This window comes from Tasmannia lanceolata, unplaced genomic scaffold, assembly GCF_043159265.1.
Source record: "Tasmannia lanceolata isolate RefF3 unplaced genomic scaffold, GAP_Taslan_0.1 ptg000035l, whole genome shotgun sequence".
Classification (NCBI taxonomy): Eukaryota; Viridiplantae; Streptophyta; class Magnoliopsida; order Canellales; family Winteraceae; genus Tasmannia; species Tasmannia lanceolata.
In genome coordinates this window covers 2,478,704-2,550,792 of record NW_027518712.1, presented here as the reverse complement: position 1 = coordinate 2,550,792, position 72,089 = coordinate 2,478,704, and the positions used below count along the sequence as shown (strand labels likewise).

Below are 72,089 nucleotides of genomic sequence, written 5' to 3'. Positions count from 1 at the left end.
TGCCTTAAACAGAATTGGTATTGGCACCCAACTCTTTGGTGTTTAAATGTGGAATGTAGAATGAGAAAAAAAAGGAAGAAGAAAGATTTAACAAATACAAGTTTCCCTCATTGGCTAGTGAAGCCAACCAGTTTTGAAGGCAGTGAGTCTTCCAACTGGCCGGTGCAGTGGGCACCCCATCTATCTTTCCTCCTCCTTCCAACAGGTAGTGTACCCTTGGAGATCTCCATCTTTCACAGCCATTGAAGAGAATGCCCAACCAAGCTTCCCATCTTCAACCTCCATTCCAATGCCAAATGTTGTTTTTTTTGTTTTTCAGTTTGTTATTGGTGATTGGAACCTTCCCAATCTTCCATATTATGAGAGCATAGCTCTATTCTCTTTTGTAAAGCCATTATTGGTGTTTGACAGAAAAAGAATTGCAAAACAGTCCCCTATGAGTTGGTGCACTTAAGGTGTTTGTTTAAATGTGTGTGTGAATGTGCATCCCCTAATTGTAGCTAACAATGTGGGTGAAAAGGGCCATAGAATTACAGTAAGTTTGGGTCATTCCACATTCAGATTCTAACGGAACCAGAGAACCCATTTGTAGCAGAGAAAAAATGTCAGATACTTATTGGGATAGTAATATGAAACCAAAAATGATATAGCTACTACGAACTGAAAATTTCAGATAGAGCATTATGCTGGGGTCTATTTCTAAAAACTAGATATCACCACACAAGAAAACTATTGCTTATTGTAATCAAAAACTATTCCAAGAAAATTGAGAATCTGTTTGTCTAATTCATGTTAAGAACAAGCAAAAGGTATATATAAAATGATTCTGTAAATACTAACATTTTGCCTGAATTCTAATTTTATTTTATTTTTAATCAGTGGCATGCTAACCAACAGTTTGGTTCAACTCATGTTGTTAGTTAATATCATGTGGAAACTATCTTTTGATGACTGCCCCACATATTATTTTCCCCAGCACTATTAGTTTTTAAAATGATAGGGCTGCAGTTATCAAACAAGACCTTATGACAAACAGTAAAATTGTATGGGATGTATAAATAGCAAGCAGAAATTTCAGAACACAACAAACGACCAACATAGAAATCATTTCAATGAAGCAAGTGATACCCCCTCAATTCCACAAGAGAGGAGGGGGCTTCTCTCTGTGTCACGCCCCAAACCCCACCCTGGGCGTAGGACGTGGCAGCGCCGTACACCTGCAAGACAAGTCTCAAAAATATACAAGGCTACAAAGCAGATAACAAAATTAACTTGGCATTCATAATAAAATGTATATCAATTAATGCAGACCCAACATAGTCAATTCAAATCTCATCTCTCCCCAAAGAGTCAAAGCGGAATAATAATAATAATGATGTCTTTACATTTTATTCAAAGCACTCACTTCCTAATGAATGGAAAACAGATAAACTAAAATCAGTCTCCTGAGCGAAAATCCAATCCCAGGTAAACGTCATGTTCCTCGTTAATCTCACGAGGGCCAAGACCTGAAAAATGATAAATAACCACAGTCAGCTGAAAAGCTCAATACATAATAAAGCACTACTCTAAGCACAGTCTAACATGACATGATTCAATAGGATCAGATAATCAAAGTCAAAACTGAGTTCAAAGGTCTTAGCTGATCCATAGGCACAAACAGTTATAAGTGCATGTCAAATATGGTTCTGAATTAAAGGTGCTTAAAGCAGATTCAAGTTGGAGTTCGGATCAAGTCAGAGATTTCAGAGTTCATATACATAAGGTTCAGAGTTCAAATACACTTCAGAGTCATCGACATGGTTCAAAAGACATGTTATTACTTATACACCGACAGTCCACAGTGTTCGGAATCGATTCCTGAAGTTCAGATACAAGTTGACAGGGCCAGCGTTTCATCCCACTGACGGGCCAGAAGTTCCAGTGTACTACCCCCACGGTGGGTCCAGAGTTGTAAAATGTTTTACCCCCATATGACAGGGTCCAGAGTTGCCAAATGTTTTACCCCCATATGGCAGGGTCCAGAGTTGCCAAATATTTTACCCCCACATGGCAGGGTCCAGAGTTCATCAATATCTCCACAGAAGTGTTCAAAAGTGTTCAAAGTTCATATTCAAATGATTCAAAGTATTCAGAATTCAAACTGATAGGTTCAATGGTTCAGAGTTCAGAACAGATATTCGTAACAGTTATTTCTAAGGTTCAGAATAATAATGACAAAACACTAAATAGGCCAAACAGAGGCAGACATACTAGACCAAGGCTAATTCAGAAGTTCAAAGGTATCACTACAGATTTCTAAAGTCAATACTGATTCAAAGGGAAACAGGGTTTATAATACCCAAAGTAGTAAGTTATTACGTACCTCAAAGATGCTCGATTCTTTAACTCGGATTACGATTCAATGTCCTGATTTGAACGGAACATAAATAACAAATAAGGGTCCAAAAGGTAACCCATTCTATGGCTATTTCTTGTAATTTGGTGATATCATTCTTGAAAAGTTTCTAAAACTTATTGAAACTATTTTTAACAAAAATATGAGATTTTCGACATATCCGTAGAGTATAAGAGCGTCGAAAACGGACAAGAAACAAATAAGTTCTGAATTTTTGAAGTTTTGAAAAAATTGTCCCGACGGTCGTTCGAAAATGACGGATGTCTGGGATTACGGACGTCCGAGAATTGCAGACGTCCAAGGTTCTACTGTCTCCAAACGTGGTAATCACGGACGTCTGCCATTTTCCTGACGTCCGCCCCACGCGCAAACCCAGATTTCTCCATAACGCGATTTTTCCCCGCTTTTGCACTAAAACGGCCATAACTCTTTCGTTTGACATCAGAATCGCACGTGGTAGGATCCGTTGGACTCGTATCGATGAGAGGAATCCATTTAATCCAATTCCACGCTAAAAAATCCTCAAATAACAAGGTTTCTATGGATACAAACAAATTGATCTTGAGTTCTTTTGGGGGTTCAAAACTAAACGAATCCCAAGGAATCTAAGATCTACCATGGAGTTTGCCATAGAGTTAAACCAAGGCTCTAATCACACCTCTTTTCACATAAAATCCTCAGTTTAGGGTTCTTTTCATATCTTTAAGCTTTAAAGATTAATAATCTTACCTTAGTTTGCGATCTCTTTTCTTGAATCGAGCTCTTCCTCTTTTTCTCCACGAAGATCTCTTCTTAGGGCTGCAAGAATGGTTTAGGGTTTCTTAATCTCTCATAAGATGTATTTATAGGCTTTATTGGGAAGCCCTAATCAGAGATAATTTCAAACGGACAAAAATGCCCCTCTTTTAAAGAGGGGGACGAAAATTTAAATGGGGGGTATTTTTGGGTATTTACATTCTACCCTCCTTACAAAAATTTCGTCCTCGAAATTTACTTATCACGTACCTGAGTTCTCAAACAAAAACGGTTATTTCGATTTTATTTTCTCTTCCAGCTCCCAGGTGTCTTCACGTTCTGAGTGATTCTGCCATTGAACCTTCACATATGGAATAGTCCTTCGCTTGAGAACTTGGTCCTTACGATCTACAATACGAATAAGTTGTTCTTCAAATGACAGATCTTCTCTCAGATTCATAGGTTCCAATTCAATCACATGATTCGGATCTGATATGTACTTTTGTAACATAAACACATAGAACACATTATGCACTCCAGACAATGATGGAGGTAAAGCCAATCGATAAGCTACTTTTCCAATCTTTTCTAATATTTCATATGGTCCCACAAATCTTGGGCTGAGTTTTTCTCTAACCCCAAACCGCATCACTCCCTTATTGGGTGACACTTTCAGAAGTACCTTATCTCCGATCAAAAATTCTAATTCTCTTCGTCTAACATCTGCATAGCTCTTTTGCCGGCTCTGTGCCATGCGAAGATGCTCTCTAATCAAATGAATTTTGTCCACTGCTTGTTGAACCAAATCCAGGCCTAAGAGTTTTCTTTAACCCACATCTGTAGACACCCCATTTTGACCGTGCCCTTCACCTTCCAATTTTGTGCAAAACCCCATCAAATGAATGAATTAGGGTCCCAAAATTCATCCTAGGCTAGCTGTGGGTCCCACCAAGGTCCCTGCGAAATTTCGTCGAACTCCGAGCGCGTTTGCCTAGCGAACGAGTCAAGCAATGTCGTGGTGCAAGTTCGCAGAAGGGGGTTGGATTATCCTGGAGGAGGCCGACCCAGAGCCGAATAGGACATGATTCTGTTTTGCGCCCATCATTTTTTCCGCCCATGGTGCGCTTATCAAAAGTTGGAGTGCTGATATCAATTACCAAGTTTGCCTATAAATAGGAATTTAACTTCATTTTCTAAGGAGGAGAAAAAAAAAATTCGTTTGAGAAAGGGAGGAGAAACCAGATCTCACAAAACCCTTTTTTTTTTCCGATCAAAATTATTTCTTCTCCGGCCAAAATCCCGGCAAGATCATGATCTCCGACAGTTCTGTTTACATTAGCAGATCTTGCTTCATTAACCTCAAACTCATCTTTTCCTTTTTTTAAAAAACCCTAGATCCATCACCTTCTTCATCTTCTCCGACCAGTGCCGACGAGATTCCGGCAAATCCGGTCATTTTTCCGGCATACTTCATCCAATTCTTCTCTAAATTGCAATTTTTCTCTTGTTCCATTTACTCTAACCTTGAAACCGTAATCTTCCCTTCTCCAATCGATCTCCGGTAATACTCCGGCCGGTCTTAGATCTGGTTCTTTGATCCTTCATTCCAGATCTCAACGGTTTCAGCTCCATCTGAAAGCCATAGGCTTACATAGACAGATCCAGATCTTTTGAACTTTGAAGCAGAGTTACAAACTCTTTCAAAGGGGGTTTTCAATCAATGTCACCAGATCTGGTGATATCTTGATATTGAGCAGAATTCCGGCCATCTATAATCAGATCCGGTGGTCTTATATTGATCCAACGGATCTCCGGCAAATTTCTCCCTTCTTCGGTAACTATCATCGGATTCCATCAGTTTTCACTATCTCCGGCAATGATTTCATCTCCGGCAACTTCAGATCGGTGATCATGAGAATTACACAGGGAAGAGAGAAGTAGAAACAAAGGTAAAAGGAGCTTGTATGTTCTCAATGGGGTTGGGTCAGGGAAGGACCTTGGTTAGGGTTTGATCTTAACTAAAAGAAAAAAAGAAGAAAAAAAAAGCTGAAATTATGAGGATGTGTTGTCGAAATTGTGTTCGATTTCACGCCGGAAACTCGTTGTGCTCCGATCATTCGAATTGACTTCACCATTATCTCTGTTGCTGGTCTCGCTACAAATCTACCGCGTCACCATAATCTCTGCAAATTCTGGTTGCAACCGCCATTACTCTGTGAGTTGTTTGAACCCCTCCAGAAATTTAGGTAATTTTCTCCTTGTTTTCATTTTTAGGTACAAGTGAAGATGGTTGTGCATGCTTGTTAATTTCCTTGGTTAGATGTTTAATGTTTAATGTTTTCTTTGTTTCACCTTGCTCCTTTTAAGGCATAGAACCTGAATAGTTATGCCATGTTCATTTGAGATTGTGAGAATCAGTTGAGAGTCCTAAACTGGTAACTGGACTCAGAATTGCATTCAATTTTGAGTCTAATAATCGGTATAGGGTTCACAATTGGATGTGATAGTCTCAAATCAAATCATATGTCCAATATTATTCTGGCCTAATATTAAAATTGTAGAAAAAGAAAGAAAGGAAGCAATTCTACATTCATAAGCTCTGTTTGGGGAGAAGACAACTGGCCATTGATATTGGTACCAAATAATTTAGTAATTGCAGAGTTGGTTTTTAGATTCATAGACCAATAAAGAATTGGAAGGCACCTTTGATGGTTATATTAATGGGGATGTGAAGAAGTGATGATGTCTATAGTAGTATTGTAGTATACCTTTGAGCCTAAAATGGTTGGCATTATTCAGTTATTGACAATTCAAACCCAAGGTATATATCTCAACTGTTATCTTTCTTAACCTTATAGGGGTTGGAATGACCATAGACATGATGCTTTTGTATATTTGGATTACTAATCTTTAGCAATTATAAGGATTCCATTTGTTTTTTTCGTGTTAACCTTTTCAGTTGAAGTTTTCTAGATTATAGTAGCCTTTGATGGCCATCTTGATAAGTGGTTCCCTCTTGAAAAACTTTTTGGGAATTACAGTGATTCTTAATAGCTCTTTAATGGCAAAAAGTGAGTTAACTTTGTTGCTATAATCAAATGAGATGTGCTTATATCAATACCATTCCCCTTCCATAGGTTAACCATTTAAAGATCATATCATTGAAAGGGCAATGAAGGTGCTAGCCCAAGCCCATCTTTTAGGGAGACCTACTTGGTCCATGTAATATCCCTTTTTCTTTTGTCTTTTATAAAGACAGCCTCAAGTCATTAGATCCTTCCATTCATCACCAGGGCGATGAAGGCGCTAGCCCAAGCCCATCCTTAGTGGACTCACTTAGTCCAAGTAGCACTCCCCTCTCTCATTTAAAAAAATTGCCCAAGTCTTTTAGATGTACATTCATTAAATCTTAGGTCCTCATTCATTGCAAGGGCAATGAAAGAGTCATCTAGAGCCCTCTTTTAGGAGACAGGCTATGTCTCGACAGAAAATCAAACCTTTTAGGGAAACAAGCTACGTCTCAGCAGATACTCATACCCATTTAGGGAGACAGGCTATGTCTCATACAGAAAGTTCAAACCCTTTGGAGACAGGTTTGTCTCATTAGCCCTAGTTATCTTTTTGTCTTAGGAGACATGTCATGTCTCATTAGAGCCCTTCTCAGAGTCGTTAGCATAGGAGTCTGTCCTTAGCTAGTCAGTCCTTCAGTTTCAGGAGTCAGTCCTATCATCTTAGGGGTTAGGATTCCATCCAACCTCTTATCAAGTCATGTGTTTTTTATCCTCTCTCGCAAGGTATAGGATGCTGTCCAACCCTTGCAGAGCTGTGATTCTGTTCTTTTCCCCCGCAAAACATAGGATGCTGTCCAACCTTTGCGGGATTTCAGGAGTCTGTCCTCCCTTTATGATGATAGGATTCTGTCCTCTTGTGTCAAAACAACAAAAACATTTCAAAAATTCAAAAATCTCAAAAAGCCTTGAATCATTAGGAGAATAGTTAAGAATTTTGTTCCGAACTACGTTGGCTTGATCCCTTTCAACAGGGTATGTAGTGCAGCTTGGGATCCACATCCCAGGTCCAGCCAAACCTTTAAAAATAAACATTTCGAATCCTCCAAAAAAAAATGCAAAAACTCTTCAAAACCTTTTCAAAAAGATCTTCCCCTAAAGTTAGGATTCTGTCCTAGACATTTAGGGTGTTTTAGAGTTAGTAGTCTGTCCTGATTTGTTGATATGGTGTGTCCTGTCGTGTGAGTGTCCCTAGAGTTAGGAGGCCTCAAGTCGATCGGTTAGACATTCAGTCGAATCGATGGCTAGACTAGGAAGCATATAGTCAGCCCATGGTTTTCATTAGGTTGCACAGCCTAGATACACATAGGATGTAGGACCCACCTGCATTAGCTTAAGGCTAACCAACTTGCATTAGTTAGGGCATATAGTCCTAAAAATTACAACTCAAATGAATTTAAGCAATTGTACAAAAAAGCTTTAAAAATCAGTCGAGTCTAGTGGAATCGAGTCTAGGATAGCAGTTCTAGATGGTTAGGCATAATAGTTTAGAATAGGGCATCGAACTACGTTGACTCCGATTCTTCCCGAGGCCGGGATACGTAGAGCAGCTGAGATGGACGGCCATCTTGGTCCGAGTCAGGTCGCATTAGAGTTAGGACTCATTTTGTCCAGTCATGTATAGAATTGAATTGTGTTGTGTGTTTTGCTGTGTCTTCTTATTTTCATGTACAGATCTCATACCTTTAGCTGCAGCATGCATGCGTTTGCACATCAGAACTCAGACACCAATTAGGTATGACACTCATAACCTAGTTATTCTTAGGCGACACCTCTTTCATTTCTTTTATGTGTGCTTATTATTCATCTCCGAGATATGCATGATTAGATAGACGTCTTCTCGGAGATATTCGTTCCCATTTCATATGACTTTCGCCCAAAACTCTTCAAAATTATTAAGTAAATGGCATAAGAGACCAGGTGTTTGTACTTGGGCGGATGAGGTGCTCTTTAGACCTTCCGAATTCGTAACCAGGCACGAATCTTCTTTTATATCTCTGGTTATCCGTTGCAACAGAGCATAGTATGGGATCCTTGGCCTACTTCCTTGGATGGCGACTCTTCTTTGTTTAAGGTACGCCTCGAATCTGGGCTAGTCCCCGAATCGAGAGGTATCTCACCTTTGTATCGCCACTCATGCTGTGAGGGGCACTTCTTTCGAGAGTTCCTTGGTAGAGCTCTCCATTCACGTGGATGATCCATAGAGAATTAGCGCGTGGGGCACGTCCCCCGCCTCGCCTCTCGGATCGGGGTCCACAACATCATCCAGCATATGGGTGATCTACATCTCCTCCCATAAAGGGCCTCAAAAGGTGCCATCTTAATACTGGCCTGATAACTGTTATTGTGGGAGAATTCAATCAAGGGAAGATAGTCATCCAAAGATCCTTTCAAACCCATAATGCAAGCTCTGAGCATATCTTCTAAAATTTGAATAGTTCTTTCAGATTGTCCATCTGTCTGAGGATGGAAAGTTGTACTGAATTTAAGGGAAGATCCCATTGCTGAATGTAAGCTATTCCAAAACTGAGATACAAAACGAGTGTCTCTATCTGATACAGTGGTTTTAGGCACACGATGATATTTCACTATCTGATTAACATATAACCGGGCCAACCTTTCAGGTGTCAAGCCGGTTCTAATAGGTATGAAATGAGCTGTCTTTGTCAATCTGTCCACAATTACCCATGCGGAATCATTGCCTGAGGGAGTACGAGGTAGAGCTGACACAAAATCTATTGTAATCTCCTCCCACTTCCATTCTGGGATGGAAAGTGGTTGCAATGTTCCGGGTAGTCTCTGATATTCTGCCTTAATCACCTTACAAGTCAGGCACTGATATACATACTGAGCTATTTCTCTTTTCATATTATTCCACTAGAAATTTTCTTTCAAGTCTTTATACATTTTCGTAACTCCAGGGTGTACAGAATAACGCGAACTGTGCGCTTCCTTGAAAATTTTATTTTTCAGAACAGGGTCATTCGGAACACAAATGCGGTTACAGAACATCAAGGTACCGACATTGTGAGTTCGGGATTCAAATTCATCTTCTAACTTACTTCTGATTTTATAAAATTCTGGGTCGAATTCCTGAGCTATTCTGATTCTTTCTTGCAATGTGGACCGTACTTGGAGTGCTGCCATTAGTACCCCAAAGTTTGGACCACGAATTTCTATTTCTGATCTTCGGAGGTCTTCTAAAATATACTTCTGAAAAGTGACCAAAGTTGCCAAATTCACGGACGACTTCCGACTTAGAGCATCAGCTACCACATTAGCCTTTTCAGGGTGATAGCTTATGGTTAAGTCGTAGTCCTTCAATAGTTCTAGCAAACGCCTCTGTCTCATGTTCAATTCTTTTTGAGTAAAGATATACTTTAGACTCTTATGATCAGTAAAGATTTCACACGGTTCTCCATACAGATAATGCCTCCAGATTTTTAAGGCAAACACAACGGCTGCCAATTCCAAATCATGAATCGGATAATTCTCTTCATAAGGTTTCAACTGGCGTGACGCATACGCATCACTTTGCCATTCTGCACCAACACGCATCCTAAGACTTTCTTCGAGGCATCACTGTAAATCACAAATCTCATTCCGCCATCAGGCAAAGTTAGGATTGGAGCAGAAACTAGCCTTTGTTTCAATTCCTGAAAGCTCCTTTCACAATCTTCAGACCAAAAAAATTTTGTCCCTTTCCGTGTCAAACGGGTCAAAAGGGCAGCCAAAAGTGAAAAGTCCTGAACGAAACAGCGGTAGTATCCCGCCAATCCCAGAAAACTAAGAATTTCAGGAACATTATTCGGCCTATTCCATAATGTTACTGCCTCAGTCTTCTTTGGGTCTACTGAGGTACCGTCTTTAGAGACCACATGACCCAAAAAGGAGATTGAGTCAAGCCAGAATTCACATTTCTTCAATTTTTCATATAGCTTCTCTTTTCTTAAGGTTTCTAAGACAACTCTCAAATGATGCTCGTGGTCAGAATGACTTCTAGAATATATCAGAATGTCGTCAATGAACACAATCACGAACTGGTCTAATGATGGTTTGAATATCCTATTTCAGAAGGCCATTTTCGGAACGTCTTCTGATTTGATTCTCAACTGATGATATCCCGATCGAAGGTCGATCTTGGAAAACACACATGCCCCTTCCGCGGATAGTTATTATTTATAGTAACCTTATTCAATTCTCTGTAATCTATACATAATCTCATGCTTCCATCTTTTTTTTTTCTTAACGAACAGAACTGGTGCTCCCCAAGGTGAAACACTGGGTCGCACAAAACCTTTCTCTAACAGTTCTTCTAACTGATTTTTCAATTCTTTCATTTCCAAAGGTGCCATACGATATAGGGCCTAAGAGATAGGAGTCGTTCCAGGAGCTAGATCAACAGTAAATTCAACTTCTCTATTCGGAGGTAGATCTGGAAGGTCTTCAGGAAACACATCAGGAAACTCCCTAACTACGGGGATATTCTCAATTTTCATATCATTATCATCGATCTTGACTACTGAGGCCAAAAAAAAAAAAAAAACTTCACAACCTTGTCCAAGAAGTCGACAAGCTTGCATAGTAGACAAAACTATAGGAGTCGTGTGAGCTCCACTCCCTTCAAAACAAAACTTCACTTCTCCCGGAATTTCAAAATTCACTACCTTCTTATAGCAATCTACTAAAGCATGATGGATAGACAACCAATCCATACCCAAAATCACATCAAAATCAGACAACTCAAGCAAGATAAGATCTGCTAACAGTTCTCTATTTCAAATTCTGACAGGACAGATCTTACTGATTCGGTTATACATATAGTGTATTCATTTAGTAATACAAAGCATTCCCTTTTTGGAGCCAATATCTATCCATCACATATTTCTCATTATTCTTACCCAATCACAAGCTTGCATGCTTCCCAAGCGTCTCCAGGTGCATTTGAATTTATAACTGGGCCCTGATCGCGCAACTGATTTATGTGTTGTCAGGCGTCCCCGATACACACAAACCTATCAAGCGCTTCCTAATTGCTCCTTATCTAAATCTCCAACTCTCACAGTCAAAGTCCTTTGTTCAAATGATTCTACCTAGGACCTAAAGCCTGAGCTTTGATACCACTTTTTGTCACGCCCCAAACCCCACCCTGGGAGTAGGACGTGGCAGCGCCGTACACCTGCAAAACAAGTCTCACAAATGTACAAGGCTACAAAGCAGATAACAAAATTAACTTGGCATTCATAATAAAATGTATATCAATTAATGCAGACCCAACATAATCAATTCAAATCTCATCTCTCCCCAAAGAGTCAAAGCGGAATAATAATAGTGATGATGTCTTTACATTTTATTCAAAGCACTTACTTCCTAATGAATGGAAAACAGATAAACTAAAATCAGTCTCCTGAGCCAAAATCCAATCCCAGCTAAATGTCATGTTCCTCATTAATCTCACGAGGGCCAACACTTGAAAAATGATAAATAATCACATTCAGTTGGAAACCTCAGTACATAATAAAGCATTACTCTAAGCACAGTCTAACATGACATGATTCAATAGGATCAGATAGTCAAAGTCAAAATTGAGTTGAAAGGTCTTAGCTGATCCATAGGCACAAACAGTTATAAGTGCATGTCAAATATGGTTCTGAATTAAAGGTGCTTAAAGCAGATTCAAGTCGGAGTTCGGATCAAGTCAGAGATTTTAGAGTTCATATATAGAAGGTTCAGAGTTCAAATACACTTCAGAGTCATCGGGATGGTTCAGAAGACATGTTATTGCTTATACACCGACAGTCCACGGTGTTCGGAATCGATTCAAGTCGACAAGGCCAACGTTTTATCCCACTGACGGGCCAGAAGTTCTAGTGTACTACCCCCACGGTGGGTCCAGAGTTGCAAAATGTTTTACCCCCATATGGCAGGGTCCAGGGTCGCCAATTGTTTTACCCCCATATGGCAAGGTCCAGAGGTGCCAAATGTTTTACCCCCACATGGCATGGTCCAGAGTTCATCGATGTCTCCACAAAAGTGTTCAAAACTGTTCAAAGTTCATATTCAAATGATTCAAAGTATTCAGAATTCAAACTGATAGGTTCAATGGTTCAGAGTTCAGAACATATATTCATAACAGTTATTTCTAAGGTTCAGAATAATAGTGATAAAATACTAAATAGGCCAAACAGAGGCAAACATACTAGACCAAGGCTATTTCAGAAGTTCAAAGGTATCAATACAGATTTCTAAAGTCAATACTTATTCAAAGGGAAACAGGGTTTATAATACCCAAAGTAGTACATTCTTACGTACCTCAAAGATGCTCGATTCCTTAACTCGAATTACGATTCAATGTCCTGATCTGAACGGAATATAAATAACAAATAAGAGTCTAAAAAGGTAACCCATTCTATGGTTATTTCTTGTAATTTGGTGATATCATTCTTGAAAAGTTTTCAAAACTTATTGAAACTATTTTTAACTGAAAGATGACGTTTTCAGCATATCCGTAGAGTACAAGAGCGTCGAAAACGGACAAGAAACGAACAAGTTATGAATTTATGAAATTTTGGAAAAATTGTCGCGCCGGTCGTCTGAAAATGACGGACGTCCGGGATTACGGACGTCCGAGAATTGCGAACATCCGAGGTTCTATTGTCGCCAAACTTGGTAATCACAGGCGTCCGCCATTTTCCGGACGTCCGCCATTTTCCGGACGTCCGCCCACGCGCGAACCCAGATTTCTCCATAACGCGATTTTTCCCCGCTTTTGCACTAAGACGGTCATAACTCTTTTCGTTTGATATCCGATTCGCGCGTGGTTGGATCCGTTGGACTCATATCGACGAGAGGAATCCATTTAATCCAATTCTACGCTCGAAAATCCCCAAATAACAAGGTTTCTATGGATACAAACAAATTGATCTTGAGTTCTTTGGGGAGTTCAACACGAAACGAATCCCAAGGAATCTAAGATCTACCATAGAGTTTGCCATAGACTAAAACCAAGGCTCTAATCACACCTCTTTTCACATAAAATCCCCAGTTTAAGATTCTTTTCATATCTTTAACCATTAAAGATTAATAATTTTATAGTGGTTTGCGATCTCTTTTCTTGAATCGCGCTCTTCCTCTTTTTCTCCACGAAGATCTCTTCTTAGGGCTGCAAGGATGGTTTAGGGTTTTTTAATCTCTCATAAGATGAATTTATAGGCTTTATTAGGAAGTCCTAATTAGAAATAATTTCAAACGGACCAAAATGCCCCTCTTTTAAACAGGGGAATGAAAATTTAAATTGGGGGTATTTTTGGGTATTTAACAGCTTCTGCAATGTAATAAAAGAGGCTCTATCGGCCTTCTTATCTTCAGCTGGGTAACCATTGCCAACAAGCCCAAGAAAAAGCAAAAACCCAAATCAACAGATCCATCACAGAACCCTCGTACTAATGATATCTTATGATTTCCTTAAGGGGCTGTTTGGTTCGGAGGAATGCGGTGGAAAAGGACGGAAAGGAAAGCCTTTTCCATGTTTTAACCGCTTTTAGTGTTTCGTTGCAGAAGGAAAGTTTTTAGGGGGTGGACAGCCTTGTCTGCCCGGAAAGGAAAGCACGCGTAAATCATATAAAATCTTTCCACCTTAAAAGCTGGGATGCGGGTTTCGTTTCTTGCTGGAAAGAAATATCGGGCCCTCCCTCCCTCGACATGCTCGGATTTCCTCCTCTATCAAGATGACGAGGTTCAGATATGACGACGACAGAAGTTTAGATTTTTGAGGATGAAGGGAGCCCAAAACGCTTAGATATCTCTGCAGGAAGAAAGGGAAAAAGATGTCGTGCTTGGATTTCCATCGATTTTGTTCGTTTCCAGGCCATAGATTTTGAAATTTTATGGTTTCCTGTTTGGATTTTTTTGGATTTGTCTTCTGGATTTCATGTTTGGGATGGTTTTTGGTAACGAAAGCTAGGGTTTTCTTCTTTGCGAAGCTTTGTCTTTTTGCCTTTTCCATGGAGGTCAGATTTATTTAGAAATTTTTGCTGGAATTCTCGGCAATTTCTGCCTTATATCAGCTGGTCTATTTAAACCCTAAGTTCTGCTGTAATGGCAATGGGCATGGTTAAGTTTTCACAAATTGGTTGAAATTTGAATGAATGGTAGATCGTTGTTGTGGTTTTGAGTCACTGGGTTTGTAGCAAGACCTAGGCATCCAACTCAAGTATGGAATTCACAAATTCCAATCCAGAATTTTCTTGAATTAATTCTCAGAGAGGAACCACAAACGAATAAGATGAAGACGATGTGTTTGTTAGTAGTTCTAAGTGGGTAGAGTAGTAGAATGGGCACCTCTCTTGAGTCTTGACCTGTCCTTGCTTGTTATTATGGAATGGAGCTGTGTTGTGTTGGTCATCATGTTTGAACTTTCTATGCTAGATATACAACTAACCAACCATGTAGGATTGGAAAGGGGCCCTTACGACTAAGACTTTTTGTGCCTTTGCATTTTCTGAATTGCTAATGTCCCATATGGGTGTCCAATCAAATTGTGTTTTGGGTGTGTAATTGGGTTGCACACCCAAATGTAATCTCCAAGATTTTGTTCTATGTGCTATCTAGTAGCTGTTCTCTATTCACCTTCAATATTGCCATTGCCATCACTTTAATTAGGCGGATGAATATCCACTTGAGGCTACTGCAAAGTGCTAACTGCGCTGTAGACATCGGATATGATTGCAATCTCCAGAGGGATCGACCTTACAATGGAGCATTTCATCGCACTTTGAAAACCTAGTATTTGTTGGCTATGTTCTAATATATAAGCCCAATAGATAATGGACTAGGTGTAGTGGGCCCATATGGGCTGGAGCCCACTAGCCTTATGAAACCCATATTTATCACTTAAATAGGAGCTAGGGGCAGCTGGCATATCATTCCAAACTAGATGACATGTGAGCAATGCTTCAAGCTTATCTCCTAGAATTCCATGGGCTGAGCCCACTAGCTTTATAAAACCCATATTTATCACTTAAAGAGGGGCTGGGGGCAGCTGGCATATCATTCCAAACTAGATGGCATGCGAGCAATTCTTCAAGCTTATCTCCTAGAATTCCAACCGACTCTCTTCTCCTCTCCCCACTGACTTTAACAGTATCCACCTTGATTTGCCTTTATTCTACATAAATAATGGCCATGAGTCTATGGCAGGGCCATGATCTGAAATAATTTCAGACCTTAAGATATGAATCTAATTGACAAATTCATATCCAGCCTCTATGCCTAAATCATGTCCATTGATGTTCAGAAACTTTGGATCATTCAGACTATCTTCGTCCATTGACACCCCTATTCTCGAAGATTCTTTTATTTTTTTTCATCCACAAATGTTAAAACTTTGAAAATTTTCTGTTACCATCGATTTCTAACAATGTACCAACAGATTTTTTACCAAGCTCATTTCTGACATACCATTTATCCTTATTCCTGGGACCATCAATACAATATAATATATGATCATCCCCTAATTGTTAGTCGATGTTCATATTCCTTTTCCAAATAACATGCATCCAAACAAGAGAAATGCTTCTCTAGGAAAAAGCTTTCTATTTCTGCTTTGTTGTACCAAACGACGAAAAAGATTTTTCTGGAGAGGAAAGGAAAAGAAAAGGCTTTCCCTAGCAACTAAAATTACATGGGGAAAGGGATTTCGATAAACATGAGAGATCCCTTCCCCCACAAAATTAGCAGCAAGCTATTTGGGGATAATTTTTGAGGTGTTATGGGAAATAGAGTTTCTTCCATTGTCGAAGTAAAAATCTGATTTCCCAAAAATCTTTCATACTACAGAAAGGGAAAAATAAATACTAGGCTTTTTTTTAGGCGTAAATGCGATTATACCAAAATCACAATTAAGAAATTGAAACCCGAAAACCTATATAAGGAAAAACCCAATTAGGTCGAGAAATTAGAACTTACATAAATAAATAATAATAGAAAATTCTGAATTTTTATCAAAGGAAGGTTGAAGGTCACGATGGTTTTACCATATAGAACAAGATCAGTGTAAATTCCATCTGAATCAAAACAGAAAATTATTTTCCGTAAAAGATCCGATCAATTTGGATTTCTATACGGAAATCATGACCTAAATATTAGCACCAACTCCACAGACAAAATTAACAATAGCAATACATTCGAGCATATCAAAACAAAACCTTAGAATAGGTTTTTTTTTTTTTTTAATTAATATTACTAAAAAAAATTCCTACGTTTTGACTCTAAAATTGTTAGAGAATTTTGTTAAGAAATCTAACTTTAGGAATTCCTGTTAATATTAATTAATATAGAACTAATCTACCAAAATAATAAAAGTAAATTAATCAAGAAAAGTTTAGAAATAGCCTATGTAATGGATAGAGGCACGTCAGAAATGACCCTCTCTTTAGAGTCAAAACGCCCCTGTCTGCACTGGGTTCACTGGCGTTTAGCTCCTAAGATTCATCCATCCTTCAAGATGTCTTCCTTGCAGGTAATTGATCCCACGAACCCGTCAATCGCCCGTATCGCAAACACAATAAAAGTTAAAAGATAAGGAAAAATCCATCAAGGGGGTTTTTCAATGAAAATTGATTTTTTTTTTTTTTGACGAAGAGTGTACTTATTGAGAAGAGGACGTTTCCTTTTTCAAGAGATAGAGAGGGTTGAGAGAGCCCTTGGAGAAACTAAATGAGAGAGACGTTTCATACATTACGCCCCTAAAATCTCTCCCAATCCCTAAATATCTCTCTACTTCCCTAATAAATAAAAGATAAAACGGAAAAGATTTATCAATTTTAAATCATCAAAAAATCTAACACCAATGATGGTCAGAATCGGGGAATCTGACGATTTGCTGGCAATCTCTTTGCTAGCCCATTCTTAATTAAAAATTCCACCCATTTTCATCCCTTTTTCAAGGTTTCACAAAAACAGGGTTCACAGATCACAACCAATCTTTATTCATGAATGTTCCTCACTTTATCAGATTTATTATACCTTCACGTTCACTGATATCCGAGATGTAAATTCAGATCGAATGATTGAACGATGGGAAATCGTCCTATAGTTATGATACATCAAGAAAGTTCTTTAATTGATGATCAAGATCTAAACGCGAGGATACGACAAATCGAAAAGAATATTAATTTTTCCGATTAAAGCATCACGCTCCGATTGATCATCACCGATCAGAGGTTTGCTCTGATACCAACTGTTAGAAATTTAATTAACCTGAAGCGGAAAGATTGTTACCTCTGGCCATGATGATCAGATAGAAGCGATTGACGATGCGCGAGATCCAACGGTTGAAGACGCTCCACGACAAACGCGACAGACTCGGTTCTGACGTAGTCTTCAAATCTATCCAAGCCTTATGCTCTGATCAATGGAATCATGGGCCGTTCTTGGTAGATCCGGGACCAGACAGAGAAAACCCTAAACCCAAGTTTCTGAACGAATAGAATGGTTGCTCCCATTAAGCAACACACGTATATATGCATGAGGGAATGATTTGGTTTCCCAATTACACTAGCACTCTTTCTAATTTAGAATTCTTAATGAGTTATCTCTAGTAGCCAAAACCCCACTTTACAAAAGTCTAAGAGGCCACCTAAATGAAAATACGTTTCCAACAGACCATGCCGCATTCATAAGAGGAATGATAACATGAAGGGCGCCCTTGCAAAAACCAGCTACAAGGACGCCCCATATCTCAATCTCCAAAAAGTGAATTTATTAGGGCACCAAAAAAATGTAAAGATAGAGAAACAGTAAATGCAGTTTGTTGATATTGACCAATGGGGTTGCCCTTGTAGATGGTTTTTTTTTTTTTGCAAGGTCGCCCTTCAATTTACCATTCTACCATTTATGCCTGGTGAGATGCACCCTGATCACCCTTCAAAGGTGTGCACGCGCTAGTGTGTGTCCTTGATGTCATACATGCCTCCTCTGCCGATCTATAGGGCCCTAAAATTGACTGACTTTTGGTGGAATCCTTGTTCTCTGCATATATTCTTCTTTCCGACGTGCTACTAACCAAACATAGGAAGAAGCATGCAGAGAAGCTCATCACTTGTGAGTTGTGACTAGTTATTTTTTTCCAATTATTTCAAGCAAAGAGCATCGATTAAGAGGCTTGCAAATCTATTGGCAATTATCAATTGAAGAATGCTAGTAACCTTCCCAGCTGAATCTTCTTACCATATTTGCACATGTGATCAGTTCTTACCACCATGAAATCCACTTGCTTAAACGCAAACTAGTCTTCATTATTAAATCACATTCACCTTCACTTCACCATATTTGCTCCCAAAATTCCCCCAATCACAGTTATAATCACCTTATGCGAGTAATGTTACAATAAGCATGATACATTCATCGGTCGCTTATTCCCCATTCTTTGTGTGAAGCAATCAAAAGACAGTTTGTATACTCATTTTCCTCGTAAAAATCATAATTTAATTCTAGTTTACACAAGGGAGAAATCACAATGTCAGTACACCTTCTGAAATTGGCCAATGTCCCAGCATATAATAAGACCGGGTTTGTGAGTGCAAACTCTCCTGCTTATACCGCAACCTGCCAGCATTCATCAGTCACCTTTTCCGTGATAGGTGTTGATTGATAAGTATAACCAAGAGGGCATTGTTTTCTACACAGAAGTGGTGGCAGAAACCCAGGTACTGAAGAGTCCATGATCCTTCACCCTGCCAAGTCACCATGTTTCTTCACAGATTCAGTAACAGGTAAAGTTCATTCTAAATTTCAAACTTCAAAGTGATGCAGTGTTCTTGAAAACTTGCAACTGGTTTGAAGAAAAATTATTATCTACTTCTGCTATATTTTGTTCTAACGATCAAAACACTCCTTCAGTTTTATTTATTTAACGAGACAGACAATGGAATATGTAATATAACAAAGTCATGATTAGGCAAAACCAGCAAAAGTCCAAAAGCCAAGAACTTTAAACTGAACCCAACACACTCTATCGGTGGAAGATTGGACCTTAACCTATCAGTATGAAAAATATTCCACAATTTTATTTGAATGTATTTATTCCAATCTGACAATTAACTGTAAATCAAAATGGCCACATAAATCTGAGAAGCAAAAATGTGTATGGATAGAACCTATGCAGCTAGGAAAGCTCATGCCACAAGTTTCAAGCTGAGGAATGGTGTCAGAGGTAAGTCCACAATCCATGGAGGTGTATGGATTAGTTTCCACATGCACACATCTTTTCGAGTGTGGAGGTGTGCTTGTGCAAACATATATGGGCCAGTAATACATGAATTGGTAAATGTACATATGCGCACACGCACACACACATGTAATATAAGGATGATCTGTCATTTTAAAATCAGGATCCAAAATATCCATTTCAGAATGCAAGACAATCGGTTACTTCTGGAAGTGGTGATTCCTGTGAATGGTAAGAAAGTAGTTTTTAATATTCATTTTGATTTGATAGATAAAAAGTAGTACTTGGTGGATTCCAATGATTCTTGAAAATGCACAGAAATCTTTATATTTCAAAAATACTGAGAAGGCAACAACGTAAGAAGCGCAGAGCCCAGTCGAGGAGCCGAAGGACGTTGAAGTAAAGTAGTAAACCCTCATTCTAGATGGGTGGTTTCAAAAGCAGGACTAGAAGTTGAACCATTATCTTAGATTAAAAAAATCTCCAAGGCTCCAAGCAAATAACTCCAAAAACCAAACCAAGATACTCAACAAACCAGATGTGCAACTTACAAGTAGATGTTGTTTGGATCAATTTCTTTGAAAAGATTAATGTAAAAGCGAAAACCCTCAGGGCTGACATCTCGGCATAGAAGACCTAAAAGAAATAAACTATGTTAAACAATTGACCACGGGAAGAGCAGGAAGTTTTAGCATTTTCTTAGAGAACCCTTTCAGCTTACATACCTCTGCTTTCAGCTGTTAAAAGATGTTCCTTGGCTAGTGCTGGTGCAATCCCTAACGTCATTGCAGCATCGCTTGCATTTATGCCCGTCCGGAGGGCCTCTTGCTTTAATACAAGGGTTTTAATTCTCCCAAACACCTACATTTTGACAAGGAAGCTTGATCATCTGAATCACATTTCAAAATGGTTTTAAACGTAAAACAGGAAGTTTTTACCAATGAAAATAACATAACAAGACCAATATTCCACAAAGAAATAATATAACATATCGACATGTTCCTGTAAGCAAATGAAAATAACATAAAATATCAAGATTTAATCGAGAGAATAACATACTTAAGAATACATATCTGTTCCCTGAGCAATTTTACATTATTCATATTTGTTAGCTTCATACTTTCTATCCCAACTAATTGAAACAGCTTGAGAACCATTAACAATCAATCAGAAGCATGAAAATTTGCAAAGAAAGACTCAATGAAGAAACAAAGTCTACAGAAAATTCAATGGTAGAAATAGCAATTGAGTATTGCAACTGTGACCAGAACATGATTGGATCCACAACCAACCCAGTAATATGATAAAGTTGGTGACCAGTACCTCCTCGTCACTTTGAGTCTTATTCTGGATGACCATAACTCCGCTATCAAATTTTCTAAGCATTACTGGGCTGTTACATCAAAAATAACAAAAAATAAAAAATAACAAACATATGGTGATAAATTGAGAGAATTTATATGGTGGACAGCCGTGTATGCATGTGCAGCCCAAAAAAAACGTGGGGCTGCACGTGCATGCACAGTCGCGCACCATATAATTTCTCATAAATTGAAATATTGGGTTTAAAATTTACGTCTAAACCTTTTTGTAATACGCAGAATTATATTAATCTTTGTAGTCCGTATTAATTAATATTTTTTTGAGATGTATTAATTAAATTATTTGATAAAATGTCGGCATTGAAATCTGAAAAGGGTTGAAGGCTCAGTTGCTAACATTAAAGGGTTGAAGTTTTATTAATGAAATTATTTGATAAAATGTCGGCATTGAAACCTGAAAAGGGTTGAAGGTTCTGTTGTGCATACACATCAAATTTCTCCCAAATAGCACAGGCTTGTAGCAAATCCTCCGGCGAAATCAATTCTGTCAAAGAGGAACAGAAAGATCAAGCATCACCAATTCAATTGAAATTGACAATAAATCAAGAAGTGTATAAAGAAGACCTGTTCCTCTGGCACGATTGAAAAGACAGTAAATGTCGATTAACGCAATCATTCCTCCAGCTCTCTCCAGTGGTAATTTGACAAAATCCGCCAACTGGGTAACATAAAAAATTAACATTAAATCAAAAGCGATACAGCTTTGTCTGAAGGGAACTTCTGAACAGAGATAGCATAAAAGAAGCTCCTAAATAATGGAATACAAATTGCAAAGGGAAAGAAACAAAACAAAAAAGTGGAGAACTTGTGCAAATGCAAGTCACTAAAAATTCTTATGATTGACAAAGTTTGTGTGATCTCCATCGCTACTGGCATGGTCAATAAATTGACGAGGGGAGTGTAAATGGTTTCGTTTCATTTTTAACAGTTCGAAGGACCAGGACTGTTTTAAATTGCATTATCGGCATCCATGAACTAAGGTGCATAAGAATAATTTGAAAGATAAGGGTCTCTAGCTTCATTGTCCGTTATCTAGATGAGTGATAAGATCACTAAAATTAGATACAGAGGGCCCAAAATTCAGGGAATTTTCTAAAAGCTTCGACAAGAAGCATAAAATGACAAAAAAGTGCTACTTCATGGATGCCAGATGGAGACCGGATTAAGGAGTGGCTCATTAACTAAGCTGATTAGCATTCATGTGCTTGAAATCATTACAGTGATTAAACTATCTACGAATAAAACATTTAAATTAGCAAGGCCAAAACTTGAGTAACCAACATAAAAAACACACACAACAACAAAAAATTATGTCAGCACTCTTTCCGGCAAAACAGACAAAATTTTCGAAGTGACAATTGCAAACATGTGTGAATTCTAAATTTCTAATAAGTAAAAATGCACTATTTAAAACTAATGCTTGAGGAGAAACTTCAATGATATTCCATGTAATGGTAAGGGCATACAATATTAACAGAGAAAGTTGAGAAATATTGTCCGATGAGGTACAAATCATTATATCGGATGCACTGTCACTGAGTCCTTGAAGACAAGAAACTGAAACTAGCAATAGTTGAAGCCCTTTCCATATTAAGATGAGTTGAAGAGTCTCGATGATTGGGAAAGGCCAGGCACAGCTCATAATCGCCATAATCAAAAGTAGAGTTGCAACTTGGGTCTGGCTTTACGCAGCCCGCATTGACCCGACCCAAAAAAGTCATGGGCCGGGTTTAGAAATCTCGGTTTTTTATTAAACGAAAAAACCCAACCCGAGATAGAATGTAGGGTAGGATAGGGTTCTGAAAAACCTGCCCAACCAGAGTTGCAACTACAGTTTTTGTGCCTTGCAATGCTGATGATAAAATAATGAAAGGAAAGAAAAAAGAAAATGATGATGTATGATATAGCATTCGGATTGCGGCAAAACAGACAATTTTCAAAGTGAACATTGCAAACGCGAGTGAATTCTAATAAGTAAAAATGCACTATTTAAAACTAATGCTTGAGGAGAAACTCAGTGATATGCCATCTAATGGCAAGGGCATACAATATTAACAGAGAAAGTTCAGAAATATTGTCCGATGAGGTCCAAATCAGTATATCGGATGCACTGTCACCGAGTCCTTGAAGACAAGAAACTGAAATTGGCAATAGTTGAAGCCCTTCCCATATTAAGTTGAGCTGAAGTGTCTCCATGACAGCTCAAAAGCGAATTGCTTAAATGAAAGTCAACTCTAATAAGTTACAGGCCAAGCTACAGTGGATCATAATCTAACTCATTTCCTACCTCTATAATTAACACAAAATGGTCCTAGCATAGGACCACTAGACCTAAAAGCCGGGCAGAGATAAAATACAAGGTCCACAAGAACAAACCTGCCGGGATAGTTGCTGATGATATAGAGCACCAGCAGATTCTTTTGTAACAGGTGATGCAATACCAACACTCAGCAGCCAATCCTGCATCTCTTGCTTAGAGCCCATCTCCTCGTCATTTGATGTATCAGAGTGGGAAGTTGAACCTGCTAGAAGCTTTAGCCTCATTTTCTCTGCCAGCATTACCATCTCTTTAGCTTTGCTCTACACAAACATGGATATCATCATACACTTTTGCAAAACTTATCAAGTTGATACAAAAATTATGGACAAAAACTAAGAGAGTAAATTCAATAAGCACTACGAAAAAATTTTGTGTGCATGCAAGATTGAGAGAATTCACGTGAAATTCTATTTCCTACCAAATACTCAAGCGGCAGAAAGCCCAAGGGCATTTCAGGATACAACAATGCCTCTATACAACTCCAAAGTTCAAACCCATGTAACTTGTATGGAAAACTTGAAAGAGGAGCGAATAGACGAATAGCACATAGACACGTCATGTCAAACATATCTCAACAGATACCTTTCATATTGAAATTATAATAATAGATACGTGGAGGTAGTTACAAAATCTAGCACATATGAGAATCACCTAATATGTATAGATACAGTCAAGAGGTATGCCAGAAGACTTAAAGACAAGAAAGAAGCTAAATCAGGCCTTCAAATGATTGGCATAGGATGTGTCTGACATGTGTGCCAGCAAATGTGTCCAATGTATTAAATTTTGAATAAAAAGAAGATTACCAATATTCTATGTGAAACCCAATGGTTCCCACCTTGGCATTACCTTCTTGTTTTGATGATTCCATATACAAGTGATTTTATATCACTAATGTGCTTTTGGTTGTCTAAGATGTAGATCTCATTAGTGTGCAATCAAGGAAGCTTGGATCAAGGCATTGAAGCTAACTTGGAATGTTTTTGGTGTGCCCCAAAGCTAGGAAGATCCAAGAAGCATGTGGACTTGAAGCCTTGAAGTTCAAGAGAAGATTGAAGTGTTTTTCAAGTCAATTTAGTTTATACTCCTCTCCTTTGTTTTTAGAGATGTCAAAAGCACTTAACAAAAGTTTAAAATGAACTTGAAAATGTATTTGAAAATGTTAGACTAAAGCCCATAGACCATAGCCCAAGAGCCTTGAATTTTATATGTTAAAATGAATTTTCAAACAGGGCCGGTCGACCAGGGTTTCCCGGGCGACCGCGACAAGGTAACTGGAAATCCAGCACTTGCAAGAACAAAGCGGGCCGGTCGACCGGAGTGTCCCAGGCGACCGCGAATATGTTTCTGTCGATGCAGAAACAATGCAGCATGGTTTGGGCGGGCGACCGCCATAGGGCTGGTCGACCGCGGATAGGGTTTAAGCGACATTTTTAATCAAACGGGGAGACCTCACCGGGCAATCGCCACGGTTCGGTCGACCGCGAAGGTTTGAAATTTGAAAATAAAAAAGAGAGCTCGATAAGGGCGGGCGACCGTCGTACCTCGGTCGACCGCCGCGGCCTGGAAAACTAGCCGTTGGGGCTTCCGAGGCTGACTTTTTCAACCCAGTTTTTTACGGTTTTACCCCCAAACGGTCATATTTTCAAATGGGCTATATATAAACTATCCAAACCTTTTTAAATCACCTCTTTGCATCATCTTGAACATCCTAAAGAGAAAATCAAAGTATTTTAGTGCCTCTCTCATCTCTAAGCTAGGAAATTGATTAGGCTTATATTTGTACATCATTCACCCATCCTTTATAACCCTCTTGAAGGGATTTTAGTTTTTCTTTCTTCAAAGATCATTGTAATTTGGCGAGTGTGTGTGGAGTCGCGGAGCTATCTCCACAAGAGCGAGTGTTGGAGAAGCAGAGCTTTCTCCGGATTGGAGAGTCTTACGAGGCGGAGCCACCATCTTTGTAATTGGGTTAATTCCCCCCCGTTAAGGGAATCCATAGTGAAATCACCAAGAAGTCTTGCTGGAGTGGAGTAGGTCCTTGATAGTGACCGAACCACTATAAATCTCGGGTGCACTCTTTCTATCTCTTTGTTCATTTGTGTTTTGTTTTCATTTATGTTCTTAAGGTTTTAATTTGCCATTTAGTTTTTTAATTCCGCAATATTTTTTGGCAAAGTTTTTGAACCCACTTCACCCTCCCTCTTGGGTTGCCATCACCCCTGGGTTTTCACTTGGTATCAAAGCAGAGCTCTTAATTAGAGATTTTTGAAAATTTGATTTGAAAATTTAAAAAGAGTAAAAGATCATGGCAACCTCATCCGGTAATGCCAAAGGCCAATCAGTAACTAGACCTTCATTTTTCAATGGATCTAACTACGGTTATTGGAAAACCCGGATGGTTTTCTTTCTTCAATCTCATGATTATGAGATGTGGGAGCTAATGGAAGATGGATATACTCCTCCCACAAAAGAAAGAAGTGAGTGATCCGCGGCCGAGAAGAAATTGGCCGCTTTGAATTCTAAAGGAGTAAATACACTTTTTTGTGCTCTTTCTCTCGAAGAATTCAATCGGGTCTGTACTTGTAAGACCGTTAAGGATATTTGGACTACCTTAGAGACCACTCATGAGGGAACTTCACAAGTCAAGAAATCAAAAGTTAGTCTTCTTGTTAGTGATCTTGAAGCTTTTAAAATGGATGAAAATGAATCAATTTCCGAAATGTATTCACGTTTTACTAACATTGTAGATGAGCTTGAAGGTCTAGGTAAAACCTATGCAAATTTGGAATTGGTGACGAGGCTTCTTCGGTGTCTTCCATTTAGTTGGGACCCCAAGGTCACGGTGATCGAAGAATCGAAAAATCTTGATGATGTGAAGTTAGATGAGCCAGTTGGATCCCTCATCACACATGAAATGAAGATGAAGAGAAGGGAGAACCAACAAGCCGAAGCTTCAAAGCACATGGACAAAATCAAAGGAAAATCTATTGCCTTTACCGTCAAATCATCATCTTCTTCCTCAAGTTCCGACAGTGATGAATTGGAAGCTTTCAAGAAGTTTAAGAAAATGTGGAAGAAGGGAAGAAAATATAAGAAGAAAAAGGAAGAAAAGAAAAGGGAAGAAAAGAAGTAGAAGGAGGACCCAATAAGATGTTTTGAATGTGGCAAATCCGGACACATAAAGCCGGAATGCCCTCCCCTCAAGAATAAAAAGAAGAAATATGGGAAGAAGAAGTTTAGAGCACACGCGGCAAATTGGGACGGGCTAACTGAGAGCAATAGTTCATCATCAAGTAACAGCTCCAAGGAAGAAAAATCAAACATGCATCTCGGCCCAGAAAGAAGACTCTAATGTGTGTCTCATAGCTAACACCGAAGTTGATGAGGTATGCTCCCATCCAACTTCTAGTTCAAGTTCTAGTGATAATGAAATGTCTTATAATGAAGTTCGTCAAATCTTGGATTTGCAAATGTCTAAAAATAAGGTTTTAAAGAAAAATCCTTTTCAAATTAAAAAAGAACTTGAAGCTTTAAATCAAGACTTTTCTTCTAAATTTCAAACCCAAGCCAAAATGAAAAATGACTTAAAGCTTGAAAATGAGACCCGTAAGGGTTGCTTGAGTGAACTTGAGACTCATGTTTTGAGCTTTCAAAACATGGCAAGTTCATCCAAGTCATTTGAAGATGAAAATTTTTAATTTTTAAATTAAGTAAATCATCTTCAAAATGAAAATGAGAGGCTAAGGATTTGTCTATATGGTTTTATGAATGGAGACAAAATTATAGACATAATCCTCAAAAAGGCTAGTTCAAGACCTCAACATGTCTATCATAATCGAATTAGTCTTGCTAACCCCTTAGTTAGATGTCATTATTGTGGCCTTCATGGGCATGATCAATTTCAATGTGCATCTAAACTAAGTAGGGATAGCCGTTGGACCAAGAGAGCTTGGATTCCCAAAGCCCCAACTTGATTTCATTTTGAAATTGGCTTAGTTTAGGGGCTTGTACTAAAACTTGAATATCTTTCACAATTTGTGATTTAAAGCCCAAGGTTCAAATGTATTCTTGGTTATTTGCTTACCTTGGCATGTTTTGCCTTAAAAAGAAAAAACCCTCTTGTTTTGAGTTTTTGTCTTTGATAGGAAGAGTTATTTTCACACAAGGGGAGAGCTTTAACCTATTTTGTATACCTTTTTTTTAACAATCCCGCATCTATTATATTTGTCAATCAAATAGGGGGAGTTGTATGTTTGCATGATTTCCTTGCATTAGGGGGAGTTTAATAATTGAAAATTTTATTTCCTTTAATTCTCTCTTGCCCCATTCTTTTTGTTGAAGCCATAGGAGGAGAGAAATGTGTATGCTTTTATTGGAAAATCTCTTGTGATTGTCATCATTAAAAAGGGGGAGAATGTAAGCCCAATGGTTCCCACCTTGGCATTACCTTCTTGTTTTGATGATTCCATACACAAGTGATTTTATATCACTAATGTGCTTTTGGTTGTCTAAGATGTAGATCTCATTAGTGTGCAATCAAGGAAGCTTGAATCAAGGCATTGAAGCTAACTTGGAGTGTTTTTGGTGTGCCCCAAAGCTAGGAAGATCCAAGAAGCATGTGGACTTGAAGCCTTGAAGTTCAAGAGAAGATTGAAGTGCTTTTCAAGTCAATTTAGTTTGTACTCCTCCTTTGTTTTTAGAGATGTCAAAGGCACTTAACAAAGGTTTAAAATGAACTTGAAAATGTATTTGAAAATGTTAGACTAAAGCCCATAGACCATGGCCCAAGACCCTTGAATTTTATATGTTAAAATGAATTTTCAAACAGGGCCGGTCGACCGCGGATATGTTTCTGTCGATGCAGAAACAATCCATCATGGTTTGGGCGGGCGACCGCCATAGGGCCGGTCGACCGCGGATAGTGTTTGAGCGACATTTTTAATCAAACAGGGAGACCTCGTCGGGGGACCGCTAGGGGTGAGCATTATTCGGTTATAACCGGATAACCAAACTGAACCGATTTGGTCGGTTCGGTTCGGTTTTTTTCCATTTCGGTTCGGTTTCGGTTAGTTTTTTTGGAAATTCGGTTATTCGGTTTCGGTTTCGGTTATCTAAAAAAATAAAAATCAGTTAACCGAAATAATGGATGAAACCATTTTTTTTCCAAAAAAAGTTGCTTTATGTGCACTTCGTGGGATGATCAAAACCGTCCATTTGATTGATCACAACTTAATTAGGTTGTGCTCAAAAAATCATTTTGCTCGAATGATCCTAGCCCTCCGATCCAAGCCAAAATTTTACTTTTTCCCTCTTTTCCTCTCACAATTCGGTTTCGGTTTCGGTTCGAATTTTGGGAAACCGAAATAAATTCGGTTTTAACATTTCGGTTTTTTCGGTTCGGTTTTAACCGAATAACCACCCCTAGGGACCGCCATGGCTCGGTCGACCGCGACGGTTTGAAATTTGAAAATAAAAAAGAGACCCCGGTAAGGGCGGGCGACCGTTGTACCTCGGTCGACCCGCCGCGGCCTGGAAAACTAGCCGTTGGGGCTTGCAGGGCTTGACTTTTTCAACCCAGTTTTTTACGGTTTTACCCCCAAACGGTCATATTTTCAAATGGGCTATATATACACTATCCAAACCTTTCTAAATCATCTCTTTGCATCGTCTTGAACATCCTAAAGAGAAAATCAAAGTGTTTTAGTGCCTCTCTCATCTCTAAGCAAGGAAGTGGATTAGGCTTATATTTGTACATCATTCATCCATCCTTTGTGACGCTCTTTAAGGGATTTTAGTTTTTCTTTCTTGAAAGATCATTGTAATTTGGCGAGTGTGCGTGGAGTCGCGGAGCCATCTCCACAAGAGCGAGTGTTGGAGAAGCGGAGCTTTCTCTGGATTGGCGAGTCTTGCGAGGCGGAGCAACCATCTTTGTAATTGGGTTGATTCCCCTCCCTTAAGGGAATCCGTAGTGAAATCACCAAGAAATCTTGGTGGAGTGGAGTAGGTCCTTGATAGTGACCGAACCACTATAAATCTCGGGTGCACTCTTTCTATCTCTTTATGCATTTGTGATTTGTTTTCATTTGTGTTCTTAAGGTTTTAATTTGCCATTTAGTTTTTTAATTCCGCAATATTTTTTGGCAAAGTTTTTTAACCCAATTCACCCTCCCTCTTGGGTTGCCATCACCCCTGGGTTTTCACTATGATTGACAAAAAAAACAACAAACTTGCTATTCAGATACAGACCACTACATAATCTAGACTTGTTATGAACAATTCTAACATATACTACCAGAAGAATATAATTAAGATGATTGAAGCTAAAAATGATATCAGCAAAACCAATCACATCGACATTACTGCTTGATACTGAAGAACTGATGTAGCGCTATATGTGGTAGAACTGAGCTACGCTCTCACAGGAAACAGATAGTGTTGTAATCTGACACATTGAAGTGGTTTTCTTCCAAAATCAAGATGGCGGGGGAATCTTCTCAATTAGGCACTCAGAATTCTAAATTTTCAACTAACTGAAACTCAGCTGAGGCTCTTTGTATCTCCACACTGAGCATATACAAACTATAGGGACAACTAGTTACCGAAACAGTTAGCTCTGATCCCTCAATTTCAGTATCGTCTAACACAACTATTGAATTTTGGAAGTATGCAATTTGATGTGGACTTACATCTTAGGTTGCCTCCTTGTTTACCTTCAAATAACAAGCAGTAACTCACTTTATGTGGTCTCATTAATCACTCAAGAGTGGAAATAATACAACAGTAACATTGGTTCATATCTCCAGGCTACTTGCAACTAAGCTAGTTGTGGCATTCTAACAAACATGACTTGGGCATACATTTTACCTCTGAATTTCAGGTTCCATGGTGATCTAAAATGTTAATATATAAGCTGAATCCAGAAGAAAATGAAATTTCACATAGGAGTCACTATATCAATGATTCCAACAGATCATTTATGTCCAAATGATAGTAACTTTCCAGATCGATGACAACAAGCAGTTTTGGCTAGGATTCGATGGAAACCGCACCCAATTCGTGTAGGAAATAACTCTTTACAACTTCTCCTCTAAATCTGATGAACAATGATGCAGGTTGAACCCTCTCCAAGAGCTACAACAGAACTTTGGTATTCTTTGATTTAATTACTTATGTAAATGCAAAAAAAGACATGCATACAGAAGAATGTAACAGACAATTTTCTCTCAGGAATGTTCCTATGAATTCATCAACAACAATTACAAGATGGATGGAAATTCGGCGTTCAAGATCCAATAATGAGGGGACAAAAGGAACACACTGAATTACAAGTTGAATGGAAGTTCGGTGGTATAAATCCAATCGTGGGGACAAGTGGACTCACCGAAGATCCTCAAAGACAATTAATTCCCTTCTTGCAGAAAGGATCAATCGGAAATTCTCAGACGAGAAGAGAAGGTGGCTTCAATTTCCTTTCCTCAAGCTGTAATTTCCTGAAACAAGAGACTCCTTCCTTTGTTGGAATTTGGAGCTCCCAAACATAGACCAGATCCCCAATTTTTAAAATGTTCCAAAAGCCCATTGATGATGGCCAAAAACCCCTCTTTATACCAATTCTAACATAAAAGACAGAATTACCCCTCCCAGGAATTATTTCCTACACTAACACATGGACTTATTACATGGGAATGATAAACAAAGTAACTCTCCTCTCTACATCAACTATTGCCCACTCTTTGGCCGGGACCCGCTCTACGTCAAGAACCTATAACAATAAGTTAGGACCCAAATGAGAGGATAGAGAGCTGCACACTACATATGAGATCACCAGGTTCGAGCAAGTAGGAAACCAAATGATGCTACGACAGAAAATATGGAACAGTAGCAAAATGACTAAATATGAGAAAGAGGGGTCATAAATTAACTAAGAGCCTCTGGGTAACATTCTTAAAATGTGAGTCCTCTGGGACTAGCAGATGCTTCACTATATGCATTGCAGAGCAGCAGCAGCAGTTCACGGAAAAGTCAAGAATCACAAAACCTACATAGAAGAGACTCCTCTACTGGAAGAAATTCCATTGTTGGGAAAGCATCAATCAGTAACAAAAAAAGGCTCAAAATATGACTAAGCCCCTTAATTATTAAAGAATTTCAAATATGCTACTACTTAATAGAGCTATACCTGCACTCATAGTTTTAAATTTCGACCAAAATCCAAAATTTCAGCTGAAATATTTCGGTTAGTTTCAGTTTGGACCAAAAGCACATCGAATTGGTTTTTTACAGGATTTCGCCGAAATTTTAAGATTTCCACCGAAATTGCTGAAATTTCCACTGAAATTTTAAAAAATACCAAAATATTTTTACCAAATTTTACATGATTTCGGGCGAAATTGAAAAATTTTCAGTTTCGGTGGTGGCCGAAACCGACATTTAGAACCTTGCCTGCACTTTGTTGTTTTGATATTGATAGCACTCTCTTTAATTTCAAACTTCTCTGACTGGGTTTTGATAGCTTGTTGGGGGTTTGTAATAGACAATGAGAGAAGTGTAAAATAAAGAGAGAGCTGCCAATATCAAAACAAGGATGGCCATATCAGCTCACTTTTAACGAAATGTAGTTAGTAATAGTACATAAAATACTTTTTGCATTGAGTTAAGTGAGGTTTTCGTGGAACCTTGTGAGCAGGAGTTGGGGTAAGAATCTTTTACTTAAGATGTCACTCCTGCTTAAGCCTCTTTCTATTCCTGGGCTGCTGAGCATTTGTGGGTTAGAAAAAGGATTACTTCTAACTTTCTACTCTTTTTCCTGCCCCGTCTCTTCTTGCTAAGCCTATTAACTAGGGTAAGCAAAGAAGGATATTCTTATGCACAATGTAGGATCGACACCTTGGGAAGAAGAAGATTCCTGTTACTAACTGCAGATAAAGAGGTAACGAGAAAATAAAAAGGAGCTTAGATATTTCACAACTTAGAACATCAGGACATCAATTTCCAAGGCAAGTATGGACAACCAGGGCAGAGTTATATAACAAAAAGAAGAGTACCAGAGCCACTTTGACGATTCTTGAGGTGGAATGTAATGTGTTATAGAAAAAACGTTCAGAGGAAATGATAGCTCATAGCCTACTAAAAACTCATCACCTATCAAGAAGAGAAAATAAAAGGATGCTTCCCAATCACTAGATGTCACGATCAAAAGTTTGTGAAGTTCACGCGGGCAAGTATACATGGAAGCAAAAGGTTTATTATCAGTCATAGATTCAGGTGAGGGATAATATAACACGTCTTGATCCATGTCAGTCAATCAATACACTTCGGATAGATAGATGATTTCAAACTGAAATTTCCCACTAATAAATGCCACAGTGATTGCTTCTTCTCTACAATTCAACTCAATCGGCATGCTCTTTTCTTTTTTTTTTAAAAGATAACAGAACTTTATTTCAAAAAACAGAGTAGAATTACAGAATAAGGGAACAAGAAGTCCCCATTTACATGAAAAAACATGCATGCCGCTCACTCCCTTATGAAGGAGATGCCATGGAATAATGGATCGACAGAAGCACTTGAGGCCGATCAACCCCCTACTTTACCAGTTCGTCTGCCATAGTATTTGCGGATCTTCGCCTATGCGTTATCCGTGGACGGAGGATGCGGACAAGATCCCAATCTCGTCAATAATATTGAGTAAACGCCACCGCCCTCCAATCCTATTACAAGCCCACGCAATAGTATTAGTCGAGTCGCCTTCCACGATTAAGGGTCCCAAATTGTGCTTCTCATACCTACGCAAACCAAACAATAAGGCTGAGGCTTTGTTGGCATCGCATATCCCGGCCGAATCAGAATAGGACATGATGACATGGCTATTTTCATCTCTGATTACTCCGCCGAGACCCGCTGGCCCAGGATTGCCGAGGGAACTTCCATCGAAGTTTAGTTTAAACCATCACACTAGTGGAGGAGTCCATGTCGGGCAGATCCTACACTGAGGTCTCCTCTCATTAATCACCGATTGCCAATGACGTAGGATGTCACCAAAAGTGTATGGGATACCGTTTTTTCCTCTGAACCAAGATATGATTTTCAGTTTAATGTCAAGGGTGACATGGTGCCGAGATCTTCCCTGTCCGTTGAAGATTCTATTATTTCCTTCTGTTCAGATGTACCATATAAGAGCGTAGAGGATTGACATCCACATCGATTGTCCCAACCGTCCGTGGAAAGCACTGTCCCAGTCAAGTATAACCCTATTAATTCATTTTTGCAGTACCCACGACACAGTACACACTGAAAAATTTAAGGGTGTCCATCCATAACCGGAAAGAAAAAGGGCAGTGTTAAAATAGGTGATCCAATGTCTCACAGTCCTATAAAGCACAGAATGCAGCTACTAGCCAGTCGAAAACCGCACTTTTGCAACCGCTCGCAAGTATTGATAGAACGATGTGCAGCAGTCCAAGCAAAGGCAATTATGAGTGGTGGTGCAGCTCGGCTGTTTATCTATCACCAAATGTCGATGACTATTGGGTATGGACTCGGGACTCTCAGGGGGGGTTTTCTGTCAAGTCGTTCTTTGTCAAACTTATTGAATACCAAACATCTACATTCAGCATGCTGGGTAATTGAGATGGGTATAAAACCATTTAAAGATCTTAATTATTTGATTTCAAAATAAAATTCTTCACACAGGAAATAAATATATACATAAACATCTGATAAAAAATAACAATCCATGAGCTAATAATAATGAATAAGATACATGTGCATAAATGATTAAACAACCGAACTTATCAGAGTTTGGTGAAAGAAAGAAGGAAAAAACAAGGGACTTTTCCAGGCCGAAATCAATACCTTATACTAATCAGTTATCTTAGAAGTATTCAATAAGATTTTATTATTGGAATTCCAATGTTCCCTTATCAATCCAAAATAAAGAAAATTTAGAACACCTCAGACGCACCAAAAAAGCCCTAAACCAAAATTCACCTAACATGGACATTATAGAGTTTAGGGCAATGAGTATTTTAACAAAACCCTAAAAAAAAAAGACATACCATGAAAAGCTTTCAAATCCTGAAAAGCATCATGCAAACTCTTATCAGTACTCTCCCACATCTCTTGTTCCTTCCTCAATATCCCCGAAACCCCCGCCATCCTCGAACTACTCCCTCCGCCACCACCAACGCTCGATCCTCCTTCCTTTTCCCTCACTTCAGACCCACCCGGACCCTCCGAATTCTCCCACGATCTCGATCTCAAAACCTCCCAAAACCGCCCGAAAAACGATTCAGGATCCGATTTCCCCCTCAAAACCAGTGTAATAATCGCAGATCTCGACCCTTTCTCTCCAATCCTAACCTCTGCCGAACTAGAGACCTGGATTCGAACCCTAGGCTGTGAAACATGCTCTTGATCGATTTTTTCGGAGGAAATGCGTGAATTCATGAGGCGAGAGGGATAAAAACACCGAAATTTTTTGCTTGGTTGATCCAGAGGATTCTGTGGGTAGTGAGGACGAGAACCCCGGATTTTAGAGAGGAAAATTAGGGTTTTCTTCACATTCTAGATCGACGGTTGCGATGAGAGAGCATTCCACTTCGCCGGGTTGGAGGACCGGACGGCCGATGCCGGTAAGTTGAACCGCCGGTAGAAATTTTCCAGCCATCAGGTTGACGGCTACGATGTTTTCTCCTACCTAGGAGCCTGGAACAAAGTTGGGTGGGGTTTTTTTCTCTTTATTTCGCTGGGTATTTTCAAAGGCGAAGAAGAGAATTCGGAATTTTGGAGGATTTGAGGGGAGAGATCGTCCAAAGCCTGAATGTCTTCATTCTTATAGGCTATAGCACGAAAGTAAGTTGAGGGAGATGACTTTTTCGCCCCACATAAGGATTATGCGCCCCACTTTTCACGTGAATTCTGGCAGACTTTAACGCTTTTTGACGTCAAATCACATCAAACAGTGGGGCGCATAATCCTATAGGGGGGTGAAAAAATCATCACCCTAAGTTCAAGGCTTGAAGTAAACTTATTCAAATTGGCAGTGACAAATCAACTCTCAAATATCTTAAATCGACCCATGTGTTTTTCTCTCTCATCTTTCTCTCTCTAACCCAGAGGAGAGAGAAAGACACATGGAAAGTCAATGTAAGATATATGGGGGTCGATTTATCACTCGCCTTCAAATTTTATGATATCATTTGGTTCATTTCCTTATAAATTGTGTTTAGAAAAAATTCCAAGAAAAAGTTTTCCTTTCTCATATTTTCTCATAGTTTTGAAGCTTTCTTCTTGAAGCTTTCTACTTGTATGTTTTGTTCTTCTCTCATATATATTGGATTACATCTTGTGGTGATTGTTCTTCTTCTCTTTTGGTTATTGTTCTTGGGCTAGTGTAAACCTCGGTTGCACTATTTGAGAAGCGGATATTCCGGTGTTGTGAAATCCGTATTTCTCTTTATAGGGCAATGAGTATTTCAACAAAACTCTAAAAAAAAGACATACCATCAAAGCATTCAAATCCTGAAAAGCATCATGCAAACTCTTATTAGTACTCTCCCACATCTCTTGTTCCTTCTTCAATATCCCTGAAACCCCCGCCATCATCGAACTCCTCCCTCCGCCACCACCAACGCTCAATCCTCCTTCCTTCCCTCACTTCAGACCCACCCGGACCCTCCGAATTCTCCCATGATCTCGATCTCAAAACCTCACAAAACCGCCCGAAAAACGATTCAGGATCCGATTTCCCCCTCAAAACCAGCGTAATAATCGCAGATCTCGACCCTTTCTCTCTAATCCTACCCTCTGCCGAACTAGAGACCTGAATCCGAACCCTAGGGCTGTGAAACATGCTCTTGATCGATTTTTTCGGAGGAAATGTGTGAATTACTGAGGCGAGAGGGATAAAAACACCGGAATTTTCTGTTTGGTTGATTCAGAGGATTCTGTGGGTAGTGAGGACAAGAACCCCGGATTTTAGAGGGGAAAATTAGGGTTTTCTTCACATTCTAGATTGACGGTTGCGATGAGAGAGCATTCCACTTCGCCGGGTTGGAGGACTGGACAGCCGCTGTCGGTATGTTGAACCGCCGGTAGAAATTTTCCGGCCATCAGATTGACGGCTACGATGTTTTCTCCTACCTAGGAGTCGAGAACAAAGTTGGGTGGGGTTTTTTTTCTCTTTATTTCGCTGGGTATTTTCAAAAGCGAAGAGAATTCAGAATTTTGGAGGATTTGAGGGGAGAGATCGTCCAAAGCCTGAATGTCTTCATTCTTATAGGCTATAGCACGAAAATAAGTTGAGGGAGATGACCTTTTCGCCCCACTGTAGGATTATGCGCCCCATTTTTCACGTGAATTGTGGCAGATTTTAACACTTTTTGACATCAAATCACATCAAACAGTGGGGTGCATAATCCTATAGGGGGTGAAAAAATCATCACCCTAAGTTGAAGGCTTGAAGTAAACTTATTCAAATTGGCAGTGATAAATTGACTCCCAAATGTCTTAAATCGACCCATGTCTCTTTCTTTCTAATCTTTCTCTCTCTAACCCAGAGGAGAGAGAAAGACACATGGAAAGTCGATTTAAGATATATGGGGGTCGATTTATCACTCGCCTTCAAATTTTATGATATCATTTGGTTCATTTCCTTGTAAATTGTGTTAAGAAAAAATTCCAAGAAAAAGTTTTCCTTCATAAAGTGTCAACTTTCTCATATTTTCTCATAGTTTTGAAGCTTTCTTCTTGAAGCTTTCTACTAGTATGTTTTGTTCTTCTCTCATATATATTGGATTACATCTTGTGGTGATTGTTCTTCTTCTCTTTTGGTTATTGTTCTTCTTCTCTTTTGGTTATTGTTCTTGGGCTTGTGTAAACCTCGGTTGCACTATTTGAGAAGCGGATATTCCGGTGTTGTGAAATCCGTATTTCTCTTTATATGGCAATGAGTATTTTAACAAAACCCTAAAAAAAAAGAAAAAAAAAAAGAAAAAGACATACCATCAAAGCATTCAAATCCTGAAAAGCATCATGCAAACTCTTATCAGTACTCTCCCACATCTCTTGTTCCTTCCTCAATATCCCCGAAACCCCCGCCATCATCGAACTCCTCCCTCCGCCACCACCAACGCTCGATCCTCCTTCCTTTTCCCTCACTTCAGACCCACCCGGACCCTCCGAATTCTCCCACGATCTCGATCTCAAAACCTCCCAAAACCGCCCGAAAAACGATTCAGGATCCGATTTCCCCCTCAAAACCAGCGTAATAATCGCAGATCTCGACCCTTTCTCTCCAATCCTACCCTCTGCCGAACTGGAGACCTGGATCCGAACCCTAGGGCTGTGAAACATGCTTTTAATAGATTTTTTTGGAGGAAATGCGTGAATTACTGAGGCGAGAGGGATAAAAACACCGGAATTCTCTGTTTGGTTGAGCCAGAGGATTCTGTGGGTTGTGAGGACTAGAACCCCGGATTTTAGAGGGGAAAAATTAGGGTTTTCTTCGCATTCTAGATCGACAGTTGCGATGAGAGAGCATTCCACTTCACCGGGTTGGAGGATCGGACGGCCGCTTCCGGTCAGCTGCACCGCCGGTAGAAATTTTCCGGCCATCAGATTGACGGCTACGATGTTTTCTTCTACCTACGGGAACAAAGTTGGGTGGGTTTTTTTTTTCTCTTTTTTCGCGGGGTATTTTTAAAAGCGACAAGAGAATTCGGAATTACCAACTCTTGTATGGGATTTTAAGGAGGAAATTTGACAGAGGGGGGACAAATAAAAGAAATAATATCAGAGGGGTCAAGTGTATGCTGAAAATGACAGAAGGGGGTCAAAATTTGGTTTTCAAAATTTTTAATGACGAGAATGCCCTTGTGGCAGAAATAGGTGATATGACTTTCAAGAATAAAAAAGCATTTCAGTTTCCCTCTCTTTCTCTTCCCTCTTCTCTCTTCCCTCTTCTCTCCTCCCGTCTGTGTTTTTTTTTTTTTCCGTCCTCTTCTCCGGCGATCTCTATGGGTCTGTTTGGTTCGTGAATCTCGGCGGGAAGGGGAAGGGGAAGTGAAAGGGGATTTGTGCAGAATAGCAATGAAAGGACCTTATGGGGGTGGGGTTTTGAAGTAACATTTGGTTGTAGGGATGCTTACTAGGATTTTGTTGGAACTAAATTCCCAAATGCCATTTGGTTACAAGAATTTAGAGGAAGATATGCGACGAAGCAGTGCGTGGAGCCTCATCCGTCGTTTGAGAAGGCCATTCCTGTTGAAATTCTAATATAGAAACTCGGTTTTGGGGGTTTGCCATTCGGTTCTCATTGGAGAGCCACGTGGGCCGACTGTATCCCGACATTGTTGTGGGTGTTTTGACCATCGGGTTTGAAAAACACAACCAAACAACGTGCCGGCATATAAAATTCCCACGAAATTCTAATGAGATGCCTGATTTTTGACAACCAAACAGAGCCGTAGGCAATCTCTCCGGCGATCTCGACGAAGGTGAAGCACGTATGAAACCTGGAAAACAGTAAACCCTACCTGGTCTCAGTTTATTTTTCATGATTTGTCTTCGGTGTGAGTACGAAGTAGAGATGTAGTTTGTAGTCAGTTGACAAATTTGTATTCTCACCTGTCATAGTAGAGATGTAGATGTAGTTTGTAGTCTCACCTCTCATACTAAAAGCTTTTGAACTACATTTATGCTTTTGAACTTTCCATGAATAAAAGCTTTCTTAACATCCATTTATTTTGAGCAACAAATTCTTGAAACTAACAAATAAAGATTAACATTAAAGAAATTGATGCTTTAACAATAGGAGTTGAGTGTATATTTAGAGAAAAAATAAACCATTTGTGGCAAACACACCGTTCTTACAGTTGGGGTACATGTTTCCAGATGGCATTCTTATACAATCACATATCTTTCTCCGTTGCCTTCACCCCCTTGTTATCTTTCATATTATTTTCTTTACTATCTGAAAGAAATAATTTGCAAAGATTTTATTTAAGAGAAATGTGGCAGTGTGATATGATAATGCGCAAAGGGTGGTTGTGCTCCATAAGATATTGCTATTATTAGTAATTCAAAACTCATGCTATCCCATTTAACTTTGGTGTTAAATGTGAAAGTGCTTGCGAAAAGAAGACAGACATGAGTTTGAAGAGTGTAGGGATTGAATTTTTGACGGCCCATAATCCCTTCTCTAATACCATGCATAGCTCCCCTCTGTTGCCCTTGAGAAGCCCCCCTTAGGTACTAATAACCCCTTCTTTGTAGCTGAAAACCCATGCCTTTGAACTTGAGCACCATCTTTGGATTGGCTGCACCCTCCAAGGGTACTTCTCCTACCCCATTTGAGGGCCCATAATCCCTTCTCTAATACCATCCATAGGTCCCCTCTATTGACCTTGAGAAGCCCCCCTTAGGTACTAGTAACCCCTTTTTTGTAGCTAAAAACCCATGACTTTGAACTTCAGGACCATCTTCTGGATTTGATGGACCCTCCAAGGGTATTTTTTCTACCCCATTTGAGGGCCCATAATCCCTTCTCTAATATCATCCATAGGTCCCCTCTGTTGCCCTTGAGAAGCCCCCCTTACGTACTAATAACCTCTTTTTTCTAGCTGAAAACCCATGCCTTTGAACTTCAGGATCTTCTTCTGCATTTGATGGACCCTCCAAGGGTACTTCTCCTACCCCATTTGAGGGCCCATAATCCCTTTTCTAATACTATGCATAGCTCCCCTCTATTGCCCTTGAGAAGCCTCCCTTTGGTACTAATAACCCCTTGTTTGTAGCTGAAAACCCATGCCTTTGAACTTCAGGACCTTCTTCTGGATTTGATGGACCCTCCAAGGGTACTTCTCCTACCCCATTTGAGGGCGCATAATCCCTTCTCTAATACCATGCATAGCTCCCCTCTGTTGCCCTTGAGAAGCCTCCCTTAGGTACTAATAACCCCTTTTTTGTAGCTGAAAACCCATGCCTTTGAACTTGAGGACCTTCTTCTGGATTTGATGGACCCTCCGAGGGTACTTCTCCTACCCCATTTGAGGGCCCATAATCCCTTCTCTAATACCATGCATAGCTCCCCTCTGTTGCCCTTGAGAAGCCTCCCTTAAGTACTAATAACCCCTTTTTGTAGCTGAAAACCCATGCCTTTGAACTTCAGGATCTTCTTCTGGATTTGATGGACCCTCCGAGGGTACTTCTCCTACCCCATTTGAGGGCCCATAATCCCTTCTCTAATACCATGCACAGCTCCCCTCTGTTGCCCTTGAGAAGCCTCCCTTAGGTACTAATAACCCCTTTTTGTAGCTGAAAACCCATGCCTTTGAACTTGAGGACCTTCTTCTGGATTTGATGGACCCTCCGAGGGTACTTCTCCTACCCCATTTGAGGGCCCATAATCCCTTCTCTAATACCATGCATAGCTCCCCTCTGTTGCCCTTCAGAAGCCTCCCTTAGGCACTAATAACCCCTTTTTGTAGCTGAAAACCCATGCCTTTGAACTTGAAGACCTTCTTCTGGATTTGATGGACCCTCCGAGGGTACTTCTTCTACCCCATTTGAGGGCCCATAATCCCTTCTCTAATACCATGCATAGCTCCCCTCTATTGCCCTTGAGAAGCCTCCCTTAGGTACTAATAACCCCTTTTTTGTAGCTGAAAACCCATGCCTTTCAACTTCAGGACCTTCTTCTGGATTTGATGGACCCTCCGAGCGTACTTCTTCTACCCCATTTGAGGGACCATAATCCCTTCTCTAATACCATGCATAGCTCCCCTCTGTTGCCCTTGAGAAGCCTCCCTTAGGTACTAATAACCCCTTTTTGTAGCTGAAAACCCATGCCTTTGAACTTGAGGACCGTCTTCTGGATTTGATGGACCCTCTGAGGGTACTTCTCCTACCCCATTTGAGGGCCCATAATCCCTTCTCTAATACCATGCATAGCTCCCCTCTGTTGCCCTTCAAAAGCCTCCCTTAGGTACTAATAACCCCTTTTTTGTAGCTGAAAACCCATGCCTTTGAACTTCAGGACCTTCTTCTGGATTTGATGGACCCTCCGAGGGTAATTCTTCTACCCCATTTGAGGGCCCATAATCCCTTCTCTAATACCATGCGTAGGTCCCCTCTGTTGCCCTTGAGAAGCCTCCCTTAGGTACTAATAACTCCTTTTTTGTAGCTGAAAACCCATGCCTTTGAACTTCAGGACCTTCTTCTGGATTTGATGGACCCTCCGAGGGTACTTCTTCTACCCCATTTGAGGGCCCATAATCCCTTCTCTAATACCATCCATAGCTCCCCTCTGTTGCCCTTGAGAAGCCCCCCTTACGTACTAATAACCCCTTTTTGTAGCTGAAAACCCATGCCTTTGAACTTCAGGACCTTCTTCTGGATTTGATGGACCCTCCGAGGGTACTTCTTCTACCCCATTTGAGGGCCCATAATCCCTTCTGCTGTAATTTAATTAAGAAAATATTATATCCTTGCCGGATGTAACATGTTAAACTAATTTCTCGTAGATTTCGTCTTTAAACTAGATTTCGTACTGTGACCTGTATACTTGAAATGCAATGTTCACTTATGTTAAATTATTTCCATGCTTCATTCTGGTATTAAATGTACTGAGAAAAAAATATGTTATCATCTTCTTCTCATGTTTAAGTCTTAACCATATCATATACTCCTTTTGCAGACAAGTTTTCAACCAGGAAGGTCATATTTTTTTTTTCAACGTGTGCCTCCGAAGGTTTTGCTTATGTCGGCCTCTACTTATTCGCCTTGAGAAGCCCCCTTTACGTACTGGTTCTTATCATATCTTGTCTGCCCTTTGTAGGTCTTCGTAAACTGGCACGCACAATGCTTTCTCTACTGTTACACTATGATGGCATACTGAAGGATGAAGTTAATTGGGAATATGTTGGTGGGAGTAAGAAATTGTTATTGGTAAGTCCCCGAATGAATCTTAAAGAATTGGAGGCTCTAATCCACCGTCGAATTGGGAGTATTGGAGGACGGGTGTCAGTATCCATCAAATGTCGATATGTTGTTGATCCATATATAAGCACTCTAATCGACGTCGATAGCGATGAAATCTTCCAATCGTTGGTTAAGGTGGTTGAGAAAGATAATTTCAACTCTGTGATGCTATGCATAACAAAAATTGACAATGGCCTAAATTCATCTTATTCTTCAATTCTGCCCACAAACAATGTCATACCTTCTACTTCCTTTTCACCTCGAAATCCCTCTCATAACCTGCCCATACGTTTGACTTCTGTACCACCGATTCCCTCTCAAAATCCCTCTCATAATGCATGCATACCTCCTACTTCCGTTCCACCGATTCCACACCTAAGATATCCATCGGAACGAGTAACTGTCACTCCCGACTCTCGTTTTGAAGTAGACTTAGAAAGAGAATATGAAACAGAATTGGGTAATACAAGCATAGGAGGTGACTCGGCACAATTTAGTTCAAGGTATGTCTTGTACAATTTTATTTATATTGAAGTACTCAATCTACTATCCTAATTTTATATTGTTGAACTGTGTAGGGTACGAGTTGACCTAAATGAAAACTTCTCGGACGATATGTATGAGAACCCTACCTCCGAAGATATCATTGTCCCCGGGAATGATGCAGATGTGCCGTTGGAGCATATTAACGTTTTGGAGGATGATTTTCATGTCTTCGGTTGTGATTTCGAAGAATTTAGAACTGCAGATGACAATGATGATGATCCTGCAGAGGATGATGATGAGGATGATGACGAGGCTGAGGCTGAGGCTGAGGTTCAGGATGAGGAGGGTGATGAGGCCGCCCATGATCCTGAAAATTATAATGGAAATGAAAATCAGAACGAAGATTCTGGTGAAAATCTTAGGCCAACAGAAGTGGCTCCCCCTACCGCCAATGGTTGGCCATTTCTACCTGCTGGCACAAGTCGGCCACTGGAAGTAGACGACATGTATGTTGGGGCTGATGAGGTAGATGCAGATAATCTTCAGTTCGATGAGTTAACTGTTGGGGCTATGTATCCAAATATGAAGCAGTTCAAGAAGGCCGTTAAGGAGTATGCAATTCGGCAGCGATTCATGTTCAAGAAGTCACGGTCAACTCCCAAGAAGTATGCCGTTGTATGCAAGGAACCAGGTTGCAAGTGGCGTATATCAGGCATTAGCCGTATGACTTATGTGTTAGTGAAGAAGTTTGTGAGCGACCATACGTGTACATCTCACTTAAAGGGGAATGATAATCATCTAGCTACATCCCCATGGGTTGCCGAGACATGCTTACCCCTATTTGACCGTCCAGAAGATGTGGGGACAAGGATCATAAGACAGTACATCAAGTCGCACTGGGGTATAACCATGACCTACCGTAGAGCACACCTTGCGATGAACATCATCCTTGAAATAAAGTGTGAAAATGTGGAGGACTCGTACTGCTTGCTCCCTGCACTGATAGTTGAGATGATGGGAACAAACCCGGGCACCTACATGCGTGTTTTTCGAGCGAGAGATCTACGTCCAGGGGGAGATGATAAATTTGCTCGCTTATTCTGGGCATTTGGTCCCAGCATACGTTCTTTCCAACGAACACTCAGATCGATAGTTTTGGTCGATGGGACGCATCTACGTGGAAAGTATCTTGGAATCTTACTGATCGCAGTTGGGGTAGACGGGAACAACGGATTAGTTCCGTTAGCTTTTGGTGTTGTCGAGACTGAGAATGAAGATAGCTGGTGCTGGTTCCTCTATTTGGTGAAGCGGCACGTATTGCCTGAGGGGATAGGCGCATTGACCCTGTGCTCCGATCGACAAAAGGGGTTGATGCAAGCAGTGCCTAAAGTAATGCCTATTGCAAACCATAGCTACTGCATGCGTCACCTCGCCGCCAATCTGTACACCGACTTCAAAGACCATTTACTTAAGAAATTGTTCTGGAGAGCTGCTAGGGCTTTGAGAGAGAGTGTTTTCATAGACACAATGGAAAAAATTAAGGCGAGGAACGAAAATGCACACAACTGGATAGCCGCTATTCCGAAGGAAAACTGGGCTAGTTTCTACTTCAAGGGGGAAAGATATGATGTGTTGACCACCAATAGATCGGAGTGTTACAATGCAGTGCTAAAGGATGCCAGAAAATTGCCGATTGCAGCTGCGGTGGAGCTGACTCGTTTTAAGAGCTCCGAATACATACAGAAACGTCAAGCGATGGGCCTTCAATGGGAAACAAAGTGCACGCATTATGCTGAAAAACATTTGGGACTGGCCAGGGAACAGGGTCGCGGATATACTGCTTATCGAGTAGGTGTGCACGAATTTGAAGTAAGGTCCCGTGATCATCATGATGTCGTAAACTTGCTGCAACAAACCTTTACATGTCGTGAGTTCCAAACACTTGGGCTTCCGTGCGGACATGCCATGGCAGCCATTGCCATCACAGATTTTGATGAGTACGATTATTGCCATAAATGGTTTCGTATAGAGATGTATCGGGAAACGTACTGTGAGGTGCTTCACCCTACAGTAGATCGCACTCAATGGGAACTGCCTCCAGAACCTCTGCAGACTGTATTACCTCCAATAGCGAAAAGACCACCTGGACGGCCGCGAACGAGAAGATCTGACCGCGAATTGCAGAGTGGAGTGCATCGCAAATGTACGATCTGTGGAAAACTAGGCCACAACAAAAGGACTTGCAGAGAACCTCCCATGGAGAGACAACTCCCTGATGAATCTGCCATTGGACCCTCTGCCCCCGTTTTCAATAGGCACATGATACGTAATATATTGAGGTCAATAAGTAGTATAGAACATCCCCGATTCCATACTTATTCGGTGTGGTGGTGGTGTTGTAGGTCGGGTGTACCTTGTGCAGCTCATTTTTTCACGTAATTATTCCGCGGAGAATGCATTGGAGGCTCCAGTTGGATGAAGGAGGAGAAGTGGATTAATTGAAAGTGTGCACAGTAATTAGTTGCTGTATATAATAATTTCTTGAGGGAAACCCTTTTTTAGTATACTGTAATTAGTGGTGTGCATAGTTGAAGGGTGGCAAGTTTTCTGAGGAAAACCCAATTTTCTGAAGGTGGAATACTCTATTTTTTGTTATACTGTAATTAATGGTATACTGTAATTAGTGGTGTGCATAGTTGAAGGCTGCCCAGTTTTATGAGGGAAACCCAATTTTTTGAAGGTGGAATACTGTATTCTTTGTTATACTGTAATTAATGGTATACTGTAATTACTAGTATACTGTAATTTTTTGAGGGAAACCCTGTTTTCTTAAGGTGGAATGGGTTGTCATAGTTGAAGGCTGCCCAGTTTTCTGAAGCTCGAATGAGTTGTACCTTGCAAGCATTGTTAAAATAAGCTTTTCCCTGCTGGTAAGAAAATTCAAGAACTGGAAAATTAAATTGGTTGTATATATATATATATATATGCATATTATTGACCTTTTTGTTCATTTTGCAAAAAGTTTGTCATTTTGCAAAAAAGTTTGCAAAAAGCTTTTCCCTGCTGCTAAGAAAGGGCCAAAAAAAGTTTGTCATTTTGCAACCTATATTTATTGACCTTTTTGTTCGTTTGAAGGGCATTGATGTCCCAAAAAAATGGATCATAGAGCTTTACTCCCCCTTAATATATGCATATTATTATGACTTGGAAGCTCAAATATTCTCCCCCTTTTGTCATCACCAAAAAAGGTGGAACAAAAGGAAAGAGAGTAGGTGTGAGCCAATGAAAGTGCATACAACCACTCAAAGGACATAGCATCCACGACACATCATAACAGTGACAGAATTATATAAAACGGAATACATCCCAAAAAGATCCAACTGACTATCCAAGCAACTACCTAAATATGATCCATACAACCAACTGATAATCCGAACACTATAGAAACATATAGATAAGGCTAATATAAAAAGAAATCTGAACAAGACAGGATCCATCATCAGAGAACTAGAGGCATCTACTGCTCCGAAGGAGGCGGTGGGTGATGAGAAGAAATGCCCGGCGCCTGGCCCCACTGACCACTGGAGATGTAGCGATAATAGGCGGCCCACTGGTCATCAAAGTGGGAAGTCATGGTGTGGAAGCGAGTCGAAATTGCAGAGTCGACATGGGTAGACAACTGCTGAAACTGAGAGGCCATGGATCGCTCAATGGCCTCCTGCATGTGAGCCAAATCCTGGCGAGTGCAGAACTGAGATGTATCTTCTGAAGGCTGAGGTGCCGGTGCAGGCTGGTCCTCGGCTTCGTAGCCTCCTCCATCGTGAACATCGATGTCAATCGCTGCTTCATTAAGAGCCATGCGGTTAAAGGTCAGAACATCAAACGGGGCAGTAGGAGTCATGGTCATCTCTCCATCCAAGGTGATGCCGAAGTGCCGGAAGACACGGGTGAGAATCATGCCATATGGCAAGGAAGATCGGTAGCGTTCAGGGGTCTGAAACATGAAGCGAAACATGATATATGGCAGACAAAGCTGGCGGCCCTCTAGGATGCTGTAGATAATATATGCCTCTAAGGGTCTTACGGCTTCACGCATTCCACCACGAGGTATGAAGATGTGGTACATGAAGTTATGGAGCACGCGCGCAACCGGAATGAGGTCGGCAGATTGTACGGGCATATTAGGGTGGTAGCGCCGTGTTATCCGACCATAGACAGTGTCATGATCAATATCATCAAGTTCATGCGTCCCATCGTCCGGCCAAAAATAGTGTAAGAGGCCCTCATGGCTAATCCCAAATACTGTGGCAAAAGTCTGATAGGTGAGTTTGATGACAGTTTTCTTGACCTTAGATTCGATTTTGAAGAAGGAAGGGGAAATGGTGAGATTGGCATAGAAGAGACGCACCAATCGAGGGTAAACAGGTTCGTTAATGTGAAGGATGGGTGTCCAATGAAGAGCATCAAATTTGGCCTTTAAATCAAAATTTTCAAGGACAGGGGGATCAATGTACCTACCGGTCAGGACGCGCCTAGTGCTGACGTCGTCCCAGAGTTTCTTCGCCTTATCCCCAGTGAAATAGGACTTGGCCACAACCTCGGCAGCCACAGCCTTGGCCTTGGACTTCTTCCGTGAAGGCCCTTCTTCGTCGGGAACTTCTTCACGAACGTATTCGGGGTCTTCAACTTGGGAGGAGCCTCCGATGTTGAGATTTTTGGTTTTAGGAGGCATGGTGAGAGGAAATATGGGTGGAGAGAAAAGTGATATGTAAAGAAGAAGAGAAATAGCCCTAAAATGGAGGCCAAAAAGAGAAATAGAGAAGGGAAGAAAGAAAAAACAAAAAAGGGGTGAAATGCTAGGGTTTTAGAAAGAAGAGAGGGATTTGGAAGGGAGAAGAGGGTTTTGGAGGAAGATGTAGGGAGAAAATGACGGAACGAAAGAAAAAGTGGAGTTAGGGTTTGAAGAGAAGTGGACGGAACAGGGAAAGAAGAGAAGACAAGTAAAAAAAAGGAACCGGGTCCAGGGTTATGAAGCTCCTGGGCCGATTCTCGGAGTTCCGAGACACTGTCTCGGAGTTCCGAGAACAAAAGGAAATTTTTTTTTTCCATTGCCCGAATCTCGGAGTTCCGAGAAATTATCTCGGAGTTCCGAGAAATTATCTCGGAGCTCCGAGGCTAATCTGGACGAAATCTCGGAGTTCCGAGAATTACTCTCGGACCTCCGAGAATATACGGGTTTTTGGATTTGCTACTGGAACGAATCTCGGAGTTCCGAGATATTTTCTCGGAGCTCCGAGAATATACAAGTTTTTTGGAATTTCTACTGGAACGAATCTCGGAGTTCCGAGAATTTTTCTCGGACCTCCGAGAATAGAAGGATTTTTTCAAATTATACTGGACCGAATCTCGGAGTTCCGAGAAAATTTCTCGGAGCTCCGAGAATAGACGGGTTTTTTCATATTATACTGGACCGAATCTCGGAGTTCCGAGAAAATATCTCGGAGCTCCGAGGATAACTTGGCGGAAATCTCGGAGTTCCGAGACATTGTCTCGGAATTCCGAGAATCGTTGGAGGTTCCATCTGCCCATATAGTCGGAGTTCCAAGACAAAATCTCGGACCTCCGAGAATTTATTTTTTCTTCTTTTTATTTTATATTTTTATTTTGTATGTAAGGCGTACATAGCAATTTCAAACCATGAACTAAATGCATGAATTGTCTTTTGCTACACAAACTATTGAAATTGTGGCCCATCAAATGGACGTTATGGATCATCCTATGGTGTGGGGTGGACAGTCCATTTGGAAAGAAGGGGGTGGCTGTTGTAAGAAATTAAGTGTGCAATTTATCAACAACTTTGAGGAAGAATTTTTTTCTTCCCAACAGTTCAAGCAACCAAACAAAACCGGAAAAGCACAAAAAACAGGGGTCCCATTGCCAACTATGACGATGAAAATATAAAGTAGAGAGAATAACCACAATTACAAATAAATCATATTTCCATCCAATAGAAATATAAATTCCCCCAAAACTTTATGAACAAATATTTGATGATTTTCAAAGACCTTTACCATATTTCGCAATGAACCCAATGCCACAACCACCATCACTTCACAGAATTTGATTTTTCATTACAAATACATAGTTGTCAGTATGCTGAGATACAAACAAACCCTCCCTCTGTGTCTCTACACCCTGCTTTCTGTCCTACACATATGCGCCCAACAATTACAAATAAATTTAGCCCATTTTACCCCATTTTGCTTACAAATAGACAGAAAACTTCACTGGAAAGACCATCAATGGTCCACCATGTTTACAACATCCATCAGAACTTGAAGAGATGTTCTTCATTTTTCAGTCATATATCCCCCTTAAGGAAATCGCCACAGTCCCCAAACTCTCCGCGCAAGTAAATGGATCATTTGCATACAGATGGTCGATCGCTTTAAGCACGAACAAATCACAGTCGAACTTGCATAACAACGGTTGTATTGAGCGAATCAAAATCATAGCCTAGAAAAATAAACATTTAAATATACTAATATACTGACCCATTGGCCTGTTGTGGGAAATTTTCCATCTGCGCATACTGAAAGTGGTCTATATCACAGCCCCTTTCCTTTAAGTACTCCTTCAACAATGCAACCTGCAAGTGGTTAACATTGACAGGTTTAGGAAACATAAGTGTTATACGTATAGATTTATAAGTAGGAAAACATTAAAGATGCTAACCCACTTACGGTCAATCCTGCTCTTTCCTGGAACTCCATTCCTTTACAGGAATTGCATTCGTGGAAGATTTTGTTGACCATATCCACAATGAGGAGAACCCAATGGTTGTCTTCACATAATGGTAATGGTACCATTTTTACTGCTTCGAGGTGGTGGTTTATAAGTCTACTGTGCACAGCGTCCTTCGCTGTCTTCCACTTTTCTACCCTCAGCTCCTCAGTGACTTCGGTCCCCACTGCAGTGAGAGTTCCCTATAAAAAAAAGGAATTCAATGGGATACTACAGATAAATTTTATGTAAACCTCAATGTGGGATGATAAAAATTACACTTACATGTACCACCGATGGAACGAAGACAATTCCCCCCATTGTAGGATCTGCTAACCCATCGTCGTTGGAGGACTGCACGTGCTTCCCACATATATCGACAATCTTCAAGGAAGAGAAGTAAATGTCAGATGTACATTATTATCTAAAGTAATGTAGAAATTAATGATAAAAAATGACACTTACAGTGCCAGTCAGGTATTGTCTGACATTCCAAAGCTGTTGTAGGTCTTCAGCTATTAGGTGTACATCATCCGTTTCCATGAGGATATCACTGCAAAATTGTATTAAATTGTTAGTTAATAATTTTCAATTCTGATCAACTTAAATCATGGTATAATATAATTCACATCTACTTGCCTTTTTTCATGCTTTAGAAGTCTCTCTATCAGAGCTGTTCTCCTTCCCTTACGCATCTTCCCGTCATCCCCTTTCTTCTTGGGCGGTGGTTTAGGTATGTTGGGGTCCTCCCCCTGTTTCTTCCCTTCCTTCTGCCTCCTCTTTCGGGTCTTCCCTGAATAGTAGGGGCTTTTTCTGGCTCTCCCAGGTTTCCTACTCCTTCCATCCATCTTCACACCCCTCACAATGCTCCCTAATTCGGAATCCACCATCTCATCCCTTAGACCACTCACTTTCATCTCAACTTCAGTAGATGGTGCCTCTTCCTTGGTCACCTCCATTTCGAACAATCGTTGTAAAGGGTTAAGGATCACCCCGTCTGTGGTGCCGAATATTTCTTCATGTGACTTGGGGTTCTGAGCCGATACATCTATTAGGGTGGCGGCTGCATCCATGTCACATCCAAGGTCAGCTAAATCCGTCAAATCCTCGCACAACTGCGAAGATAATCGTGCACCTTGAGATGCATTTTCGCCCTTCCTCTTCTCCTCAACCCCCTCCAGCTCAACCTCCTCCATTCTTCCCCCAGTCCCTTCATTTGTTCTCCGGATACGCTCCCATCCTTTTTTCAAATCCTCCTCTTTCTTTTTGACATCTTCCTCTCTTTTTCCAACATCTTCCTCTCTTTTTCTTATTTCTTCCCATGCTGCTCTAATCATCTGCCATTGTCTATCAACTACATCTCTCTCTCTCCCCAAAATTTTTATATGCTTCGACTCATCTTCACTACTTCCTTTCTCCATTTCACTTTCTACTCCCAAAACTATCCCCTCGGATTCCAACTGTTCCTTATCGGCTTCCATTGTCTCCTCAACATCCTAATGTTTAAACATGACAGTCAATGATCAAATTTAAAAAATCAAAAAGTAAAATAAAATAACGTAGGCAACATAGTCCTGCTCGACTGCATTACCTCATCCTGTAGGTACTGTGACTTCTCTAACAGAGATACTTTCAATGTCACCACCACCTGAATTTTTGGAAAACATAGTCAGTTATCAAGATACTAGTATTGATATATACGTTAACAAATTTTTCATATCTCACCTCCGATTTCTTTATCTGCTTCTGCTCCACTAATCGATATGTCTTTGATTCGTTTGCTTTCCAGTCCCATTTAAGGACACGTGGACGAGCAGTTGGATTGGTGGGAATCCAAAATGTGGTATGCTCGTATAACCATACCTGCATACATACGAAACACCATGTTAATCAAACTATAAACAGCACGGTTAGAATATTAAATGTCATGAGTCCAAATTACCTGAATTACCAACGAGCAGCCACCAAGGTACCTGCCACCCTTGCTGACTCTGTCTAGGTAATCTACGAGCCAGTCATACACTGCCATCGCCCAGTTATAGTTGCCAATGTTTCCTATGTCGTCGATGTAGAGCCAGAAGAGCTCGTCAGCTCGATGTGCGCTTTTTGTGAAAAGGACAGAGGCAAAAAGATGGAGGAGAACATATTTCACTGTCTTCTCTATCGAAACTTTATTGCGTTCTCTAACTAATGCTGTAATTTCATTCTCAATAACCGATGCCTTGACGTTGGCCTCTGGAAATGGCCAGCCAGGCACTTTAGGTTGCGGTTTTGTCCTGTCGAATGACAGAACCCTCACCACGTCCATTCGCTCTCCACTAAGTGACAGTCCTAATGCCAATGCCACATCTCTTGGAAGGAAGGGGACATTTATACTCCCTAACGTGAACGTGTTAGTGTCGGGAGTCCACTTATCGTGGATAGCTCTTATGAGAGGCTTGTGCATGATAATGTCCTCCATGCCAAACAGATGTCGGAAAGGAGTCTTTTCTATGGCATGAAAATGGACTGGCTTGAACTTTATCCTGTCCATTGTCGATTTGAAAGAAGCTGGAGAACATCGTGCTGGGACGTATGGAGCCTGCAAAACAAATTACATCGCCAAAATATGTGGTAAATGAATTAACTTACTATGATTGATACAATTAACAACATACACACTTACATCTGTTCTTCTCTTCTTCACAGCTGCAGTTTTCGTCTCCTCCCCTTCTAAACTCCTTTCTGTCCTTGTTAGAGGCTTTGTTACTTTCACTCTATCACTTTTTCGCATCACCATCTTTCAAGGCTTTGAATGGCTCCTGACCGGATAAAAACTGTATAACAATGAACAACCAAATCAAAATCACCGAGATCAATTCATAACCCAAAAACTCAGTTATATTGACAATCATTAAAATTCTCGTCCTCATCTTCTCTAAAATAAATTACCAATAAAATCAATAAAATCCAACCCATAGCAAAAACTCATATTCCCAATCAGTACTATTATGAAGAAAAGCTAGCTAGCAAACCAACAATTATTACAATTCTCATACTTACCTGAAAATATGTATCATGTCTGTAACCTCTAAGGTCTGGCTTCTTAGATATGAAGCAAAGCAAACAAGAAACAAAAGAGCTAACCAATAAGTGCAACGATCAGTGTTCTATATGAATTTTCTGAAAGCACAATAACAAGGACAAACCCCCAAAACAGATTAGGAGGTCTGTTAAAATTCTCATCCACATGGGCATCAGGCGAGTATTAGCTCACATGCATTTAAAAAAAAACTCATAGCATCAGACCTTTTGAGAAACAAAGCAGATAAGCACTAGCTATTGGAATTCAATGACCATCATTGGACCAATAATTTAATAAATGAAATCGAAGATAAAACAAGTGAACCATGACTGCTTCAACAATGAACATGGGTCTCCACAGGGTATTAAAGAAGGCCCATCAACTATAAACTGTGCCCTCTACATGGTATTGAAGAAGGTGTTTTTGAAAACCCATTTCTCCACTCCACAAATTGTAAAAATAAAAGCCTAGCATAAACAAATAGCAGACGACCATTTGCATTTATTTTACTCCGTAGGTGGAAATGCGGTAACTGATATGTACATGAAATGAAATCGCATTTCTCCATTCCAAAAATTAACGTAAAAAATAAAACCTACCATAAATGCAGAAGAAGGTCCTGAAGTTGAAAGGCATGGCTTTTCACCAACAAAAAGGGGTTATTAGTACCTAAGGGAGGCTTCTCAAGGGCAACAGAGGGGAGCTATGCATGGTATTAGAGAAGGTATTATGGGCCCTCAAATGGGGTAGAAGAAGTACCCTCGGAGGGTCCATCAAATCCAGAAGAAGGTCCTCAAGTTCAAAGGCATGGGTTTTCAGCTACAAAAGGGGTTATTAGTACCTAAGGGAGGCTTCTCAAGGGCAACAGAGGGGAGCTATGCATGGTATTAGAGAAGGGATTATGGGCCCTCAAATGGGGTAGGAGAAGTACCCTCGGAGGGTCCATCAAATCCAGAAGAAGGTCCTGAAGTTGAAAGGCATGGGTTTTCAGCTACAAAAAAGGGGTTATTAGTACCTAAGGGAGGCTTCTCAAGGGCAACAGAGGGGAGCTATGCATGGTATTAGAGAAGGGATTATGGGCCCTCAAATGGGGTAGGAGAAGTACCCTCGGAGGGTCCATCAAATCCAGAAGAAGGTCATCAAGTTCAAAGGCATGGGTTTTCAGCTACAAAAAAGGGGTTATTAGTACGTAAGGGGGACTTCTCAAGGGCAATAGAGGGGAGCTATGCATGGTATTAGAGAAGGAATTATGGGCCCTCAAATGGGGAAGAAGAAGTACCCTCGGAGGGTCCATCAAATCCAGAAGAAGGTCCTCAAGTTCAAAGGCATGGGTTTTCAGCTACAAAAATGGGTTATTAGTACCTAAGGGAGGCTTCTGAAGGGCAACAGAGGGGAGATATGCATGGTATTAGAGAAGGGATTATGGGCCCTCAAATGGGGTAGGAGAAGTACCCTCGGAGGGTCCATCAAACCCAGAAGAAGGTCCTCAAGTTCAAAGGCATGAGTTTTCAGCTACAAAAAGGGGTTATTAGTACCTAAGGGAGGCTTCTCAAGGGCAACAGAGGGGAGCTATGCATGGTATTAGAGAAGGGATTATAGGCCCTCAAATGGGGTAAGAGAAGTACCCTCGGAGGGTCCATTAAATCCAGAAGAAGGTCCTGAAGTTGAAAAGCATGGGTTTTCAGCTACAAAAAAGGAGTTATTAGTACCTAAGGGAGGCTTCTCAAGGGCAACAGAGGTGAGCTATGCATGGTATTAGAGAAGGGATTATGGGCCCTCAAATGGGGTAGGAGAAGTACCCTCGGAGGGTCCATCAAATCCAGAAGAAGGTCCTGAAGTTGAAAGCCATGGGTTTTCAGCTACAAAAAGGGGTTATTAGTACCTAAGGGAGGCTTCTCAAGGGCAACAATGGGGAGCTATGCATGGTATTAGATAAGGGATTATGGGCCCTCAAATGGGGTAGAAGAAGTACTCTCAGAGGGTCCATCAAATCCAGAAGAAGGTCCTGAAGTTCAAAGGCATAGGTTTTCAGCTACAAAAAAGGGGTTATTAGTACCTAAGGGAGGCTTCTCAAGGGCAACAGAGGGGAGCTATGCATGGTATTAGAGATGGGATTATGGGCCCTCAAATGGGGTAGGAGAAGTACCCTCGGAGGGTCCATCAAATCCAGAAGAAGGTCCTCAAGTTCAAAGGCATGGGGTTTCAGCTACAAAAAAGGGGTTATTAGTACGTAAGGGGGGCTTCTCAAGGGCAATAGAGGGGAGCTATGCATGGTATTAGAGAAGGGATTATGGGCCCTCAAATGGGGTAGAAGAAGTACCCTCGGAGGGTCCATCAAATCCAGAAGAAGGTCCTCAAGTTCATAGGCATGGGTTTTCAGCTACAAAAAATGGGTTATTAGTACCTAAGGGAGGCTTCTCAAGGGCAACAGAGGGGAGCTATGCATGGTACTAGAGAAGGGATTATGGGCCCTCAAATGGGGTAGGAGAAGTCCCCTCGGAGGGTCCATCAAATCCAGAAGAAGGTCCTGAAGTTGAAAGGCATGGGTTTTCAGCTACAAAAAAGGGGTTATTAGTACCTAAGGGAGGCTTCTCAAGGGCAACAGTGGGGAGCTATGTATGCTATTAGATAAGGGATTATGGGCCCTCAAATGGGGTAGAAGAAGTACCCTCGGAGGGTCCATCAAATCCAGAAGAAGGTCCTGAAGTTGAAAGGCATGGGTTTTCAGCTACAAAAAAGGGGTTATTAGTACCTAAGGGAGGCTTCTTAAGGGCAACAGAGGGGAGCTATGCATGGTATTAGAGAAGGGATTATGGGCCCTCAAATGGGGTAAAAGAAGTACCCTCGGAGGGTCCATCAAATCCAGAAGAAGGTCCTGAAGTTCAAAGGCATGGGTTTTCAGCTACAAAAAGGGGTTATTAGTACCTAAGGGAGGCTTCTCAAGGGCAACAGAGGGGAGCTATGCATGGTATTAGAGAAGGGATTATGGGCCCTCAAATGGGGTAAGAGAAGTACCCTCGGAGAGTCCATCAAATCCAGAAGAAGGTCCTCAAGTTCAAAGGCATGGGTTTTCAGCTACAAAAAGGGGTTATTAGTACGTAAGGGGGGCTTCTCAAGGGCAATAGAGGGGAGCTATGCATGGTATTAGAGAAGGGATTATGGGCCCTCAAATGGGGTAGAAGAAGTACCCTCGGAGGGTCCATCAAATCCAGAAGAAGGTCCTCAAGTTCAAGGCATGGGTTTTCAGCTACAAAAATGGGTTATTAGTACCTAAGGGTGGCTTCTGAAGGGCAACAGAGGGGAGCTATGCATGGTATTAGAGAAGGGATTATGGGCCTTCAAATGGGGTAGGAGAAGTACCCTCGGAGGGTCCATCAAATCCAGAAGAAGGTCCTCAAGTTCAAAGGCATGGGCTTTCAGCTACAAAAAGGGGTTATTAGTACCTAAGGGAGGCTTCTCAAGGGCAACAGAGGGGAGCTATGCATGGTATTAGAGAAGGGATTATGGGCCCTCAAATGGGGTAGGAGAAGTACCCTCGGAGGGTCCATCAAATCCAGAAGAAGGTCCTCAAGTTCAAAGGCATGGGTTTTCAGCTACAAAAAAGGGGTTATTAGTACATAAGGGAGGCTTCTCAAGGGCAACAGAGGGGAGCTATGCATGGTATTAGAGAAGAGATTATGGGCCCTCAAATGGGGTAGGAGAAGTACCCTTGGAGGGTCCATCAAATCCAGAAGAAGGTCCTGAAGTTCAAAGGCATGGGTTTTCAGCTACAAACAAGGGGTTATTAGTACCTAAGGGAGGCTTCTCAAGGGCAACAGAGGGGAGCTTTGCATAGTATTAGAAAAGGGATTATGGGCCCTCAAATGGGGTAGGAGAAGTACCCTTGGAGGGTCCATCAAATGCAGAAGAAGATCCTGAAGTTCAAAGGCATGGGTTTTCAGCCAGAAAAAAGGGGTTATTAGTACGTAAGGGGGGCTTCTCAAGGGCAATAGAGGGGAGCTATGGATGGTATTAGAGAAGGGATTATGGGCCCTCAAATGGGGTAGGAGAAGTACCCTTGGAGGGTCCATCAAATCCAGAAGGGGCATGGGTTTTCAGCTACAAAAAGGGGTTATTAGTACGTAAGGGGGGCTTCTCAAGGGCAACAGAGGGGACCTATGGATGGTATTAGAGAAGGGATTATGGGCCCTCAAATGGGGTAGAAGAACTACCCTTGGAGGGTCCATCAAATCTAGAAGATGGTCCTGAAGTTCAAAGTCATGGGTTTTCAGCTACAAAAAAGGGGTTACTAGTACCTAAGTGGGGCTTCTCAAGGGAAACCGAGGGGAGCTATGCATGGTATTAGAGAAGGGATTCTGGGCACTCAAATGGGGTAGAAGAAGTACCCTTGGAGGGTCCATAAAATCCAGAAGAAAGTCCTGAAGTTGAAAGTCATGGGTTTTCAGCTACAAAAAGGGGTTATTAGTACCTAAGGGGGGCTTCTCAAGGGCAATAGAGGGGATCTATGCATGATATTAGAGAAGGGATTATGGGCCCTCAAATGGGGTAGGAGAAGTACCCTTGGAGGGTCCATCAAATCCTAGAAGAAGTCTCCATAGAGGGGCCATCAACTGCCCAACATGGTCCCCAAGTTCACAGAAAAGGGTTTCCAGCTACCTAGGTGGGGTTACTAGTACCAAAAGAGGGTTTTCAAGGCTAATATAGGGGAGCTTTACATGGTTTTCAAGAAGGTGTTTTTGAAATCCCATTTCTCCACTCGACAAATTGTAAAATTAAAAGCCTAGCATTAACATATGTACATGAAACGAAATCGCATTTCTCCATTCCACAAATTAACGTCAAAAATTAAACCCTAGCATCAACAAATACCGTAGCATGCAACTCTATTTTACTCTGTAGGTGGATACGCATATATGAAATGAAATCCCATCTCTCCATTTCACAAATTAATGTACATAATAAAACCCTAGAATAAATAAACAGCAGAACGTTTCTCCATTTCACAAATTAATGTCAAACATAAAACCCTAGCAGCAATAAACAACATTTACATTCATTTACAACTATTTTACTCTGTAGGAGGAAATGCAGTAACTGACATGTATATGAACTAAAAAAAATTAAAAACATATTGCATGATCCCCCCCCTTGCATCTCTCTCAACCTCATTTTCCTTTTAAAAAGTAAATAAAAATGAGATTGAATAAAGTAAGGGAAGAAAACGACGTACCAGGTAGGGTTTCTTTCAAATGCGAGGTTTGATACGTGCTTCCCCTTGGTCGAGATCGCCGTCGAGATCGCCGGAGTGATTGCCGTAAAGATCGCCGGAGGAGAGGACGAAAAACAGATGGTCGAGATCGCCGACGAGAGGAGAGAAGAGGGAAGACAGAAAACTTAAAAGCTTTTTTTATTTCTCTACGTCATTTCACTCGGTTTCTGCCAGAGGGGCATTCTCGTCATCCGAAATTTTCAAAACCAAATTTTGATCCCCTTCGGTCATTTTCAACAAACACTTGACCCCTCTGATATTATGCCTTTTATTTGTCCACCTTATGTCAAATTTTGACCCCGTTCGAAATTTTCAGAAGATGGTCCTTAAGATCAAAGTCATGGGTTTTCAGCTATAAAAATGCGGTTACTAGTACCTAAGGGGGGCTTCTCATGGGCAATATAGGGGACCTGTGCATGGGGTAGCAGAAGAATCCATGGAGGGTCCATCGAATCCAGAAGATGGTCCTCAAATTCAAACTCAGGGGTTTTCAGCTACATAAATGGGGTTACTAGTACCCAAGGGGGGCTTCTCATGGGTTTTCAGCTACCGAGGTGGGGTTACTAGTACCTTAAGAGGGTTTTGAAGGGCAATATAGGGGTTTTTGAAGAAGGTGTTTTTGAAATCCCATTTCTCCACTCCAGAAATTGAAAAAATAAAAGCCGAGCATAAACAAATAGCAGTCGAGCATTTGCATTTATTTTACTCTGTAGGTGGAAATGCGGTAAGTGATATGTACATGAAATGAAATCGCATTTCTCCATTCCACAAATTAACGTAAAAAAATAAAACCCTAGCATAAATCCAGAAGATGGTCCTTAAGATCAAAGTCATGGGTTTTCAGCTACAAAAATGGGGTTACTAGTACCTAAGGGGGGCTTCTCATGGGCAATATAGGGGACCTGTGCATGGGGTAGCAGAAGAATCCATGGAAGGTCCATCAAATCTAGAAGATGGTCCTCAAATTCAAACTCAGGGGTTTTCAGCTACATAAATGGGGTTACTAGTACCTAAGGGGGGCTTCTCATGGGTTTTCAGCTACCGAGGTGGGGTTATTAGTACCTAAAGACGGTTTTGAAGGGCAATATAGGGGTTTTTGAAGAAGGTGTTTTTGAAATCCCATTTCTCTACTCCAGAAATTGAAAAAATAAAAGCCTAGCATAAATAAATAGCAGACGAGCATTTGCATTTATTTTACTCTGTAGGTGGAAATGCGGTAAGTGATATGTACATGAAATGAAATCGTATTTCTCCATTCTAGAAATTAACGTAAAAAAATGATACCCTAGCATCAACAAATACCATAGCATGCAACTCTATTTTACTCTGTAGGTGGATACGCATATATGAAATGAAATCCCATCTCTCCATTTCACAAATTAATGTACAAAAGAAAACCCTAGAATAAAAAAAAAGCAGAACGTTTCTCCATTTCACAAATTAAAACAGAAAACCCTAGCAACAACAAACAGCATTTACAAGCATTTACAACTACTTTTACTCTGTAGGAGGAAATGCAGTAACTGACATCTATATGAACTCAAATGCCATAGAAAACGGTTGAAAAACGATTTCCCCCCCTTTTGCATCTCTCTCAACCTGATTTTCCTTTTAAAATTTCAAAAAATAAGAGATTGAATAAAGGAAGGGAACGAAACGACGTACCAGGTAGGGTTTCCTTCAAATGCGAGGTTTGATACGTGCTTCACCTTCGTCGAGATCGCCGGACAGATTGCCGGAGAGATTGCCGTAGAGATCGCCGGAGGAGAGGACGGAAAAAAAAACGCAGACGGGAGGAGAGAAGAGGGAAGAGAAACAGAGGGAAAAAAGTCAAAAACTGAAATGCTTTTTTATTTTTAAAAGTCATATCACCTGTTTCTGCCAGAGGGGCATTCTCGTCATTGAAAATTTTGAAAACCAAATTTTGACCCCCTTCTGTCATTTCCAGCATACACTTGACCCCTCTGATATTATTTCTTTTATTTGTCCCCCCTTTGTCAAATTTTCTATTCTTTCTTAAAATCTAAACGGGGATTTCTTATCCGAACAAAAAATATTCCAAGAAAAAGGTTTCCATCAGAAATGTTTTTCTTACAATCCAAACAGGGATTACTTATCAATCTTTGTAATATGACGACAATTAATCCATTGATCAATGGCTCGGAGCCATCTGAGTGATTTTCCATCTAAGAAAATGATGGGACCCGCTAATGGGAAGGCAAGACTATGCGGATGATTTTGAGCAATGGCCAACAAAATTGTACAGATTTTAAGGTGACGAGTAATTTCATAACAAAAGAAGGCTCGAAAGTCCCTCCATATCAGGCCCTACATGATATTGGTATCATTCCTATGGTGCACTCACGAGATAAATGAAACTTGATAGATCAAGGATGTAAGATCATCCAATCAAGGTGCTCCAACGACAATGACGAGTTCATAATTTTCAGTTAGAGTGATGGGATCCACTAAACGTGAAGTGGCAATCTATTGGAGGCAGGACCTACGGCAAAGGAAATTAGGTTAAGATCATGTAACCCTATGGGCCAATATCATACATTAAAAGGATCATAATAGATTAGTTGGCAACCAAGGATCTTACTGTTGTGGGGTCCATCCCCATGTGGCCCCACCCACCCACTCGTCTCTCAATTAAAAGAGAGAGTCGGTGGGGGTTTTTTCAAGGAATGAAAAAAAAAAACAGAAAAAAAGGAAAAGAGGAGAGAGGGGAGAATAGAAAGAGAAAAAAGGGTTTTCTCTTGTGGCATTCTAGGGTTTGCTTTTGGCATAATCTAAAGGGGGTTTTGGAAATCCTAATCTCCATTCAAGGTTGAAGTCTTTGAAGAGGGCAAGAAGGAAGAGGGAAAAGAAGCTAAAACTTAGGATTTTGGAGTGGTTCTTGGAGAAGAAGCAGAAGAAGATCTCTCACACTTGGTTCTTTGAGGTGGGAAAACGTTCTCTTGTAAGGGGTTTTTGAGGTAACCCATATTTCCTCTAAGATTTGATTGTTAATTTTCTATTCTTGTGTATTCCTCAAGTTTTTCGAAATCTTGAGAAAAAAGACTTTATATTTCTCTTTTCAAAGTGGATTTCTTTCGGAGCTTGTCCCATGGTTTTCCACGTTAAACTCTCACATCGGAGGGTTTTCCACGTTAAATCATGTGTTCTTGATTTGTGTGGTGGATTGCTATTTTTGCGCTTTGTGTTTTCTTGTTCGTGGCTATTTTCTTAATTCGCAGATAAAGGGGGGAAATTTATCCGTCAGAGTGTATCCGTGTTTTCCCCAACACTTAGATCAGCTGTCTAGATTTAGGACTAGATTAGTGGATTTACCCATTGATCAAGTGATCAATAAGGAGTAAAAAGGTAATCAGTGCATTTTATTCTAGTTAGACATAGACGTTTTAATGTGGCCCTAAATTAACTACATCAGAATTAATAAATTTTTTTTATGCGTAAGCTTGGGTTAGGCAAGACCCCTACCGGAATATTAAAATGAAAAAAAAGAATTACAATCTAGTATAGGGAACTCCAGTGGAGTCATTTAGTACAATTTCTGAGAGAGGGTGGGGGTATAGAGAGAAGCGGAAAAATTAATAATTAATGGGTAGAACACTAATAGTTGGTTTTCTATAATTAAAGGGTTGGTCTCTGGCACCATGTAATTGATCATTTGGAGATCCCTCCCATCAACAGAGGCACTAGAAGATAAGCCCAAATCAATTATCCAACATTTCCGACCGGGGTAAGTTTCTAATCCTCTTTGTATTCTAGATTTATTGCATGATTAGACTATATGTTCTTCAATAGATGTCATCTCAACTCAACTCAACTAAGCTTTTGTCAGAAACTAGTTGGGGTTGGCTAATGAATCCTTTAGAAAATTTTCATGAAGAAGGTGAAAGAGTCTACCCGGCTCAAATTGACTATGTCTAATCAGGCACTAGTTACATGGATCATTTTCTTCCATTCTCTCCTATCCAAGGTCATGTTCTTCAATAGATATGTAATATAATTTCCTTATATATATTGTATAGGTGATCAAAGCATTCTAAAATGATTGTCAAGATGATTGAATTCCCTAGTCCTAGATTTACAATTGTAGCCAAAAAGGCCGAGAAAGTTATGTTTTCTCCATTGCCTTCCACTCCATTTTATACGCAAGTTATTTCACGCTGTGATGGGACATAAATACGGCGCTGCTCTCAAATCTCGCCAAGTATCGTCCATGCACCAATAAAGCCTAACTATCATGAATAAAGGCGTTGGGAAACGGCAAGACTGTACGATTACGACACGTGTCACTTTCTCGCCGTCCAGACCTCATCATCACAAGTTATGGAAAGAATTATCTGGCAAAGCCACTCACGCCGGCGGAGCAGGAGAATGGTCCAATCCTGCGAAGGAAGGTTTTCTCTCCATAATGATGAAAAGGTCCACGCGCCACCCTTTAAAAGGGGGGAAGGGAAGAAGAGAGGGATCCGCCTTTTTTGAAGACTTCCTTTTTTCAGCTCCCACAAAACAACCAGAAAAGAAAGAGGCGAGGCAACAGCAGAGGAGGCTGGGAACTTGATCCCACTCTCTCTGTTAGTCCCCTCCGACCCATCCACCCACACACTAAGAAAAGAACCTGCGCCCTGGCCTTGGTAAACCTGATCAAACCCTCTTCTCTTCTCGCTGTCCTTTATATTGACTGGTCGAAGAATCTGACTTGGGTGTCGAAGTGGTCATCCGAGACCCACCCCGGACCCCCCTGACCCCCTTTGTTTGTGATTGCAGACCCCGCGGAGGCTCTCTACCGACCGCGCGATCGCAGACCCAGATTCAGACGCCATCATATTGGCGCCATCCGTGGGACTCGTCGAGTATTGAACGCCTTATGGCGATGAGAAACCACACCCAACAGCAAGAAATATGGGTAATGACCAGGAGCCAGACTCAACACGCACAAACCCACGCCTCAAGTTCCCGGGAGCCAAACTCGCCGCTCTCGGGCCGACTCCAGCCCTCCTCCAGCGCACCACAAATGGTCCCCACCATGGAGATGTTCAACGAACTCCGCCAAGAGTTGCTCCAACGCTTGCCTCCGCTGGAACCTTCGGCCCCGGAGAGGACCCTGACAACACATGACTAGACGGAAGCCTACGACGAAGGTGACGAGGAACAGCCCGGGGAGCGTCATCCCCGGCGAAGGCGAGTACCGGCCCGCCGGACCCCCTCCCCATAGGTAAATAGCCCTTTGCCTCCCACGGCTAGGGGACGCCAGCGAAACGATGGGAAGCAAGCTACGCTAAGCCGTGCTCCCCTATCCGGACGGCTCGTTTCCAGGGACCACCACCAGCTCGGACAGAGGAGGTAGCAATCTCAGTGCAACCCCCCGTCATGGACCCGATAGCCGACCTACAGAGGCAAATCCGAGAAGTAAAACTGGAAATGAAAAAGCCTTACGCCCACGGCATCCTTGACGAATGGGAGAGGGAAACGGCATCCCCATTCACCTCGGAGGTCCTAAAGACCCCAGTGGAAGCAGAAATAGATCTCTCCCGTTTCGGTCTGTATGACGGGACCACAGACCCTCTTGAGTTCATCCAAACTTTCAAAAGGGTAATGACGCTCCGGGGCGCGTCGGACGGATTTATGAGCAGAGCCTTTGCCTCCCTGTTAAGAAAGGCTGCTAACGACTGGTACATGAGATTGGAGCCCGACGCCATCGCATCCTTCCATGAATTCGGAAGGAAGTTCAGCGCAAGATTCGCCAACAACTGCCTCCGCCACGATCCAGCGGACGCCCTCTTAGCCCTCCGACAAGGAAGAAACGAGACCCTAAGAGACTTCATGTTGAAATTCAACGCCAAATTGGCCCAACTTTCTAATAGACGTCCAAATAGCGGTCGCAACACTGAAGCATGCCACCACCGACCCGAATCTCAAGCTGCATCTTACCCTCAAGCCACCGCGGGACCTGCAGGAGCTAGAATCCAAGGCTGACAAATTTGTACGAGCAGAAGAAGCCTGTGCCCGAGAGCAGAGCTGGCCCGGCCCCGATGAAAGAAAAAGCAACGACGGCCGAAGGGCCATGAGGCCACAGGCCGAGGAAAGACAGGCGAGCCGGAACCCCGTCCCCGTCTTCGAAAGACTGGGAAACGCCCCACTGAAGGTTCCCCTCTCTCATGTCCTACTAGCTATCAGAGATCAGGGTCTCCTGACCCCCCCAAGAGAATGGCCACGGACCCAAAGAAGCGGTCTTGCGAATTCCACGGGGACCACGACCACGAAACCGATCATTGTTTCCACCTCCGGCTCCAGTTAGAAAAACTGGCCGAGGAAGGGCACCTAAATCAATATCTCAGGAGCCCTGGCGAAAACTCGCACGAGGCCCATCACCCCGCCGACAAACCCAGAGGCAGGCGTCAGTCACACAGCAGGCGTCGGTCCAGTAGCCGTCGCCGATCCGCAAGCTGACGTCGATCCCCGAGCAGGCATCGCTCCTGGAGCAGGCACCGATCCCGCAGCAGACACGACACACGCCGCCACCAGTGCCCCAAGAAAGAAGAACCCCCTGAACGGCCGCAGGCCAGCGAACAGTCGCCTACCATTATCGAAAAAATCAACATCATCGCAGGCGGACCGGCGGTGGGGGGACCAACAACGGCTGGCCGGCGAGCGTATGCAGAGCGGGTGTTTTCCCTAGAAATACCTTCCAAAAAGGCCCGGACGGATCCCCCCCATGAGGATCAGGACATCACATTCTCCTCCAAAGACCTCAACGGACTACAAGTCCCACACGACGATGCACTGGTCATCAGGCTAGTCGTCGTCAACTTCGACATAGGAAAAATTTTGGTGGACACGGGAAGCTCCGTCAATGTGCTACACCTCGGAACCTTCGAAGAGATGAAACTGGGCGAAGGGAGACTGGGACCCGCAGAATACTCCATCTACAGGTTCTCCGGGGCGTCGGTGCGGGTCAATGGCAAAATCGACTTACCCGTAACCTTCGGGACGTACCCCCTCCAAAAGACCATCTTGACCACCTTCATGGTCGTAGACATACCTTTCACCTACAACGCCATCATAGGGCGCCCCGCTTTGAGAGACTCGGGAGCGGTAGTCTCCACCCCCCACCTCAAGATGAAATTCCCCACTCAAACCGGGGTAGGGGAAGTTCGGGGGCAGCAGATGATAGCACGCCAATGCTACGCGGCAAGCCTAAGAGGAAGCAACACCCCAGCCGAAAACTTCACGATCGGGAGTGAAGACCCCCGGGAGCGGCCCGTACGATCAGAGGAGAGCCCGCCGAGGAGCTAGACTCCATCCCCATAGCCCAAGATCAGCCGGAGAAACAAGTCCGGATTAGTTCCTTGCTGAAAGGCACCTGGCGAGACCAAATAATCAATTTCCTCAGACCCAACAAAGACGTGTTCGCATGGTCCGCTCAGGACATGCCCGGGATATCCAAGGAATTGGCCGTTCACAGGTTAAACGTAAATCCAACCCTCAAACCTGTCCGACAGAAAAAGAGGAACTTCGCGGTAGAGCGTCAAACTCACATAAAAGTCGAAGTGGAGAAACTGCTACAAGCCGGATTTATCAGAGAGATCCTGTACCCCGAGTGGCTGTCAAATGTGGTCATGGTCAAGAAAGCCAGTGGGGGTTGGCGGGCCTGTATAGACTTCACAGACCTAAACCGAGCCTGCCCGAAAGACCCCTACCCTCTCCCGCGAATAGACCAGCTCACCGACGCCACATCCGGGCACGAGCTCCTCACCTTCCTGGATGCCTTCTCCGGTTACAATCAAGTAAAAATGCACGAACCGGACGTCCCGAAAACTGCGTTCATCACTGATCAAGGCGTCTACTGCTATACCGTGATGCCCTTCGGGTTGAAAAATGCGGGGGCCACATACCAGCGGCTCGTGAACAAGCTATTCCGGGAACAGATCGGAAGAAACGTGGAGGTGTATGTTGATGACATCCTGGTAAAAAGTTTGGAAGCCTCCACACACATCTCCGACCTTCAAGAAACCTTTGACACCCTGCGACGAGCCCGGATGAAGCTGAATCCCACAAAATGCGCCTTCGGGGTGACTTCCGGGAAATTCTTAGGGTTCATGGTTAGCCAGAGAGGCATCGAGGCCAACCCCGAAAAAATCCGGGCCATCCTGGACATGGAGCCCCCGACAACAGCGGTAGAAGTGCAGCGGCTCGCAGGATGAATCACCGCCCTCGGCCGTTTCATGCCCAAGTCGGCGGAGAAATGTCAGCCCTTCTTCAAACAGCTAAAAAACATACGAGAATTCGAATGGACCCCGGCCTGCCAAGAGGCATTCGACGCCTTGAAACAGTACCTTTAGACACCGCCCGTACTAGCCAAACCTGAGTCGGGGGAAAAACTATTTTTGTATCTCGCCATCAGCCCTACGGCGGTAAGTGCAGTATTGGCCAAACAGAGCGACAAGAAGGAACACCCGGTGTACTATGTAAGCAAGACCCTCCACGGTGCGGAGGTCCGGTATTTAAACATAGAGAAATTCGCCCTCGCAGTTGTCAGCGCCGCTCGGAAACTCCGCCCCTACTTCCAAGCCCACCCCATAATACTTTTGACTGACCAACCCCTCGGGAGAATTCTCCAAAAACCGGAGACCTTGGGCAGGATGGTAAGCTGGGCCGTCGAGTTGGGAGAGTTCGACATACAGGTCCGACCGAGGCCGGCCATTAAATCCCAGCCCTTGCCGACTTTATAGTGGAATCCACAGCCCCCGCCACGGAACATGCAATAATGGAAAATGCCAGGGGCCCCACCGATCAGACGGCCTGCGAAGACATGAGGCCAGACTCGGCGGAACAGAGCAGCGAGATTCACTGGACCCTGCACGTTGATGGCTCAGCAGGTAAAACGGGGCGCAGAGCGGGAGTGGTCCTCCACGGCCCCGAAGGATTCACATTAGAATATGCCCTCCGGCTATATTTCAAACTCTCTAACAACGATGCTGAATACGAGGCCTTGTTAGCAGAGCTAAGCCTAGCCACGGAGCTCGGCGCAAGAAAGTTAAAAGTCTATAGCGATTCCCAGCTCGTCGTCAATCAAGTAAACGGGGCATACGAGGCCAGGGGCCTCAGAATGAAGAGATACCTCCAGAAGGTAAAAGAAAAGCTGCAGAGAATGGGGGAAGTTGAGATTCTCCAGGTACCGCGAGACATGAACAATCGAGCGGATGCATTGTCCAAAATGGCCTCTGAAGAAACCCATGACTTCGGTACCGTGCTCACAGAGATACTGTCCCACCCCAGCATTGATGAGGTACAAGTCTTGGAAATTCCACCAGGACCAAACTGGATGGATCCCATCATGCGATACCTGAAAGACGGGATACTACCCAAAGACAAGCTGGAAGCCCGACGCCTTACCGCAAAAGCCGCCCACTACGTGGTCCACGGACCCAAGCTGTACAAACGGTCATACACATGGCCGTACCTCCGATGCCTGGTACCCTCCGAATCGGAATACGCACTACGGGAGGTACACGAAGGAATCTGCAGAGACCACGGAGGCGGCAGGATCCTAGCTCAGAAAATCGTAAGGCACGACTACTTTTGGCCTACGATCCTTAGGGACGCCAACGAGTTCGTCAAAAAATGCAGCCCGTGCCAGAGGTTCGCCACCACCCCCCGTCAACCGGCCACCCCATACATCGCGATGGCAGGGCCCCTGCCTTTCTCCATGTGGGGCATGGACCTGCTCGGGCCGTTCCTAAAAACCCCGGGGAACACACGATGTTGTACGTCGCCATCAACTACTTCACCAAGTGGGTCAAAGTTAAAGCCGTGGCAAAGCCCAACTCAAAAGCAACAGAGAATTTTTTCTATCATGACGTGGTCTGCCGCTTCGGCATTCAAAGAATACTCGTAACAGACAACGGACCCCAGTTCGCAAGCGCTGAATTCGGTAGATTCTGCGATAATCTAAGCATCGAACACCGTTTCACCGTAGCACACCCGCAGGCCAACGGGCAGGTGGAGGTAACTAACAGAATCTTGCTCCAGGCCTCAAGAAGCGATTGGGAGAAGCTGAAAAGAGCTGGGTAGAAGCACTCCCTAGCGTCCTCTGGGCCTACCGAACGACACCACGGACCGCAACCGGGGAGTCCCCTTTTAGTTTAACTTTCGGGGCCGAAGCAGTCATTCCGTTGGAAATCGGTCTCTCCAGCTTCCGCACGGACAACTACGACGAACAAGGAAATTCTGAGCTCCTCCGGAACACTCTCGATCTCGTGCTCGAGAAAAGAGAGCAAGCCCTCCGCCGAATCGCCTCCTACCAGCAAAGGGTGGCACGATACTACAACGCCCGAGTAAAAAAGCGCACAGTAAAGCCCGGAGACCTAGTACTACGGCGGGCAAAGGTATCCGACCCCCGAAACACCGGGAAACTCTCACCAAAATGGGAAGGACCCTACAGGGTCGTTCGAGCACTCCTCCCCGGGGCCTACTAGCTAGAGCACCTCGACGGGACCCCAGTCCCTCGAAGTTGGAGCATGGATAACCTCCGAGAGTTTTACCAGTAAAAAGGTTGGGTAAGGTCCGTGTTTTTCTTTTAGGATATGACGGATGTTTTGTTTGTTTCCTTCTTTGTGATTTCTAGAAGCAAAGCCATGTTTTCCCCTTTTCAAATCAATGGAATAACGTTTCTACTTGAGCCATGTGCATCTCCACTTTTCGACCTATGATGAATAAAGGGGCAGAAAAAGACAGGGAGTGGGACAGAGGTAACATCTAGGCCAATGCCCTCGAAAATACCCTAAAACGCTCCCCATGAAAAAAAGACCTCCCCTTTAAGGGCAAGCGGGACCCATTAACTCGGAACTGATCACTCGAGGGGAAGATGGTCCTTCAACGAACAAGACGCCCTACGGTGGTGCACTAGAAGTATTCTCGCCAACCAGATTAGAACTTAATAAATGGCCCACGGCGCATTGTATAAAAAAAAAGGAGAGTTCAAAAGTTATTACAGACCAAGCATGTCAATGGAACCATGAAAAGAAGCAAATCCCCAAGGCGTCCGAGCCTCACCGAGCCCCCGCAGAGGTCTCAGTAACTACAGGAACTTTCGGGGCAACCGCCGGATCCTCGACCGGTCTCGGTGTATCCGCTGGTGCCGGCAAAAGATCCTCCGGAACGCCCTCCTCGGCCTCATGTACCAACTTCTCAAGAGGAAAGGAAGAATCAACCTTGCGAACACGCCGCCGGCACTCGACGAAAGCATCTATCTCAATATCCACGCTTAACAAGGCTACGGCCTTAAAAAACTCCTCGGAATCTCGCCATTCCTCTCGCGCTTTCACCAACTCATCAGCGAAAGTTTGCCGGGCCACCACAAAGTTATTCTCCTCACGGTTCCTCCCATCCTCGGCCAGCTGGAGTTCCCCTCGGAGTTGAGAAACGGTGTCGTCAAGCGCCGCCTTTTCGGCTTGGGCCTTCTCCAGGTCCTCGCTCAACTTGCGAACTCGGTCCTGGAAGGCACCGATCTCGGACTCATCCTCAACCATGTACTGCAGCATCTTCTTGGCGAAAGTTTGAGCCTACAAAAGTCCCCGCCACAAACAAAACATCAGAGAATTGTTGCGAAGACAAAAAGAGAAAAAAAACAAAACCAAAAAGGACCAGCCACCCGGTACTTACGCAGGACATCGACTGAAGATACCGAGCCCCCAGGGCCCTGCGGCTGAAGCCTTCTAACTCAGCCTCATCACCAGGAAGGGTGGTCATCAACCCTAGCTCCACCCCGACCCGGGGATTTCCGAGGAAGCTATCCTCAACACCAATCTTCCAGTCGGGTTTAAACAGTTCTCCTCGCGTCCGATAGCACTGCGGGGAAAGCTCCATCCGCTCCAGAAGCAGCTTGGTCATAACCGACCCTTCTAGCCGACTCGGCATGTCCTCCGCAAAAGCGGCAGGAGGACGGGCCCCACGGCCGGTCTTTCCTTGTTTGGCACAAGAAGGGGCAACCCTCTTGGCGGGAGGTTCCAACTCCCGGAGAGGAGGGCTAGCCGTATCCTTCTCTCCAACCGACCGACCGAAAGAACTCGACGGCGCGGACGCGGGAAGCCTTGTTTGCGACTGATCTATCCTGGCCGCGGCCATGAAGCCTGAAGGGATCTTCTTACGGTTAACCGGACCCATGGCCGCCGTCGCCACGACCCCCTTTCCCCTGACAGCATCACCAGGAGAAGACATGTCTGCTACCAAAAACAGAAGAGCAATAGCAACTCGGCGCAAAGAAAATGACAGCTAAAATAAAAAAAGAAAGGAAGAGGGAAGCGAGGGGGAGACCAACCCAGGGAAAAAGGTTCACCACAATGACTGGTGGAACTCTCGCCCACTTCCTCGCCTACACGGTAAGTTCTCCACTCCACAAAACCCAGCAAACCGAGCCTCCTCAGGCCCCTCTCCCATCTAAACTCAAAAACATCAATAGGCTCCCCGAAGGCAAGCTTCTCCAAGTCAAACTTGTTACAGTCGGACTCGTCAGGGAGGGCTTTCCTTCGCCACTCAACAGAGCGCCTCCAAGAATGGGGGAAGCCCCAACCTGCATCCGACGGGGGAATGATGAACACGTACTCTTCTTTCCACTTCTTAATGGAAGAGGGCAAGTTCGCCGCAATCTTCACTTGGGGACGCTGGGTCAGGTACAACCAGCCATCCTCCCCCTTCACCAATGGGCTAAGGGCTACGCAACTCCGGAGCAGAGGAAGGGTAGGGTGAACCTTGTGAAGACCCACCTTGGCCACAAAGGCCAAGAGAGTACCCCAACTATTGGGCGCCAGTTGGGAGGGGGCCACTCGGTAAAACTCGAGAGCCTCTACTATAATACCCAAGAGCGGAAACCTAATCCCCGCCCGAAAAGCCTCAACGTAGAAAGCTACCTCCTCCTCCGTAGCACCCTCGCACACCCCATCCCTAAAAGAAGGAACCCTAATCCCATAGTCTTCGGGAATGTGAAACTCTCTCCTAATCCTCTCCGCCGCCCCTTCTTCCAAAGTACTCCTACAACACGCCACCCGGCCAGGGCGGATAACGGCACCAGACTGAATGTCCCTAATCTCCGCCTCGCGAGCAGAAGAGACTCGAGCGGGAGATTCAAAGGGAGCGGCCCCCAACGATGATCCAGAAGCCCCGGAGCTATCTTCCAACTCCCTGGGCAGCTGTACATCTCGAGAGTCGCCGCCCCCGCGCTTTACCAACCGCCTCCTTTTCCTTGGCGGAGCCCTCTCCACTACTTCTACCGGCTCGGAAGACGGACTCTGAGAACCGGTGGCGACATACATCGTAAAATAATCAAATGACAGACGAAGTAAATAGCACAGAACTCACCGAGGCAGATAAACGGGGAAGGGCAAAAAACCAGAGGGAAGTTGGTGAAGAACGGCACCTAGAGAAATCAACGCAGAAGGGAGCCCACTCCACCCGAGAGAGACAAAGAGATAAAGCGAGAATGAAATCCCCAAAAAGGCCTTAAAAAGAGCTAGGATTTCAACACGCGTCGATTAATCTCCCTCCCTGTCTAATCTGATGGGACACGGACACGTGGCGTCAATTGGGAAATTCGAGGAAACCGCCAAAAATCAAAGCGCCATTTCCCCCCCCGACGGAAATGACGTTACTACCCCTACCGCTAAATGACTTCCATAGCAAGCCATTGCCACCTAATCAAAGGAGGGGACCAGTTTACAACTCCACCGAATGAAAAATACCAAGTACAGTGGGAAAATGCTCGGGACCCACCACAAGGGTCCGGCTTACAATTCCACTACGTGGAAAATACCGAGCATAGTGGGAAGGGCTCGGGTCCGATGACAAAGGCCCGGTCTTATTCCTACCGCTCCGCTCGAAATAATTCGGCTACTGCGCAAAGGGAAAGGAAGCATAAGATACGAGTCGTAAAATACAAAAAATGAGCCATTCATAACTATTTCCTTCTGGCCCACAGGCCTACAAAAAGGGGAAGGAGAGTAAAGACAAAAAGATAGGGCACGCAAGTCCGGGCCCTCGAGACCCCCAATAAAAAAAAAGGAGAGAAAAAAGGGAAAGAGCCCCTCCAAAATCCCACTCATCCCACTGCCTCCAGCCTAAAGCGGCTAGCCGCTGAAAGAGTTTTCCGCGTCAGAAAGCTCCTTATCGCTATGCTCCTCCTCCGAAGAGCTCCCCCAACCTGGATCCTCGACAAATCGGGTCTGGTCATTTAACCACCTCACCCGGTTCCTCAACAAGTCGTTCTCCGCACGCAAGGCTGCTATCTCTCGATCCATGTCGATCATCCGGCTACAGACCTCCATTTCCCTACGATGAACATAAGAGAAGAACGAGCGGTTGCGATG

General features: G+C 42.4%; 1 protein-coding gene across 2 annotated transcripts; it reads right to left on the bottom strand.

Moving 5' to 3' along the window:
- Positions 1 to 18,476: 18,476 nt before the first annotated feature.
- On the bottom strand, positions 18,477 to 37,873 carry LOC143859668 (EAP30/Vps36 family protein). Of its 2 annotated transcripts, XM_077370322.1 has the most exons (8): positions 37,139 to 37,872; positions 23,188 to 23,391; positions 21,376 to 21,469; positions 21,238 to 21,295; positions 20,753 to 20,822; positions 20,155 to 20,290; positions 19,981 to 20,065; positions 18,477 to 18,935 (listed from the first exon to the last, which is right to left on the bottom strand). In XM_077370322.1, the coding sequence occupies exons 1-8, from the start codon at positions 37,748 to 37,750 to the stop codon at positions 18,881 to 18,883; spliced, it is 1,314 nt and encodes a 437-aa protein (XP_077226437.1). In that variant the 5' UTR covers positions 37,751 to 37,872; the 3' UTR covers positions 18,477 to 18,880. The 2 variants fall into 2 exon arrangements, with proteins under 2 accessions (XP_077226437.1, XP_077226438.1); XM_077370323.1 differs by lacking the exon at positions 19,981 to 20,065 and having other exon boundaries at positions 37,139 to 37,873.
- Positions 37,874 to 72,089: the final 34,216 nt, after the last annotated feature.

Excerpts from the sequence above, each read along its gene's own strand:
- LOC143859668 (XM_077370322.1), bottom strand. The coding sequence starts at position 37,750 with ATGGCCGGAAAATTTCTACCGGCGGTGCAGCTGACCGGAAGCGGCCGT. Across the intron at positions 21,296-21,375 it reads CAATCGTGCCAGAGGAACAG|AATTGATTTCGCCGGAGGAT; the intron begins GTCTTCTTTATA and ends CCTCTTTGACAG. Across the intron at positions 20,823-21,237 it reads ATTTGGGAGAAATTTGATGT|CCCAGTAATGCTTAGAAAAT; the intron begins GTATGCACAACA and ends TTGATGTAACAG.